The sequence below is a fragment of the Anopheles darlingi genome, chromosome X (genome assembly GCF_943734745.1).
Source record: "Anopheles darlingi chromosome X, idAnoDarlMG_H_01, whole genome shotgun sequence".
In the NCBI taxonomy this organism is placed as follows: domain Eukaryota; kingdom Metazoa; phylum Arthropoda; class Insecta; order Diptera; family Culicidae; genus Anopheles; species Anopheles darlingi.
Genome location: NC_064873.1, coordinates 3,395,976 through 3,465,275, shown reverse-complemented (window position 1 = coordinate 3,465,275; position 69,300 = coordinate 3,395,976). Strand labels below are relative to the sequence as shown.

Genomic DNA, 69,300 nt, shown 5'->3' with positions numbered 1-69,300 from the left:
GTCTATAAGGGAGGATGGGGCTTGTGAGTCTATATATCTTCTACCTCCTTCCCTCCACCCACGATCCACTTCTGAGCAGCAGCTCCTGAGCCCAGCAGCTGAGCCAACTTGCAATGCAAAAGGGGGGGCGGGCGAATACTGAATACTGAGTACGTCATACAGCTCCAGGAAGTTTAATTAATTTATACAATGGTCGCAGAAGATCCACCCCACCACCGCCCCCACCCCCCGTACACGGTATGGGGGATGAGCACCCACTCCCCCTCCACTCCCCAAAAGCGAGCGAGCATCCGAGCGAGTGCAGGCTGCATTAGTCGCCGTTGCACAAGGGCCCGGGCACTGGCTCTAGCGAAGAAGTGGGGGAGGCTAACACATACAAACTCAGCGGCACAAAAACCCTTACACACGCACGCACACGCACGCACACAGAATCGGAAGCTAGCTTGGTCGTTGAAGGTCAGATCGGTTGTTCTTCTGTTGCTATTCGCGGCTACAACGCTGCTACTGCTGCTCGCGGTCAAACTGTGCATCGCTTGTTGCACCTCGAACGCCCGCACGCTTGTGTGTGTGTGTGTGAGTCAGCACCAGAGGAGGCGTTGATGCGCGAGCGGACGGATTGATTGGTGTTGTTGATAGAAGAGCTGCTGCTGCTGCTGCTGCTGCTGCTGCTACTGCTGCAGCAACTGGTTCCGAGATTCGTATCTTAACACAGTATTCACCACAGGATCACTGTCCAACACCAAGCACACACACACACACGCACACGCGAGCGCACGAGCAACGGAACAGTTCCACAATGTAGCGAATGTTGGCAAATGAATGTGGACTGCTTGATGGATGGATGGACGCCCTCACGGGACACGGCTTGTCCTGGGACCTGGAACCGCTAGTCCTGTCCTGTCGTCGGGGTCCCTTCACAACATCCCCCTCTTCCCCCAACATAATCCACCTTTTCGTCTTCCCAAATAGCACCTTCAGCGAGACACAAACAGCACAGGCCGTCCTTACAGGCCTCGAGGGTGGAGTGGATCTTGCCTCGCTCGCTTTGCAACCTTCTTCACGGGGTGCTGCTGCTGCTCGCACGGCAAACAAAACGCACGTTCTCTCGCTCACGCTCCACACACCGATCTGGACCGTTGCACGGTTCTGGCTTAACTGACTGAGCTGGTCTGGCTGGTGGTTGGCTGCCGCTGACAGGTCGTACAGGGCGTTGTGGGTGAGTGGGTGGGTGGGTAGGACGAGCTGGTTGCGTGGTTGTAGGCGGACGCCCCCTTTCCAGGAAGTAGAGTGCTGCCAGCGCTGCAAAACCCCAAACTCCACTTCTGCTTCATCCCCGGCATCCCCGTGTGCCCGGGGGGTGGGGGAGGGGGGGGTGGACTGTGTGGGCGAAGCGACTCACAGAAGCCACAGATCTTTTTCGGGCGGCGAGGAATGGCGAAGGGGGGTTCGCTAAATGAGTGACCGCGACGACCTACACATTTACCAGCCTGGGAAAATAAGGGGATGGAGGGGGTGGGGGGGGGGGGGGTGAGGATGGTCGGAAAAGGAAGTGAAAAGGACTCTCTCTCTCTCTCTCTGTCTCTTCCAGTGAGTACCATCAGTGAGTGGTCGAACAGGAAGGTTCGGTTCCTACCTTATCGGAACCGAAAGCGCACCAGCCTGGGAAAATGGGCACTCGATGTTCGTGTGTGCGTGTGTGTGTGTGTTCTTCGGCTTGCCACTTGCCAATACCATAATCTGTGAGTCACTTAACCCCCTCCCCCTTCCCCACAACCCTCGTGTTGGCGTTGACGTTGGGCTAAACGAGCGCGTGAGCGACAAATCGCTGTTGCTGTTGCGCCTTGCTCCTTGCTTTGTGTGTCTCTGTGTGTGCTGGCGTGTGTGTGTGCGTGTGTGGGGAGCTGGGCGCGCGCACAAGTACCCAGGATGCAGGAACTCCTTCACCCCTTCACCTTCTCTGCCACCTCCCACACACACACACACACACAGTCGCAGTCACTGTGAAGGAGCCGCTCAGAAAAACATCTTCCCCGCATAACCACCACACATAATCGCCCCAGCCAGTGGCTCATCACCACGACACAACAACAAAAAAAAAACACTAAGGCCACACCAGCACTTTGTTTTGTTTTCGTTTTCTTCGTTTTTTTTTTTGCACCACTCCACACCCCGACCCCCCCCCCCCCCTTCCCCAAAAACACCCGCACGTTTCCAAAACATTTCACATGAAACTTTTACCATGTCCATGCATATGCACGCGTGCTGCTGAAGCACGAAATAATTGTGCAACATTGTGTGCGCTTGTTTGCGCTTGTTTCTAGTGTGTGTGTGTGTGTGTGTTTTTTTTTTGTAGTTTTTTTTTGGTTTGCATTGTTACCCCGGCCCACCTATATTCTCCTGTTGCGCTGTTGCGCTCCGCTAAATTAGCTGTTGCTTGTCGCCGTGTCGCCGTGTCGCGAATATTATTGTCGTGTGGGTCGCACCAGACCAAACCTGTTACGCGACGTACCACGCGTTCCTGCCTATCCGTGTGGGCCGAGATCCGTGAACCGAATTTGCTTTGCTCTGAACGAAATTATGTGCATAACCGTTAACAGCATTGGCTAAACTCGAAGCGTAAATGTAAAAATTATTGCCAAACAGTTTACGCTTGCGCTTTACACGCTGTCCAAAGATGCTGTTAAACGATTTGTGAGGTTTTGTTTTTGCTTTTTAACAACAAATATAACTTAATTTCAGCAAGAAAATGGATAATAGATTCCATATCATTTCTTTGAACTGGTAATCATTTTTGGGCTGCAATTCGGTCGTTCGTGACATTTCAGTATAAAGCTGCTATCACATCGAGCGCGTTTTACGCGAGTAAAACGTCAGTAATAGACGCAGCGTGTGTTTTTTTTTTCTACGCAGAAAACACGATTGTATCACATCAAAATATATGGAAGTGTTCACACCATCGCACCGAAAGCTATTTCTTGGAGCTTTCGAAGAGCTTAAAAGCTTTGCGTTTTCGGATCTTTAAGTATCTACAGATTGCGGCGTGTTCTGAGCCAGGAATGTGTTGAAATCCGAGTAATAGTAACTGTTTTGCGTGAAGATTAAACCATTTATTATGATTTGCTAAAGGTGTTGGGAAAGGTTTACGCCTGCCACACGGGGCGTAAACTTTTTGGCGTTTTTTCTTTCCACATTACTGCCAGCGCTTACGCTTCGTATAGCCAAAGCTAATCACCTGCGTGTGTTCCAGTAATTCTTTAACCCCTTTTTTTTTGCGGGGCACTTGGACTTGGATTTGAGGGACAGTTTTGGGGAAGGCCCCGGCTTAGATTTCGGGGACTTTTTTTTCGTCCAGCTCCAGAATTATAAATCCGCATTAAAGGCTAGAGAGAGAGGAGATTAAAGGGCCCTAACCCCGGGCTGGACCCAGGAAGCAATGGCCGCCGCCAGCTAGAATTAAGAAGAAAAAAAGCACCGGTACAAAGACGGGTAACCAAAAAAAAAACAAGAGATCATTTTGGGGCGCATCTAAGCGCATTATTCGCTCCTATACACACACACAGTCCTGTGGAACCATATTCGAACCGAAAGAATTTATTTACACCTTTCAAAAAGCCTTCTCCCTTCTGCTGTCTCTCTCTCACTCTATCTCTTTCATTCTCTAGACAACTATCTCGAGTATCTCACGTCCCCCCCCCCCCCCCCACCCCCAAATCATCACCAGACCATCGTCGCCCGTTGTTCGAATTGATTCCTGTTTACCGTTTACCGCCGGCCCTTCGCTATCGCTATCTACCAAATGTGATCAGTCCAGTCCGGCACCCCGGCTCCAGTATTCCACCCCCTCCCCCTCCCCTCGGTATAGTACTCGGTACTCGGTTAATCGGGCAAGTGAGTCAGCAACAGGGTCAGCAGCAGCAACAGCCCAGCTTCACCCACCAGAGCGTGTTGCGTCCACTCCTCTCTCTCTCTCTCTCTCTCCCCTCTCTGGGATCGATCGAATAGCCGGCGCACAATACGGGTCCCGGCCCAGCGCTTCCCGGGGGAGGGTGGTCGTGAGATGAGAGGCTGTATGCTCCTTGCCCAGTGAGCAACTGGCATCTCATGACTTCCCTCGTCAGGCGTCGGTCCTCCATAGCAGTGTATGATGACCACTGATGGAGCATATCGGTGTGTGTGTGTCAGTGTGTGTGTGAAGGATCGTCCGTTACATCATTTTCTAAAAATAACTATTTCGCTTCGCATGCCGTGGCGGGGGTGGGGTGGGCAGAGAAGGATCCGGAAACGGATATTCCTTATTCTCAAGCGCCCTCAAGCGCTATGGGGAAGGGTAGGCAGCATAAACAGAGGCAGTAGTGGGGGGGGGTTGAGCTAGTGTTGAAGAAGAGTGTGTTGCACTGTCCAACACTTACACGGTGGACCGTGGCCGGATCAGACCACATCATAGCAGATCGATCGATTCACACACACACACAGCCACACACACACACACACGCACACACAATGGACACTTGTTGGAGGGTGCCAGCGTCTTCCGCCGTTGCGCCGCTGTTGCGTGCCGATTCTCAAGATGCCTTATCTTAATGGGCCCACAATGTTTGCGCGTGTGTGTGTGTGTGTGTGTGTGTGTGCGCGAGTGTGTGTGTGTGTGTGTGGGTGCGGTTGGGTTGGTTATTTTCCAGATTTTGCTCGCCGATTTTCCGCAAATTCTTCCGAGTAGTGTTCAGGCCTGCTGCTGCTGCTGCTGCTGCTGCTGGAGAGTGCCTGGAGAGAATAGTTTTTACAGAATAGTGCACACATACACACACACACACACAGTCAGTCAGTCACACGCATCATGCTGTGCTGTGCGCCATATCTCGACAGCTCGGGATCCTCGGGGTCGGGGTGTTCAACGGTGCGTTCCGTTTTTTGTTGTTGTTGTTGTTGTTGTTGGAAGAGATGAGAGACAGTGTAACGGGGAAAAGTTTTTGTTTTTTTTTTCTCTCTCTTTTCTTTTCGGTACAACAGCATATTTCCATCCGTTTCCATGCTTCCGTCGCTCTCGCTCTCGCTCTCGCTCTCTCTCGCTGCTTCCGTTTACCCAGGCCAGGCTTTCCAGCAGCAGGTACTTCCGGTTTCTGGTATCGCGGCACGGATTCCCGCACCCGTGCCACGTGTGCGGTCTCTCATGTTCTGTTCTGACACCTTCACCATCGGACGGACGGATCTAAACCACCCACCTCCTCCCACCCTTCTTTCTCTCTCTCTCTCTTTTTTTTTCTCTCTCTCTCTCTCTCTCTCTCTCACACACACACACACAGGTCACTCATCTAGCTTCTCGAATAGACACACACACACACACGGCATCGCCATTGTTTCGTTTTGTTGTCGCACTCACAGCCAGCGCTCACTTTTCCACGTACTCACTCCACTCCAGCAGACTTCAATCTGGGCGGCTCTGGGATGTTCCTGGCGGCCCGAGCGGCAGCCACTCACACACTCACTCACGCGAGCTTTCTGTTGCGAGGCGCAGCTGTTGCGCGCCTGCGTGCCGATCCCATCGTCATCATCATCACCGTCATCGTCATCATCATCATCAACGTCTCTCCCACAATCAGGGTGGATCAGGAGGGGGGGGAGGGGGCGATGCCGATGGGTTACACTCCAACGCGCGTTGCCGCTTGTTGCTCGCAGCAGCGCCCTCGCTACACTAGCCGCAGGACGATGGCCAATAGATGGTGTCCGGGGATTCGGCGTCTCAAGTAACGCCAGAATGGGGGTCTGTGTGGTCTGTGTCACACACACACACACACACACACACACACACACACACACACACACAATGAGAGAGAGAAAGAGCATGTGTGTGTTTGCCTGTATGTGAGAGCTTATGTTTGTTTTGTTTTTTTTTATTTTGTTGTTATTTTATAAAAATAAAGCTGAACATCTTAAGTGGAAATTTTTTTACCGGAAAACGTTCTGCGAGATTAACTCCAGCGGTTTTCACACACTGTCTTGTGTTTGTGTGTGTGTTTTTGGGGAGGCGAAGGGGGTGCATATGTGTTGATCTCATTCGGACAGCAGTAGTAGATCATTTCTCTCTGCACTATTCCTTTTCACGCATCCTATCGATATCTCTCTCTCTCTCTCTTTCTCTCTTTCTCTCCCTCTCTTTATCTCTCTCCTCTCTCTCTCTTTCTTTCTCCAGGAAGAGGAACAATTTTACGGGCGCCAAACAATCACGGTAATTTCAAACCAAAGCCCAACGCAGCAACAGCAGCAAGCAGCAGAATAACAAATCCGAAGGAAGAAGCACATTTCTAACAGAGCACATTTCAAAGCAGCGCAAACGCCTCGCGTGCTTAACGGCGCCGCACACAGTGAGTGAAGTGGGGATATTTGGGAGAGGGGAAGGGCTCCAAAGGAGGTCTTGAATAATAGCCAGTAATATTCATCGCACCTTGCACCCAGCGTGATCCACAGACTGCTCGGTGCTCGGTGCTGGTAGGCTTCTACTACTGCTCAGAGTCCCATTTTTCTCACTCCCCCCCCCCCCCTCGCAGGAGGCCGACAAATTGTCAACAAATGAAGGTATTTTGTTATTGCCCAGGTTCATGGCAAACGGCTGCACATTTGGTTCTCAGAAGTTTGTGTTATCGTTTTTGTATCATCCCGTTTCCCGGGCAATTAATCTAGCTAGTAGGTTCCAGGGGGCAAAATGGGGGGCGTTTGCTCGAGTCGCTGCTGCGAGGTTATTGATACCTGATTTTAGAAGATGTAATGACATTTAGCTTAAAGCTAGATTAAATTAGAGTCTGTCTGTATAACCTTAATGGCTTCAGTAGTTCATTTTACTTCTTCGCATTTACTTTTTACATTTTTTTATGAGTGTTCATCCTTTCGAGAGTATTGTGTAAAATTTTGGGATCAATCGAAGCAACACTGACAAAGATATGGATTTTTAAAAATCCGCCTTTCATATAAGGCTTAATTTGGGGGGCTTTAGTTATTTCGGGTCAAAAAAAGGCTCATTTCTGACGATTTTTAGTGAAAAAACCATTCAACTTAATTTATTTAAGTGAATGTCATATTAAACTACCACTTTTCAAGAATATTTGGTTCAGATAAAGGCAGATAAAGTTGAATTGAATGCTTTACTTTCAAGAAATATTCAAGAAATTTTGCTTTCTAAACCAAAAAAGAATGTCGTTCCTGCAGCTTCATGGTGACTGGCGATAAACGGTGGATGTACGGTGGGAATCCAAAGCATAACAAAAAAAAAACCCCCGTTAGTAGATCCCGGTGAACCATCAACCATTGTTCCTCCAAAAACCAAATCGCTTTGGACGTCATATTTAAGATATATATACAGTTACGGACATAGTCGCTTCACGGCAGCAGCTCTAACGATCACCACCAACAACGACCAAGAAGACCGTCTAGACGCCACACAGCAGTTTTGCATCCGACGATCTTCCGACGAGATCCAGCCTAGACGCGATGTACCAGATTCGCGTCCGATGAATCATCCTGGGTGACGCGAAACCAGCCACACTGACTGATCGAGTGACGGAAGCATCGCAGACGTAACCCGATCATGCGTGACTTCCCGAATTCCCGCGGACAAGAATTAGATCATCGGATAGGACGATGACGTCAAGGTTAGGGAAAGGTTCGCCACCGCTCAAACAGTGAACATCTCTGTAAACATCTAGTAGTTTTAATAAATTCTTTTTTTTTTTTAAAACAAACCCGTAAGCACAAACAACATAAGTATACACCTGGTAGTCTTTGGTGACATTTTGGTGACATGGCCCGTGGCCTTCTAATGTCCAGAAGGACGCCAGCAAAGCAGCAACAGGTGGAGCAGCAGGCTGTGGCTCCGGTTGGTCCGGTACTCATTACTCATTCAGCCATTCATCGTAAATATTACAACAAAAAAAATATATGTAAAAAATATTATTAAAAAAAATGAGCTGCTTAGCTCGCTCTCGACGTGGCTTTAAAAAAAAAAAGGAGCCCACCCCTCCCAGGGATCACGCCATCCGCCCACTCCGCGCGGCAATATATCTTTTAATTGAGCAGTGCAATCGGCTGCTCCAGTGGCTCTCTCTCTCTCTCTCTCTCTCTCTCTCTCTCTCTCTCTCTCTCTCTCTCTCTCTCTCTCTCTCTCTCTCTTTCTCTTAGCTACATATCAGTCACGCTCGAGCAACTGGTCGTCTTCGGCGTCATTTTTTCAACGAGTGGATTATCGCACCCCTTTCTACCTACTCCTCCTCCTCCTCCTCCTCCTCCTCCTCCTCCTCCTCCTCCTCCTCCTCCTCAGCCTTCTCCTCCTTCTGTTCCACCGCTTGCACCTTTTTCGCCACGAAAAAGGGATATCAATCACTCGCTCGGTGACAGGCGGAACTGAGCCTGTGCCCATGACGATGTGTGTGTGTGTGTGTGTGTGTGTGTGTATTACTGTGGTTGCTCCGCTTGCTCAGCGCTTCACTGGCTGGCTGGCTGGCTGGCGATGATCCCAATCCTGGCATTCCATTGATTGGAGGGGGTGGGGGTGGGGGTGGCGCTGAAGTGTGCATTACCGGCGGCGCGTAAGCGCGCCGATGTGACCTTTCGTTGTGCTACTTGCAGTGTGTGTGTGTGTGTGTGTGTGTGTGTGTGTGTGTGTGTGTGTGTGTGCACGCTCGCATGACATCGGGGTGAGGAACGCCAGCAAGCATCTTTCGCAGATCAAAAGGGTGCCACGACGACGATGACGACGACGAGGACGAGGAGGAGGACGAGGAGGACGGGGAAACGTGTCGAAAGATCCTTAACCTCCCCCTCCCCCCCTTTTCGCCCATGCTTCGAACCATGCTTCGGATCGTATCGCAAAAACCCTTGTTCCTGTGCAACAACAACAACAACAACGCGGCCAATCTATGTACGTTGGCGGCAGCGGCGGGCTCTCTCTCTCTCTCTAAGAATGATACTAGAGCCGATGTTGTGGGATCGGTGGGTGGTGAAAATGGGTGAAACTGCTCTGGGCTGTTGCTGCTGCTCGCTGCTGTTCCCCTCTGGAGGATTTGGGGAGGGGGAGGAGTAGGGGTGGGGGCCATGCTCAGTGCCGTCAACTTTAAATAGGAATGTTGATGCATGTTGCCTTTGCTCGGCTGTCTTTGCATAACACATGCTATAGCAGTCATCGGCATCGGGCATCAGGAATGGCTAGAGCTCTTCTTCCTGTACCCCCGACCCCCGCTCCCTGTTGCCACCATTGTCATGACACCTTTCTCCTCAAACACACACACACACACTCTCTCTCTCTCTTTCTCTCTCTCGTTATCGCTTCTTTTTCTATTTCCATCCAGCTATTAAACGTTCCTTAAACCCCTACACTACACTCGCTGCAAGATCGATAGCGCCATACCATCAGAATCACGAGGACGTGCGGCGACGACGACGACGAACAGGAAGGCTCATGGAGACGGTGCCAGCCACCATGCCAGCACACGGCATGATTTTGTTTAGGCCACCGGCGCATAATGCGCCAGGAGCATTCCTTTAAAAAAAAAAACTTACAAAAAAAAACCATACACTAATCGAGTTCGCGGATCATTTTTCCGGAACAGGGTATTTTCTTTTATAATCAGAAGATTTTGAAGATATCTTTCCCTATACTACTCTGTCCAAAAAAGTACGATGACACGGTGTCCAAATTTGGTGGATATCTTTAATTTTGCATTTTTCGTAGGTTGTCAGCACTGTCATTGACAGCCATGGCAAGTTTTACGTCAAAAATATTCATCGGTGTTCGAGCTACGTATTATTTTGTGTAACTACTAAAAGTGAACTCTTCGATTTTTTTTGCCCTGTCGACTGTTTTTGGGGCGCAGAATTTGCATTAAACATGGTACGGAAAGCCTTTACGTGACGATACTATGTCGAAGAAAAAAAACTCTTTACAGGTGGTGCAAAGACCTCCAGGAGGCTCGGGAACGCTTTTTGAAGAAGCAAGAAGAACGCCCTGGACCGACCACCGATCGTCAATCGATGCCAAACTCACCTCCCCAAAAAAAAATGAAAGATTTGGTGTTGGAAAACCGATTCGATTAACAACCAGATATCAAACAGATTAGAAAGAACAAGAAAGAACGAATTTGGGCGCCAACAAAAGGATGTCTGCTAGGTGCGTAAAAAATTTGACGATATAATGATGTGCCGTATTTGTGTGCAGAAATGATAGAGAAAGATACTGTACCACATGTATCTGTACCGAAACTTCCTACCGAATAGCTAGATTATGTCGATTACGAGGGTGAATTAGGTATAAACGAGGTTTTTTTTTGTTTTAGCACATTTATTTTTAGTTCAAACTCATAAAACGTTTTTTTTTTTTATTGTTCTACATAATCTCCTGATTACGAACACATTTTTTTCCCCAGCGGATAGGCATTCCCGGTAGACAGATGTTGGTCCTGTTTGCAGCCACGATTGCGCAAATAAGCTTTTATCCTCAGCATCATCGTTGAATCTTTTCTCTCCCAAAATTTCGTCGAGAAAGAGAGAGAGCTTAAGACACGAAAGTCACAATTATATGCCCCCCCCTCCCCCCCCCCCCCTTTTTAAGGTGATATTGAAGTCGGATCTCGCTTAAAACATTACAATAATAGGCCACATAAATTGTCCTGTAGTGATACGGCGTCTATCATTTTCAATCAGCCGCCTAAAGGATCCAATGTGTTGTGCGCTCTTTGTCTGTTGCGAAGTCTGCGATTATGCTCTGATTTTCATTTTTTTTTAAGCTATGCAAACACTCGTGGCTCGTGACAGTGTCCCTTCCCGGGAAGCATACAGTCGATCTCTCCAAGATCTATCGGTATTACGCTTATTACGGCGAGAAATTTGATTCTAATATGTTGCGCAAAAGACGAAGGTACCTCACGCTCCGAAATTGTTACTCCAAAATAGCACAGCGACAGCGACGTTCATGGTGGAACAGATGGAGTTAATTCTTACGATTTCGGAACGTCCGGTTGTAAATCTCATCCACTGACCAATGACAATGACCATTGGTGAATAGCCCATGAGGGCATATATAGTGGTCCCCTACTAAAACCATGCTTTCTGTTAACATCTGTTGAGACACCTGGTTGAATCAATGCTGCGCAAGAGGATTTTTTTACGTTTGCAAAAACCCCGGGGGCACAATCGACATAGTACTGGAAACTACTACGGATTTGGTGGATTAAATCACTGTTAGAAATAATGGGGAGCACCTAAAACATTTAGACAGACGTAAACAAAAGGCCTAACAAGGCTATGGTAACCAGAGGGCTTTATTAGAGCGACAATAATATTTATTGCTCTTACTTACTGCCACATTATTTCTTATATTTCATGACAGTTCAATTCTAACATACACACGTACAAAACTCTTAAACTGTGTCCAAACGACGACGAATGTTGGAGAACTTCTCGACGAGAAATTCTAAATTAAACGTCATCCCATACAAATCCGGCGAGAAGTTATCGACGGATTTGTATGGGATGACGTTTAATTTAGAAGTTCTCGTCGAGAAATTCTCCAACATTCGTCATCGTCTGGACGGAGTTTTATGTATAGATGACCTTCATATAACTGATCTCATCATGAAATGGACCCCACATGGCCACGGTGTCGTCAATGGTGCCGATTAAACGGCGAAATTCACACGCTGCAGTCGGTAGTGGTATTGGTGGCTCCTCGTATAGGAAGAGGAACTTCCAAACCTCGACCGGCCCTTCATGGTTAGCTGAACCAAAGTGTAATTCGATGCTGTTAATTGTAGATTCTCGGCACATTCCTGAAATATGAACAAGTAAACAAACATTACTTAACGGTAACGGGGCACTTCGCACTTTGAACACAGATCACTTCTTTTTCTCCCTCGATTTACTTACTGCCGAGTTGAGGCTTCAGATGATTCAGTGCATCAATAAGCTGTCTAGAAATGGGTTGGAAGCATCGCACCCCATACTTCCAAATGGCTTTGAAATGGTACGGACCCATAAGCCTTCGTTTGGCGATGATTGTGGCCAATACGTAACCTGGAAGTAAAATTAATGTAATTAGTTCGTTTGTGCGTTGCTACATTTGTTTCGTATTTGTTTGCTACTTACGCAAATATAGGCACGGCTTGCCGCCCGTAAGTGGTAGAACTTGACGCCGCATGGTTCCTTCCTCCGTAACGCTTGAAATGCAAGTGTTCGACCTGTTGTCGCCGGCAATCGAAGGATGCCGGTTTTGCGCATTGGTGTTAGTGCTAGAAGGCGTTCGTGAGTCATGTGCGCACACGCGCTCGTGTACATGCGTCACACACGCGTCACACACGCGTCACACGCAACACTAACACACGTGCGCATGCGCGACACGCATCACACGCACACAGCGCAAACGAGTGCGGAAACGTACACACGGCGACGATTTCAACTCGGCTTATTTTGGCAAAAAGGCTTATTTTTGACGATTTTTAGTGAAGAAACCATTCCACTTAATTGTTTCAGGTGAATGTCATATTAAACTACCACTTTTCAAGAATATTTGGTTCTATTTTGGAGAAAATTTGATCGAAACTACGTTCATGGCATCCAATCTAAAAAGGCTATTTAGCAAAAATGTACTTTTTGCGCGGTGTCCATCGTAGCCACGTCCCTGGGTCATCTCCTCTCTCTCTCTCTCTCTCTCTCTCTCTCTCTCTCTCTCTCTCGCTCTCTCTCTCTCTATCTCGCTCTCTCTCTCTCTCTCTCAATAAAAAAAATTAAAATGAAATTTAATCTTCGAACTATTTTATGCGTGCATCCGAAACGGGGTAAGTTTTGTAAATACCAGTACATGTTGCCGCCGCTCTCTTCTCGGATGAAATTTCATGAAATTTCGATATAAATGCATGACATGGAAATAATCTTCGTGACGGAGGTGACACACTTACTCCAGGGCGCTTAATTAATTCTTCGCATTTACTTTTTACAATTTTTTATGATTGCTTACCCTTTCAAGATTATTGTGTAAAATTTTGGGATCAGTCGAAGCAAAACTGACAAAGATATTGATTTTTGAAAAACGGAGTTTCATACAAGGCTCAATGCATCTCGCAACTTTAAGGGGGGCTTCGGTATTTTATTTGAATCCTCGCATTTACTGTTTACAATTTTTTATCATTGCTTATCCTTTCAAGAGTATTGTGTGAAATTTTGGGATCAATCGAAGCAAAACTGACAAAGATATGAATTTTTGAAAATCAACCTTTTATACAAGGCTCAAAGCATTTCGCGACTTTGAATCGCGTTTTCCCAAAAACCAACGTTTTCAAAGACGGTGCCCATCGTAGCCTGAAAACTACTGGACCGATCGATTTGAAATTTTAAACATATAGGGCCCTATTGCGAGTGTCTTGTCTTGCAAACGAGACTGCCTTACTACTGCTGAAAAAACTTAGCAGTCTTGTTTAGCTTTTATGAATGAACTTGTGATTTTTTACAGCCTGATTTCAAAACAAATACTAATACTACCAAATTAATCACCAACACAATTAAAAACCAACATCTTTCGCTCCAATGGCAACTACGACCAAGCCGAAAAAATATACCATTTTCAGTCTCGTTTTCAAGACTCAGAGTCTGGTGCCAAAACCTACCAGACTCTGAGTCTTGAAAACGAGACTGGAAGTCGCGTTGCCATTGGACCGAAGGATGTTGGGTTTTGGTGGTGTTAGTGAATAATTTGGTAGTATTAGTATTTGTTTTGAAATCAGGCTGTAAAAAATCACAAGTTCATTCATAAAAGCTAAACAAGACTGCTAAGTTTTTTCAGCAGTAGTAAGGCAGTCTCGTTTGCAAGACAAGACACTCGCAATAGGGCCCATAATCTTTACACTATTTGCCAGGTAGTCCCGTCGAGATTTTGTAAAAATTGTTGATACTTTTTTTTTAATAATTTTTTTAATTATGTAAGTGTCGTGTTTTGAGGCAATATCGAAAAAGTAACACTTTTTCAACTTCAAAAATCTGCCAAAAATCGAAAAATAGGAAATTTTATAAAAACTCGACGGGGCTACTTGGATAAACTTATAATCTAACAAAAGAATATTGATTTGTGAATTTATGATGACCCAGGCACGTGGCTACGATGGGCACCGCAAAAAGTACATTTTTACAAACTTGCCTTTCTAGATTGGATGCCATGTACGTAGTTTTGATCAAATCTTCCCCAAAATGGAACCAAATATTCTTGAAAAGTGGTAGTTGAATATGGCGTTATTTTGCAAACATAAAGTTGGATAGTTTCTTCACTAAAAATCATCAAAAATGAGCCTTGTTTTAACCCAAAATAACCAAAGCCCCCCCATAAGGCATTGACGGTTCAGACGTGCGTTCAAGCGCAAAATTTGCCATGCTTCGAAAGCTCCTCGGAATGGCACGTATCGTCATCAGATTTAAACCCACTCGATTTCTAAGTAAGGGGGTTACATGCTAGGGAAGCTGGTTCACACGAAGCATATGGTTTTAATACGTTTAAAAAAAACGATTTGAACAAATTTCCAACAAAATGCCGAAGGAAGAGCCGTCCGTGCGGCTGGCAAAAGTTTTGGCAAAGCGATTATAGGGGCTGTAGTAAAAAACAAACAAATGCGAAAGAACTGAAATGAATCAATCGAATTGAAACTGTAGCGATAAGACATTGTGTTAAAAATTAGAAATACTACTGTGTCCAAAAAGTAAGGTGACACGGTAAGGTCCAAATTGCCCGCGTAAATGGACATCTTTAATTTTGTATTTTTTATAGGTTGTCAGCACTGTTATTGACAACCATGTCAAGTTTCACGTCAAAATATGCATTATTGTTTAAGATACGTATTATTTTGTGAACTGCTTAAAGTGAATTCTTCGTTTTTTGCTATTTTGACTGTTTTTAAGCAAAGAATTTGCATTAACAATATTTTTTCTGCTGCGGATACACCAATGCCAGTGGTACAGAAACTCTTTGGTGACAATACTATGTAAAGAAAAAATATTTACAGGTGGTGCAAAGACTTCCAGGAGGGTCGGGAACGTTTTGAAGAGGAAGAAGAACGCTCTAGACGACCACCAACGACAATCGATGCGGCTCACGTCCAAAAAATCATAGATTTGCTGTTGGAAAACCGTCGATTAATAACAAGAGACTTTGCTGATGACAAAGGCATATCAAACATATCCGCTAATTACATTTGGAAGGATGTTTTTCATCTCAAGCGCGTCAACGCTCGATCACGATAATGCACCTCGTTTGTTTTCTGTGACTTTTTTTGCCAAAATTTTCACTAATATCGTTCCAATAAAACCGTATGCGCCTGATTTGGTCACCTGCGGTTTCTGGCTATTGTGACAAGCCCAAAATTACGTTCCGGGGACACTGTTTAGAGCACGATAGAGCAGATTCAAGCCGCTGCCGAAAAAGGTGCTGAAGGTGTGCCATTCCTAAAGACGACATTTTCGCGTGTTTCTAAAACTGGAAAATTCATCGGCATGGGTGCATTGTGCGTATCTGGGAGGGATTACTTTGATGGCAAAAACAAAAAAATGGATTTGGAAGAAAAATTAAGGAACATTTCAAATGTACATCCAATGTCACCTTTATTTTTTGTTTCACCCAAACTATGCAGGAATTCCCATTAATCTATAAATCCATTAGAAACATGTTGATTAAACGTCTATTCACCGTTGTAAACAACCAGGAATGGTTAAATGAACCAAAAAACCATTATTTTGCGTCTATTGTTTTATTGGGAATTCCTGCATAGTTTGGGTGAAACTTTATACAGCCGGTAGGCTCAAGATTGTATTTTTTTCCATTTAACAAAGCACATCTACGTTTCAAGGAGAGTCTCTGCTATCGTTTTTGATCAAAAACGGTGTGGAAAAGTTAACATATTAGTGAAATAATGCTTTTATTAACATGAGAAAGAAGATTACGGCTTCGAATAAAGATCAGAAAATTGATTTGTTGGCCATATCTGCTCGCAGTATAGCATAAAATCCGTTGGAAAACATCTTCTGAGCTCGCATTAGTAAATGAGATGCTGGTGGAAAGCAGTATTCTTCGTTTCGTGAGCTTTAAGCGATGATTTTAGCGGTTTGGAGAGACATATGAGAGTCATTGCTTCTAAAATAACCAAAATTTATAAAGAGCATGCCAAATCCCGTTTTACACATTTGAAACCATTAAGATTTGATAACGAATAATTATTTTCGGGATTTAGATGATTTGGTTACTTCTTTTCGCTGATAAAAAAAATAAATCAAGGTGGTCTTATACTGGACTGGACACTTCATTTTTTGTTAATTTGCCGCCAAAATTCAACCTGTGATTTTATCCACCCCTATTAGTATTTAATAACTTATTTTTAGAGTAGAGAATAGTAATAAAAAGTTTCGATTTGAAATTGTGATCCTTGAAGATTTTCTGGAACAAACTGATGGTGGTCTTATAGTAACTGGACGGACTGTACGTGAAAAATCACCTAGTTTCCCCGTTTTTGTGACAAAATTTAAAACTGTAGCACGTTGCACGTTGCCACCTTGGCCAGTTTTGGCCCGATCACCGGTTCGGTTCGGTTCGTTCGCCGGGGTTTCGAACCCAACCCACCGGACCGTCGAGCGTCGAAGCGGGACCACCGGTCTCTCGACGCCCTGCCGGGCCTGCGCGACCCGTGCGCCGAACGAAGATAGCAGCAGTATATATATATATAGGAGCTGCGCAGCCAGTCAGCACAGACCGGTTTGTTTGTTTGTTTTTTTATATATCATTCCCACCCCATTGGTGGCTTAAGCCGGTGGCCAATCGTGGTAGGTGCTCGCACGCACACCGAGGCACCCGGATGCGGGTATAAAAGAGCCGGCCGGAGCGGCGCGCGCATGCCAGTTGTTTCACGCGGGTTGCCAGACGGACGGACCAGTGCCCGTTGCGGATATCCTTCAATCCCGAAACCTTCAAAACAAAATCCCCTTAAACTGTGTGTGCGTCTGTGTGTGTGTGCCTGTGTGTGTGCCTGTGTGTGGCCTCCGTGCGTGGGTGTGCGACCCCTTGTGTGTCTGTGTGTGTGTGTATGTGTGCTTAATGAAGTGAATTGTTGAAGCGTGAAGAAGAGTGCAGTGAGTGTATCTCGTTAGTGTAAGGTCCAAAGGAGGTGGTGGAGAGGAAAGGAGGTAAAGGAGGGGTGCGTCCACGATCAAAACCATCGTCATCCATATCAACCGTGCATCGGATCATCGACCACTGGAGAGAGAGAGAGAGCTTCCTCATCGATCAAGCAATAAGCCAAAGACCCCAAAAGGCCCTCCGAAGGCCTTGGCGGCGAGATGGCTGATGATGATCCGGTGAACCCGGTGGCTGCCGGTGGTGGTGATGGTGGTGGTGGTGCCGGTCTGGTGCCAGAAGTGCCCGGAGCGGACAGGGATAATGGTGAAGCGATAGCATCCGAGGCAACAGCAGCAGCAGTAGCAGCAGTAGTTCCGATTGATGACGATCTCCACCATGAACACGTCCTTCTGCTCGGTGAGGAGGAGGAAGAGGAAGAGGAGGAGGACGGGGAGGACGGGGAGGAGGAGACACAGGAGCAGGAGCAGGAGCGGCGGCCGGTAACGGTAACGGGGTTTGCCGTCGCCTGCCACGAGGATCACCTGAAGGCGGCCGTCCGGGCCGTGTTCGATCGCTCCAACTGGACACCGGCGGCCATCAGCGCAAGGTAAGCCCGTTCCCACGCGCACACGTACGTGGTGGTGCCCCCGAGCACCACCACCCCCACCCCCACCTCCCCCATCTAATTGACAGTCCGACCGCCGACCAATTTGATGCATCAAAATTACAATATCTAATAGTTTATTAGCGCTTCTAGCGAAGCGTGAACCCGGGAGCGAGAAAGAAAGAGAGAGAAAGAGAAAGAGAGAGAGAGATACTTTTGGTCGTCTTAAAGCGTGTGTGTGTGTGTGCGAGCACGATTTAGGCGTTGTTGTGACAGACCTTTTGCAGGTTGGTCCGGATGGTCCCGACGATGTTGACCATAAAGTTCCTGGGACCCACTCACTCCAATCTCTCTCTCTCTCACCGCGCGGCCCCGGCTCCGGCTTCCGCATGAAGCCACCCCCATCTCCCCCATCCCCCCGGGGAGGACCCCGTGAATCACGGGGTAGATACAAACAAGCGGCGACTCCAGCATCCCCTCTACTCGCTGCTTTCTTTCTCTCTCTCTCTCCTCTCTCTCTCTCGAGCGCCGTTGCGGTCCGGGGGTGTTAATTTATTTATTGATAGGCCTATCTGACGGGTTCGCCGGGGGATGGGGGAGGGGGTGAGAGTGAAGCTGAGGGTGGCCCATAAACGCCGCCGACGACAGACGAATGTGAAATCAAAATGAGCCAGGGCAAAACATCCATCAACCGCAACAACAACAGCAACAGCAACAACAGCAGCAGCAACCGGGACGGTCAAGTCAAACTTTTATGACGATTTTATAGCCCCGCTATTCCTCCCCCCCCCCTTGCTGGCTCCTTTACAACAGTTCCCCCTCCCCTTCAGAAACACACACACACACACCACGGACCACAACAACAGCAACAACAGCAACAGGCAGACAGGCCAACGACAAAGGTTTGACCGAGATTCCGCGCCTTGGGTCCATGGGGAAGGCGTGCAATCCGGAGAGGGAGGGGGTGCGTCTTGGTTGGTGTCATCTTCGTCCGTCGTCTCCGGACCCGGACCCGGACCCGGACCGGGATTGAAGACCGGAAGATCCGACCGCAGAGTGCGACCGCGGTTTAAATCCTCTCGATCGCTGCTGATCGCTGCTCGCTGGTTCCTGGGTATACCCGGGGGGTGGTGGAGTACAAGGCACCGTTTTGGAGCCCCGCGATACAGATCTGTTTGAATCGGTTCAGGTTTTGCGTTGCAGGGCTGCTGCCGCAGAGAAGTTGAAGTCGAAAGGAGCGACGCAGAGCAAGTGGCGGAGAGCGGAGAGAGAGAAGCAGAAGCAGAGGAAGAACAAGCGAAAAACCGAAGAGGAACGGGGAGGAACGGGGAAGGCGGGATGGTATGTAAACAACGATTAGGTTGCACAAACTCTCTCGAGCGGCCCCCGGAGATAGTCCGCGATCCTTTGCGGCGTCGGCGGCGCGATCCGGCGCGCCGTCGAGAGAGGAAGTAGCCGTCATCATCGGTGGTGGCGGCAGCGGTGGCGACGGCCGCCGTGCCCGCTCATTGAGCGAGCGACCGAGCGATCATCAGAGGCCGGGGGCTTATCGGACGCGCGCGACGCCGTGCACGACGCCGCGCACTGAATGCTGTTCCGGCCGGTCGGCAGGCCGGCCGGTACCGTGGTAGGGCCGGGGAGCAACAAGAGCCTCCCACTCTGTCTCTCTCTCCCTCTCTTGTCATGTCATGACGGGGCGCGCGCGCGCGAGCGCGCTGCTCGGATCTTCAAGTTGATTTAATTTCATTTTATCTTTGCCGGCGATCGCGGCCCTGATGGAATGCCGATGCCGATGTGAAGCACGCCACGAGAGCTGGATGATGACGATGACGGCGACGGCAACGATGGGTTGATAAGGTACTGGTGGTGGTGGTGGTGATGGTGGTTGAAGGATGAAGATCTTGGCCGGTGGTTTTTGGCGCAGCAGCAGCAGCAGCATCTTCAGACCGGAGACCGGGGTCTCGAGTGGGGGCCCCCGAAGTGTCCGCCGGGTGGTCCATCCCCCTCCCTCTCTGTCATCTCCGTAGTTGTGGAGTGGAGTGGAGTTGAGTAGTGGTAGAGGAGTAGTTAATTAGATCAACGTTTGACTCGCAGATCAGAGAGCGCTCGCCGACGCCACCGACGCGTTGAGACGCGTCGCGAGAGATGGCGTATTCAAGAGAGAGAGAGAGAGAGAGAGAGAGAGAAAGAGAGAGAGAGAGAGAGAGAGAGAGAGAGAGAGAGAGAGAGAGAGAGAGAGAGAGAGCCCCGATGACCCGTCTCGTAGCGGTCTTGTTTGGTCCGCTCATCCGTCCGGAGGGCTTTGTGTCTTGCTGTCTTCAACCCGCGACTGTGGCTGTTGCTGTGACAAGTTCCCCTCTAGCTAGCTAGGGGATGATAGGGAGGGATGCTGAGGGATGCTCTTTGGAAGAACTGTCGTGCTGGTGGCGACCGTATCGATCGCCGTGCTCCGTATAGTACGCGAATACGAAACAAAAGGGGGGGGGATAAGGCGTCTTGAGGGCTTGAGGTACGGCTCTAGAGCTCCACTGAGTGAGCACAGTCGAGCCTGTGACCGTCGTCGCTCCTACAGTGTGTGTAATGGATGATGCTCGCTGCTGCACTCGCTGTTCGGTTATCACTCTGGACTCAGCGACTCTCAAGATGCGACTCTCGACAGATTCCCTGACCTGACCTGGGATCGGAACGGAACGCGGAACGGAGGATGTGGAGGGGAAGGTAAACCTGCACCCCCTTCCCGGGCCGAAGCCGTTCCGGGAATGGTTCTATGGTTGCTTCAACGGCAAACGGCAAACACACACACAAAAACCTCGAATAACAATATGTCTCGATCGGGACTTCAGAAGAGCAGAGAAGAGAGAGAGCGCGTGGTCCACCTGACCTGGCGGTAGCCTCATACCCCCTCAGCGCTCAGGCTCAGCTGGACCCTCCCGGGCACGACGTTTGCTGTTGTTGTCGTTGCTGTTGTTGTTGCTGTTGCTGTTGTGTTGACGTTCTGTTAGGTGTTGTTTGCATTTGCATCTGAATTACGCAATTTGTGAGGCGCTTGTTTGTGTGTTTCGACCGCTTTTCGGTCGTCGGTCGTCGGTTCTCCTTTTCCTTTCGGATCGCGACCAAGCGACGGACCGGTTGACAAATGATGCCGCCCCGTTGTCAAAACCCCTTTCTCCCTCTTTCCTGTTTGCTTTGGCGGAAGCGTGGGATCGGCGGCTACGTCGATGCCGTCGCCATCGACTCCGTATCTGGAACGGAAGCAACGCGAAGCGGAAGCGACGCGAACGTGCGCGACGCCCGCCTTCGAAGGGATGGGAAACCGAAATTGGAACCCCCCGGAGGGGGCGGCAGCGATGGTGGCTGCGGCTGCTGCGTCCCGCGAGATGTGCCGCCAAAAGCGGGCCGCACATTTTGACAGGTGAGCGATACCAGACGGTACCCTACGGGCTCTGGCTCTGGTTCTGGTTCTGGAACGGAAGGCCAGACATACACAGACTGGCACACACACTGGCACACACACACACACATGCACTTGCTGGCAGCTGGGTTACATCAAACTGAACGTGTCACAAATCGCTCGCGTCGATGGCGCGTCGCGCGTTATGATGCTCTCCTTCTGTGCTACTCCGAGCTGTTGTTGAGCTGTTCGGTGCCGGTCCGGTCCAGGATAGGAGGTCCGAATGAACGGTGACCCCGCCAGCTAACCGTTTGTTGACTAATGAAATTATGACCCCCTCAACGGTGCAACGACGGCATTGCATGCCCCGGTCGCCCGACATGCGAGCCTTTCATCTTCCTCCTGATGATCTTCGTCCTGCGGGATGGTCGGTCGGGCAGTGCTTTCACGGTGGTGGCAGGCGGCGCGATGCCTTTTCGCACGTTCCGCTAATCATCGATCCCGAACGAAGAAGAAGGGCTGCTGGCATCATCACCACCGGCACCACCGGCACCACCGGTTAGGTAAACGAAGCGAAGCCCTGCAGAAGCCACCCTGTGAGGGGGGCCTTGGTTACCCCTGCGTCTCACGCTAAACGACGCGACGCGACGCGACGCTCGCTCAACCAGGTTGACAAATGTAAAGCGCGCCAAAGGAGACCGAAGAAGGGAAGGGTCAGGCGCGCATGCGGTGGCCGCACTTAGCACCTTTTTGGCGCGGCCGCGTGAGAGCGCGGTACCGCGGTATCCGTACCCGTACCCGTCGGTTGTTGGCTGACGTGGCTGGCGTGGAAGGCTCATCGCCGCCGCCGTTTTTTGCTATCCGTTTCATCCGTGTCTGTTGAATTTTCCCTTTTTTGTCATCCTTTGCGTTTACTTTGTTGAGCAAAGCGATTAAGAAGAAGAAGAAGAAGATGCAGATGGAGCACAAGAAGAAGAAGAAAAGGAAGAAGAAGAAGAAGAAGAAGAAGAAGAAGAAGAAGAAGAAGAAGAAGAAGAAGAAGAAGAAGAAGAAGAAGAAGAAGAAGAAGAAGAAGAAGAAGAAGAAGAAGAAGAAGAAGAAGAAGGGCGAGAAAGAAGTTTAAGAGCCCCATACGGGGGTGTACGGTGCGCATGCAAAAGCAACCACTTTCACAGCAACAGCCCTCTGACTCTCTGTCTGATTTCAGTCTGACTGGGCTCGACGGATCCAGTTGAGTTTTTTTTCCTAGGTCAGTACAACTGTCCTTTACTATTTTGCAAAATTTGAGCGGAATCCGTCAACCCGTTTGCTTACAGCAATTTTTTTAAGTAAATCGATATCAGTATCACTGGCGATTTTTGTTTTATGGCTTAAGGGGGGGGGGGCTTTGGTATTTTATTTTAATTCTTCGCATCTACTTTTTACAATTTTTTATGAGTGCTTATCCTTTCAAGAGTGTTGTGTTCAATTTTGGGATCAATCGAAGCAAAACTGACAAAGATATGGATTTTTGAAAAACAGAGCTTCATACAAGGCTCAAAGCAAGACGCGACTTTGAATCGCGTTTTCCCAAAAACCTTCGTTTTCAAAATCTTGTGCCTATCGTAGCATGAAAACTACTGGACCGATCGATTTGAAATTTTGAACACTTAATCTTTATACTATTTTCCAGGTAGTCCCGTCCCGAGATTTTGTAAAAATTGTTGATACTTTTTTTAGACAATTTTTTTAATTATGTAAAGCTCATTTTTTGAGGCAACATTGAAAAAAGCATCACTTTTTCAACTTCAAAAATCTGCCAAAAATCGAAAAATGGGAAATTTCACAAAAACTCGACGGGGCTACCTGGATAAACTTATAATCTAACAAAAGAATGTTAATTTGTATATTTCTGATGACCAGGCATGTTGCTATGATGGGCACCGCAGAAGGTACATTTTTGCAAACTTGCCTTTCTAGATTGGATGCCATGTACGTAGTTTTGATCAAATCTTCCCCAAAATGGAACCAAATATTCTTGAAAAGTTGTAGTTTAATATGACATTCATTTAAGCAAATTAAGTTGAAGGGTTTTTTCACTAAAAATCGTAAAAAATAAGCCTTTTTTTTACCCGCAATAACCAAAGCCCCCCCTTAAATCGACTCCAAACACAGATGTCGTGAAGGGGCAAGTTTAAGTTTTGGGGAAAGGAAAAAGTCGCAGGGAACTAATTCTGGGTAATGCGGTGATTGTTCGATGATAATTTTTTTAGTTTTAGCTCGAAAAATTGAAAATATATATTTTTCCTAAAAGAAACTCTCTTTTGGAACGAGTCCCGCTGCAACACGTTTCATGTCCGTAAAAATCAATCAAATTGCTGTAAGCAAACGGGTTGATGGATTTCGCTCAAATTTTGCACAACAATTAAGGACAGTTGTATCAACCTAGGAAAAAAATATTCACTTGATCCGACAGCCCAGTCAGATTTAAATCGACTATTCCCGGTACTTTCTTTGACAGAATTTATATCATTGTTTGTGGCAACTCCGGGGTCTCGAACTACGGGTTGGGCGCTCATCAAAAAAGCTATTTCCAACGAATGCTGGTTCTATCCCCTATTCTAACCTCCAGTAGCAGCAGCAACAGCAGAACCAGCAGGAATTCGCATGAAAAAAAATGCAGGTCCTCCAAAAACTATCAAAGGACTCGGAACTAGGGGCTAGGAACCCAATTTCACAGATTGTGTTGTGTTCGAATTCTCTTTTCCCAACACCCTTGCGCTGTCGGCTACCGGTGCTCTTAAAGCAAAGTGCGACCAATAGTGCTTTACAATCGATCTGGAAGAAATTTTGCGCCTTGCGATTCCGAAGCATATGAGCAGGACCAAAACAGGACCAAGAAAGTGTGCTAAAAATAGAACCAGAGCGCGGCACGTGCCGCAATCAGCTCACGCACACGGATGCGCGCCTTGTGCGCCGGTGTAAGTGTGCTGCGCTGGCAAGTGTGTATGCGTGCGCTCGGGTTTGTTCGTCTGTGGTCGGGGGGTGTTAGTCGTTCGGTTTTTTTTTTTCTTCGCATTTCTTCACCTCTGCACCAGCAAAAAATGTTCCTTTCCTTTCTCTTCTTCCTCTTCTTTCCCTTCCTCCTCTTCCTCTTCGTGTGCCACCTAGCAAGGCGGCGCCAGGCGGCCGCGGGCATTTCGCAAAAATCTAACATTTCATAACTTTTGGCATGCGACTATGGTTTTTGGGCAATTCAAATGGCCAGGCTTCCCGTGTCCAGCAGAATTTTAATTTCCTTTCGCAAGCAATATCCTAATAAGCAGAACGCGCGCGCATCTCGTTTCGCGTGCGATGAAAAGATTTCAATGAAACAGCGCGCAGTATGTTTTCGTCTCGCTGGATCGATTTCTTTACCAGCTGCGACAAAGGTTCCTTCCTCCCGGTGCTCTTCTTCCTCGCTCGTGTGCTAGGCGTTGCTAGGCGACCGCGGGCCTTTTTCGCAAAAATCTAACATTTCATAACCCTAGTGCATGGCTTGCTGTGGTGAAAATATTGTTTCTCCGGTCGTGAAGAGACGTTAAATGAAGAGAGAAGAAAGCACGCTGCATGGCATGGTTTTCTGCGGAGATGAAAATGTTTCTCTGGGCGACTCCTGGCGCCAATGTTCTGTGCAATTATAAGGTAGCAGCATGATTTAATTTCCTTTCGAAAGCAATCAGCATCTCGTTTCGCGCGCAATGAAACAAGAGCAACAAAACGTAAGATTGCACGATGTGTGCGCGCATGCCAGCCAGCCAGCCAGCAGAAGGCACGGGCTCGTCGTCTCCTAGGCTCCCCCTTCCCCCCCGGGAGGTACCAAAGTCCAAAGTGCAAGCCACGGACGTAAGACGTTGCCATGGCGATAGACCAAAGTGGAAGTCGCTCGCGCTGCCGCTGCTAGGGGCGAGAGCGAACCGCGTGTCACACACACACACGCATATTCACACGCTCGCAGGGCCAGCCAGCGAGCCAGCGAGCCTGCTTGGATCGCGTTGCCTATTTGGAAGTCTAATTTCTGTTTATTCCCATCAAACATTCCCATTTGCACGGGGTGCGAGGGGTGCGAAGGGAGCAAGGGAGGTTAAAACGATGCGAGGGAGGTGGGAAATACGGAACATAAAATTACGAATGACGATTTTCTCGGGAGTTACGCGGCCGATTACGCGAGGCGAGCGGCAGAAAGCAACAGCAGAGAGAAAGAAGCGCGAGGAGCCGCAAAGAAAAGGGAACACCATCCGTGGCCAGCGTTTTATGGTCCCCCCCCCCCCCTCCCCGTGCTACGCCGTGCCGTGCCACCAATTCACATATTGATCCGCTCCCTTCTTCTGCTGCTGCTGCTCGCTGCCCGTTCGGACGTTGCTATCTTTCTTCCTTCTACGCACCGCAAACGACAGATTTTGGGAGCATACGTGCATGTGTGTGTGTGCGTGCGTGAGTCCGGCAGCCCTAATGCGAACCGTTGTCCTGACACCTTCTTGCAAGCAGCGGATGACGGATTTTCATTATGAGCGATGCGATGCGATGCGATGCGATGAGTCATCGCCTCGCAGGGTGGGATGCTGTGCCGAGCGCTATTGTTCTCGCTGCGCGTGCGGCCAGTCTCCCCGGGGCCATTGTAGGGCTCTTGCTTTCTCGCACACTGGACCGATTGATGATGACGATGAAGACCGCAAACGATGCCTCTGCTTGGCCTCCCCGGGCTGACCCCGTTCGGTGGCCAGTTGCGACTTGACAAGAACCCCTACGCCAAGCATTCCCTAAGATCGAGCCCTAACAGCGCTGCATCGATCGACGCGCACGATCATGTTGTTGCTGGTTCGCAACATCATCAGAAGCATCATCGGACCATGAGTAATGCTCCACAGCCGGCCGGCTACTCTGGCCATAAATTTTGCATGCACCACCACCATGCAACCCCCTCCCCCACCCCCTTCGACTCACGCACACAAAGAGCTCGCTAGCTAGTCTGCTAGCCCGGACGATGCAGTTTGGTTTCAGTTCATCTCGCTGCTGCTGCTGCTGCTATTATGCTCGTTTTTTTATTGCACACCCATCGCCATCGTCTTCGGTCGGTCGGTCGGTCGAAATGGGTCGTTTCGAAGCGGAAATGAGTTAATGTCGGGGCGGGAGTACTGTGTGTGTGTGTGTCGGGAGCCCCAGCAACCGGCAGCGATCGATCGATCCGCAACAGAAGCAGCAGCTGCAGCAGCGGCACCCTGGGACTGCAAGCGACAAACGTCCAGAGAGCGTCTATTGGGTGGTCTCGAGAACGCGCACACAACACATCACATCACATGCGTCTTGTGTCTGTGTTGTGCGATCGCACAATCCGAAGCGGATTAGAGACATTACGAAAAAAAAAACGGGGGTTAAAGGGGTTTTGCAGCGAAGGGATGGATGCAGGGGATGCTCATGATGTTCGCCGTGGGTTTATCGATGCACGAGATGACCAGCGCTAGTGGCGGCTGTTGTGCAAGTATGTGCAAGTATGTGCAAGTGAATAACACACACACACACAAAAGGGGGTTCCAGTATGCCATTCGGATTTGATTTTGTCCATTCTATTCTTTCTCTATCTCTCTCTCTTTCTCTTCCTCTCTATCGCGCGCGCATTTTATTTTATGTTCACAAAAGCGGTTGCAAAGCCTCAAACACAAAGCCAGATGCCCAGTACAAGGGCTTTGCTGGCTGGCTAGCTAGCTGGCTGGCTGGCTGACCCATCGGTCGATGACCGTGATCGCGATCGACTCTTTATGACGAGTGACCCAAACCTCAAAACAGCTCTTAACGTTATGCGTTTGCGCGTTCTGTTGCACTTCGCGGTTCGTTCGGTTTAAATCCAAAATCGTGACGTGACCACTCGTTGGTGGCGTGTGGTGCGATGCGGTGCGGAAGCGGAGGAGGAGGAGTGGGCACACTGATAAAGTGTGTTTCGCGGGGTCGATTTCGCGGAGCGGAAGTCATGCATGCGCATTGGCGCGCGCAATGCCAGCATTCGGGGGCATTCTTCAGGCGGTTAGAATCTCATGATGATGATGAGCATGATGCTGATGCTGATGATGAGCATGAGGAGAATGAGGATGATGTCGCGCCTGACTGGCTGACGACGACGACGGCTGGCGGGCGATAGCGATCGGATGCATCGGATGCGTGCGTCGTGGTGCGTCGGATAGTTTGTGTGCCGCGGTTTTGCTTTCATCATCCGACCTCACCGCGCAGCATCCAGCATCCTCTTCTCTCTCTCTCTCTCTCGCTTGCTTGCTTGGTCTCTCTCTCTCTCTCTCTCTCTCTCTCTCTCTCTCTCTCTCTCTCTCTCTCTCTCTGTCTTTCTTTCTTTCTCTCTGTCGAGGAAGAGGTCCTAGTGATAGCTATGGTGGGCTTTGGAGATCAGAGCGACGGTCAGCGACTTTTCCTTCTGTTGTCCGCTGCTTCAGTCTGCAATTGCTGACTCTCTCTGCTAAACTCCAAATAGAGTAAAGTTAACCGATTCTAGCAAACACTCCCATACCGGTTTGAAAGCTCGTGAAATCCCTACAACTACATCAAGCGTGTTTTTGCTCGGTTCGGTTTGGACAAGAAATGTTAGAGAAATGCGTAAATTTTTTAGTTTTTGCATTTTCCAGATTATTTTATGAGTTGTTTTGGCAACAGTATCTCGCTTGCTGGATATTTCCTATATCAAACATTCATTAGCATCCAAGGACACATAATTAACCTAGATTCAATCAGTATAGCCCTCATTCTGGGAGACGACGAACGGAAAATGTTGCATTTGACACTTTTTCCGAAATGATCATCGTGGGGCACGAGTGCGCACTCATTCTTTGGGGCAAAAATAGACGTAACACAACATTTATTTGTGTTTTACTTGAGTGTATATGCAATTTATTGGAATTTTTTTTCTCAAAATGGTAATCTGTATGGATTAAAACAGAAAACTGTCTTGAAAAATATTCTTGATTGGTCTTGATATTCCTCAATTTCAAGACGCCTCAAGCACAAAACGCAAACCTGTTGCTGAGCATGCAGCTCTAGCTCCAGATCAAAAGATCTCATAGAAGAAAAAAAAAGTCTGATATTATAACGTTGGTAATTTTAATACGGTAAAATAATAAGAATAAGTGTGTTTCAAAGACAAGCAAGTTTTTATTCCGCAAATATGCATATGTAACAGATGAAATCCGCAGAAAAGTGCGGGTAAGTGTGTTGCGCATTGTTTATTTTTGCCTAATATGCATTTTTAATCCAAATGTATGAGAGATAATGTATTATCAAAAAATGTCCCACATGTTAATGTTACTGATCCATACGTTGGTGTAGCTAACAGGACGAAACACTTCTCTCGTGAAGTACAGAGAGTTAAACGTTAACGTGCGCGCTCTTGTCCCCACTTTACTTGTACGGTCCCTAAGCTTCGCTTGGCTCGATCCTCCCTCATAGCTATATGCTTGTTGCCGCCGCCGCTGGTTGTCTGGGTTCGCATTACGTCACGCCGCGCTTGACGTGTGGTGTCGGCAATCTGTTTCATGTTTTCTGGCACACCAAGGCACACACACACCCACACACCCACAAATGCTTCACGCTACTTCGCGGTCACGATGTTTCCCACCGGTGTTTCCTGTTTGCATACGGTCGAACAGAGAGAGAGAGAGAGGAAAGGGAGAGCAGTCGCTCGCGGACCAGGACGTCGCTCAGCATCCGGTGCCCGGGACGGAAGTGCTGCAATCCTGGCCCCGCGATTTATAATACCGCACGTTAAAGGCACGCAAAGCCGCGCAGGTATATCGGTGCACAACAGGAAAGGTAAACAAGGAACACAAAGCAAGCAAACGCGCATCATTATCCTCAAAACTTAAGGCCTATAGTCATCGTCATCAGCATCAGGAGCGGAAGACAGAGAAAAGTGGGAAAAAAAGAGAGAGAGAGAATAGTTGTTTGATCTCGCACCAATAGACGTTAGGAATTAAGAGAATGAATATCAAATCAGATGTGTCAATGAGAATCGTATCGTTTAAACTGCAATTGCTCCGAATATTTATTTATTTATTTATTTCCAGAGGATATGGCTTAGTTTAATTAATTTTAAGGACGGAATACAACATGGAAAAAATGTACAAAACTTAAAAGTTAGTGACATACAACTGTAGGAATCGCGAGGCCTCGTTTGCTGTCATGTTAAAGTCTAATTGAGGATCATAGTACATTCCTTCGCCACCAGGAATGAAGCTTTATTAGAGAGCGCGTGAACCTTTTCTGCTGTTTGAATACTGTTTGTTTGCTGTTAGTGCAGTTTAGTGGCTTAAAGGGCAATTTAGTGTCTCTTAGTGTCTTAGTTTAGAGATTCTTCGCTTTGACTAGAGCCAGAAGCTACCGATCGATCCTTCAGCCCATCGGAACAGCTCGCAACAGCTGCTACTGCCAGCTAAACCGCACCTATTTTGTGCTTTAAAGCAACAGTAGTGCTCTCTTCTTGCTGCTACCTGACTTACTGCTTACCTGCTACCAATTTGATCATCTTTGGCTCTACCTCCAGTGTCCATTATTGTTGTCCTGCCCTTATACCATGTTGCCATGCCCGAAACCCGGGGTCTACCCGGGTATAGGGATCGGAATTCCTCTTTCAGGGTCATCTCATCGAGCGCATCCTGTTGGGCGGGATTAACACCGCGGGCCATCCATCATCCGAAGCTCCTCCCAGCCCATCAAGGATCTGTTCTGGGCGCCATTGCGATCTGGATCTGGGTTCTGGCCACTGTCCTATTGCATTTGCAGTTTTGTCCCTATTTAAACCCCTTTGCGTGTGTGTGTGTGTGTGTTGTGATTCAATCGAGGGATGAACCCAGCTTTCATCCAGCAAACTGCTTCTCTGCGCTTCATGCTCTGCTCCCTCTTCTGCTTGCACCGAAGCCAATCAGAATTTTTTTTTGCGTGTTTCCTCTTTTTGTGTTGTTGTTATAAATGGAATGAACAATTGGAACTATTATATGGATAATAATTACAACGCATTTGCGTCAATTTAATTAAAAAAAAAGGCGATGGCCTATGAAAGGAATAATAACCTTCTAGCACTCTGTTTTACCTTAATGTCACACAATAAAGGTTAAAACTTGTTAATATCATTACAGTTCGTCAGATTAAACCATGCTGGGATCATACAGATGTTCATTTTTTGGTTGTCTTATCCACAGATGTTCATATATTTAAAAAATTCAATTAACATACGTCTTCTATAGATAAAAGAAGAATATAAAGTAATTTTAACTATGAAACGGACTGCAGTATGTACTTTTGTAGTACCGCTGAACGCTAGTGTTTTGTTGATATTTTAAACAAAAATACTCCCCTCGGGTGTATTATTTGTGGCGTGGTTTAACTAAATTCAAGTAAGGAGTTCCAGGTAGTTTCGTCGAGCATTTTGCAATTACTGGAGCATGTTGGAGGTGAAAATTCGGAATGGGATTCTTTCGATTTTTACCTTAAATCAAACGAGTTTTACGAAATTATTTAGCAAAGAATCATCATTTTTATTTTATTAAAAAAAAACTCCATAAAACTACCGGGCAAACAGTGTTTGTTATATGCTAGTTTTTACTGTTGTTTTGTTTTTGTTGTTATTGGTATGTATAGGCAACATGCACTTCTCAGCAAAGAACAACAACAATAGTTCGTTTAATAAATCATCGCCCGTTAGTTTAAAAAACAAAACGATCATCTAACCGGAAGATAGCGATCTAATCCCACGATTTTCGATCCCCAATTTCACTTCCTTCCCGTTTCTTTTCTCTCTCTCTCTCTCTCGTTCGCAGACCGCTGCCGAAGAAGAAGCGCGAATACATCAAGCGGCCGATGAACGCGTTCATGGTGTGGGCCCAGACGGCCCGGCCCATGATCGCCGGTCGCGAGCCAAAGATGCAGAACGCCGAGATAAGCAAACATCTGGGCACGCTTTGGCGGTGAGTAGCTCCCGGCTAGTATAGCGCCCCGTAGTATGTAGTATGTTGCCCTTTCTCCGTCCCTCCGTTACGCTGAGGGCTTGACGCTGAGGGCCAGTTGTGCAAACACCGGCGTGGAAGGCCAGCCAACTCAGTGATAAGATATTTGTCGGACAGGGGCTCGTCTCGGGATCCCGGTTCCGATAAGAAGCCTGCCGTCGAACCGTTATTAATACACTATACACCGCGCATCCTCCTTGTCCTCCTCTTGAGGTCCCATAGTTCTCGTCCCTTCTAGTACCGTTGCTATGACCAATTTGCGATCCCCTTATCGTGGTATTTAAAGTTAGAAGCTCGAGTTAGGTCGAGAGCAAGCCGTTCCTCAGCTTGGCGTTTGCATAGAGCAAGCTTCTCTCTTACACACACACACACTCTCTCTCTGTCTGTCGCGACTAGTCTCAACCACGCACGGCGGGGGGAGGGAATCGAAGGTGCATTCCAGTGCAGCCGTCTTAATTTGGGGAATGTCGCACCTTCTGTCTGCGCCAGTGGTCTGGCACAACGGGGACTGACATGGGAACCGTGGGAACCGTGCCCTGGATAGATCCCTCACCACACTACCACACACACACAGACGCACAGAAAAATGGGCACTTTGCTCAGCTGCACTTAAAAGGGACCCCCACGAACCGGTAACTAAACCCCTCTTTCTAGACTTCTGGATGGTCATCATCTAGCATTCGACTGCAGCGCGAATCATCCCCGCCAGACTTAAACCCTGTAGATAGATAAAAAGAGAAAGAGAGAGAGAGAAAGGTGAGACGTATGGCATCGCGCATGTCAACACCGATAACCAACCGAAGGGGTGAGAGGGCACACAACGGAGGAGCTCACACTGGACGCTCTGCCGATTGATGCGGGAGGGAGGCCACTCGCTTCCGGTCAGTCGTTTCCGGGCCCTAGCACACCCTAGCGACGGACAGAGCCAAAAGTCCAGAAAAAAACTGTTAAACGTTATAAAGATGATTGCTAATCGATGTAAAATAGTAAAAAAAAAACGAATATTTTGTTGTAGTTCCAACACATACGAGCAAAGTTTTATCATACATCTGTTCTTTCTTTATTTCGCTTATATGTCAGCAATCTCTCTCTCTCTCTCGGGGGGTCGTCCACTTAAATAGTTGGCCTTAGCACAAAAAATGAAACTTAATCTAGATTGCTAACCATTTATCATTAGCCTTGTTGAATTAAGTCGATATCGCGACGCAGCTTCCAGCTAGAAATCTGCTTTGAATCCGGCAGAATTTTCTCTCAAACAGCTTCATTTTGTTTTCTTCAGAAGGTCACTCCTAAAGTTGTGCTTTGTACTCCTCAACATATTGAAGTTTGCCGTCGCAAAACCTTCTTGGAGCATTAGTTTAAGTCATTTGCAGAAGTATTGTTTAAAAACAGAGTAGAGAATTAATGTAAATAGAGAAATTAGACGAAAAATTGTGAAAACCCCATGTTTTAGGAAACAAAATCAAAAAATCGGTAAAGAGCGGAACCACGAGGAATTATTTTCCGCTTGTTTTTACATTCTAGAGACCTTGCCTTTTCCATTGCTACCTGAATTTTTGGCGAGGCGAGTTTTTCAGAAAACTTAATTTGAAATTTTCTCTTTTTCATATGATTATGAGAAGATTCCTTTGTGACTCAAAACTGCAACTATTCTCATACCACAAAGAGCCACAAACAGCGCTGCAAAATATGCTACTAACCTCGTAGATAATCATGCATACCAAAACCAGGCTGTTATCTTCCCTATAACGACTTTTTTTGGTCAACAATGGCCTCGCCTTAGCTATTTTTACACTACCAATGCACAGCTAAAAATGATATCTAATCCAATAGTTTATAATCATTGAGTGAAGTTCTATATGATAGTGCTGTTATCTGTAGAATGTTTTTAAATTATTAGCGAGGCAATTGAATTTATAGTAAAAAAAAACACTAATCACGCTTCGGACTTTTGGCCAGCTTTTGGCTCAAACGCTCCTCAAATACGCAGCGACGGTTAGCGACGGTTGATCCGAAGGGTCCTTTCAATAGACAACGACCGCGCTGCTGCGATGGGCCGCCAAAAAAGCGCGCGCGTGTGTGTGTGTGTGTGTGTGTGTTTTGTTTTTCTTTTCTCTGGTGGCCTCGCTCTGCACATACGCTCAATAAGTGGAAAAACCTTCAGCAGCCTTTGCATGCTGCAAATTGTTTCAACAAAATAATATCGAGCGTTAAGTGTGGAAAGTGTGCTGGCAATGGAAATGTGAGGAAAGCGGATGACCAGTAGCAGACTTGCCTGCTAGACCGTTAAAGTTCAAATTTCCCTTCCCTTCCCTGCACCCCTTTATCCACCCCTTTCTCTGGCACTAAAAGTCCGGCCTCGGCACCCCTTTAAAACGACACACAAAAAAAAAACAAACAACCATTATCGATCGGACCTGATGTAGTTGATCGTCGTGCAAACACACACATACACGCACGTACACGCACGCACCAGCGTGTTGTCAATAGTGCCGATGCCTTGCGATAGAGAGATGGATTGCTTTATCATCTACCGAGGAGCAGGAGAAGCACAACCAGAGACAGCTGCTCGTTGGTTCTAGCCCCGAGCGTAGAAACGTTGTCTTCGTCGTCGTCGTCGTCATTGAAGATAAAGGAGACGCGAATCTGAACCGATCCCAGTAGCGATCCTCCTGGAGTCCTGGCCTACAAATTCGGTAGTTTATGGAGTATCTGGAGAGCGCCTTTCTTGTTTTTGGAGCACCACTGCGTGCTCAGCGTAGCTCGAGCTCACGAAAGCAAGGTCTCGGCCCATGTCGATCGTGTTCCGTGTTCCGTGCCGCGCTCCATAGAGCCCCCCCTGGACGCAGACAGACACTCTCTTTCACGCGTAGCGCGAGCCGAGAGATCGATCTCCTTCCTTCCACCCCCCACCCCGGGGGGTGGGGATCAATATTTGGCCAGGATGTAAACAAACGGCTTCCCCGAATGGCTTCCATTATAACACCGTCTCACCGCCTGGAATGCTGGAAAAGCTGGTCAAACAGAGGGGGCGCGGGAAAACCACCCCCCCCCACGCTTTCCATTACCCAATAGTGTCTCCCAGCACACCCCGTCCCCGTCCCTTCCCAAGCGTTAGACGCAGCATCAGGTGCACCATAACCCCCAAAAAACGATAAAAAAAACCCTCTCGAGGGGATGGGGTGCGGGGGAGGGTACGCGAAATGAATGCGTGGGATTGTTTGGACCCCCTTTCCTCTGTGGCCTCTGTGGATGGGTGGTGCCCGACCCTGACGTTCTTCTTTACTTATCTAGTGTCCTTATTCTCTTTATTTTCTTTTCTCTCTTTCTCTATCTCTCTCGCTCGGCCACCCACACTTGCACTTGATAGGCAGCTGTCGGCGGAGGAGAAGAACCCGTTCGTGAAGCGGGCCGAGGAGCTGCGGGAGCAGCACAAGAAGCAATACCCGGACTACAAATATCAGCCACGTCGGAAGCAGGCGGCCAAGGCGGCTGCAGCGGCGGCGGCCGCTGCGACAGCTGCGGCGACGGCGGCGGCGGCACTGGACAAGCGTCAGCACCACCAACACCATCACAGTAACCACGGTTCACCTTGCGCTGGCAGTGGTAACGAGCTGGAGCAGCAGCAGCAGCAGCAACAGTATGGCTCGGTTGCCCGGATGACGTCACCGGCACGGGGTCATGGAGGTGGGCGTCGTGACCGCACGACAGCCAACGGTGGTAGCCGGCGACGCCCGGCACCGTACACCAGCAGTAGCAGCAGCAACAGCAACACAAGCAACACAAACAACAACAGAGTGGAGGTAACGACGACGAGCGCGACGCCGACCACGATCTGGACCGTCGAGTATGGCCATACGCCACTGGTCGGTGGTATCGTGTACGAGGAGCCACCGGGCGACCACCAGCGTTCCCCACTCGCGAAAACCGAACCGGACCATCCCGCCGCCTACCACCCATCGGTTGCGGCCCCGACCGGCACACCGCAACACTGCCAGTGGGTGGTACCGCTGGCGGATAGTCCCGGTGATCCGTCACCGGACGTCGCCAATGGAAGCACAACCACCACCACCACTATCAAGCACCCCGATCAAGCCACCGGCTGCTGGGACCTACTGTCACCGGTAACGGTGTCGCTGGCAAGCGTCGCCGACGTCATGGACGTCGGTTCACCGCCGCAACAGTACTGCCCAGGGCCGGGGACACCCAGTATCAACACCACCACCACAAACACCACCGTCACCACCACTATCACCACCAACGCTAGCAGCAACGGTAGCGGTACGCTGCTGCACGAGCTGGAGCACCGGTCCGTGCACACCGGTCCGTGTAGCCGCTGGGACTATGGCCGGCTGTACGATGGGCTGGTCGGTGAGGAGGTGGTCAGCCCTTCGGAATACTACTTCGATCGCGACGACCTACAGCAGCACCAGCACCAGCACCAGCATCAACAGCAGCATCAACAGCATCAACAGCACCAGCAGCAGCAACAGCAGGATCATGCGTTGATCATGCAGAAGCATGTCCGGCAACAGCTACTGCTGCAGCTGCACGGTGGCTCTTCTACTGGACCACAGCAGTCCAGCTACGGCCCACCAGGTTCCAGCTTCACCACACTGTTGCAGGCAGTAGGACGACCGGCCGCTAATGGTAGTGGTGGTGGCAATGAGGTAGTGAGCTGCTATCTGCATGGTGGCAGCACCGGTACACCATCAACCGACAGCTCATCACCAGATCTGATGCAAACGCTTCGCTACTCGCCACCGTACGAACAGACGCCGCAACCGTACAGCAGCACCCCAACGGTGCCCCAGTATGGCATCGTACCGAGTGCACCGGTGACCACCACCACCACCGTACCGGTCACCCCTTCCAACTATCTGCCCATGCAGCCGGTACCGATGATGCCGATGAGCGGTCACTTTCCACCGGCTGTGACCGCGAGTGGTGCTGCGAGTCGCAACGATTATCAACCGATGAACGCGGCCGGTCAACAGCAGCAACAACAGCAGCAACAGCAGTCACCATTTCACCTTCATCAACAGCAACACCATCACCATCATCATCACCATCAGCAGCAGCAACAGCAGCAACAGCAGCAGCAGCAGCAGCAACACCTCCACCACCAACACCAACACCACCAGCAGCATCCGCCACCACCTTCCATGTGAGGTGGTACGGTGGTCTCCACGCCACGGAAACTGCTCGAATCGATAGAGTTAATAGGAAAACTAAAGCTTGGAACTCGTTAAAATTTGGCCGCACAAAATAGGTCTCATATCTCAGCGTTAAAAAATGACGTATAAAGAAAACGAAAAAGGTGTCATTTGGTAGGTTTTCTTATTGCCTTTATTAGAAGAAATGTTGATGAAAATTATTCAGTTTTTTGTATGACTTTTTCAACTTTTACTTTGGCATCACCCCAAAAACGGTTTGCAGCAGTACAGTAGGTCACATCATTTCCCCCCTTTTGTTGCACGTCACTCTCATTTTGGTTGGCTTTTATACATTTCGGATATGCTTTTTAAGTTTCCTTATGATAATTGTCCAACAGAAATCGATGGAACGAAAATCCAGACATTTTTGCAATGATAGTTTTATCTATGAAAACCGATCTATTTGAGTAAAAAAAATTAACGCCATACCTTCCGGGTAAGAACAAGCTACCTAAATCATGCCAAACTTATACAGCATCAGCATCAGGTAGACAAATGCTGGACAAAATGCTTTTCTGGTAGACACTCTTTTCTCGCACAAATTTCGAATGAATGTTGCTCTAAAAAGGTGAAAAAAAAAATTGATTTGTCGCAACAATTTCAGATCCCATGCCCAACTCATTATCTTATGGGCAAATTCACGTTCAACCAAACAAACAAGTGTTGCAAACACTTGTCCATACAGCTTCCTTGCAGGGATTTGGGCAATCAAGCTGTGCCCAAGCGTCCTATTTGGCTATTTTCTAGCTTTTATGAACCTTAAAATTTGTTTTAAAAATATTTCCCAAACTTTTATGTCGACTGTCGTGAGGTTTTCTTGGTGGAATCACGCCGAGAGATCCCAGGATTGTTTGTTTCAATTTTGTCTGCAGAATCGGGCATTCGTTACACTTTTTCGGCTGTTTTATTTTGTTAGAATCAAGGTAAAAGTCCCCTCCTAAAGTTTACATATAGTATTTTGAGTTGCGTTTGAAAATTTCAAGACTTTCACGGTTTTTTCTCCAGTGTGAGTGTGCAGACTTTTTCCCTCCCCTTTGCGTTCCATCGGCGATAACTTTTGAAGGAGTAGATTAATTTTGACAACAAAAAAAATACCACAAAACATAAACAGACTAAAAGGCTGATTAGAACGCTGTCAACGGAAGGGCAAAGTGACCACTTGTGCAGGCGCGCAGCAAATGATTAAAAGAAAGCGGCCAAATATTAACTGTTCCATGCTTTAGCGTTAAGTGACTTTCGAATTGGTTTTCCTTTGTTTTCCGAAACATCTCAACATCATTCCGAAACATCACAAGCCCCGCATGAGTGGTGGTACATTTTTCCACTTGGTAGTAGTTACAGCAGTAGTGGAGGCTTTATTGCTTTATTTAAAATCCCGCCACCAGATTTCTTAGCTTTTCGGCTTCGGATTTTCGAATACAAAACAAAACGAAAACAAAAGGTTGATTAAACCGTCAGCAAGTGATGTCGTCTATGGAGGGTTTAACATTTCCCACTTTTTCAGTTTCACTTGCTGTACTTTCGGGCACGTTTGGTTCGATAACTTGTTTGCTGCTAATCGCTGTTCGGGGGGCAATTAAACCAATTGAAAGTAAACTATTATAGCAAAACATAAACAAACAAGTCAAACAAGCTGAAAACAAGTGAAATTGTAACCAGAAAGGCTAAACCTTCTATTTAAAACATCGAAGAAACAGTTGAAAATTGGAGACAGAAAGAAAAACCTGGTAGTAGGTTTGTACTTATACCCGGTCCGGCTCTACTAGGAGAGCAATAGGAATTAGGGTTAGGAGCAGCAAGTTAGTTTAGGAGAGGAGAGGAGCTTAGGAGACGTTGATTATCTTAAATTATACACCAACACCAAATCAGGTAAGAATCAGGTAGCAAGGTCAAGGTCGAGGCAGCATTTTGCGCGACCCAACACCATGGCGCACCTATGAGTATGATCTCGCCTGGAGTTCGTCGCCGTTTACTATAACCGCCGAACACATATTGCTATAAACACCGTATGAATCAACCCGCCAACCCCGGCTAAAAATCCCCCCCACCCATTAGGTCACTATAGACGCGTTGAATCTCAGTATCAATCTAAATCGATTCCCTGCATTAACATTCTTCGGCATCGCGAATGATGATGATCGTTCGTTCGTCATCAACCGAGTTCGGGGTACCATGATCTGGGGAGAACCGAAGGGAGAACCGATGCCGATTTGTTCCGTATAATGTAAGAAACCGGGCGGCTAGCGGAATAAAACGACGCAAACTACAATTTTTGTTGTTCTACCACACTCGTTCGCCTCGCAGTTCTGTGCAGTTGGGTTTTGTTAACGTTCCGTTTAATCTAACACATGACACATATCACAGAACGATGCTACTTGAAAGGTGTCGCCCGCTTTGGAAAAAATGTGAACATTAGTTCACCACTCGGCCCCAATTTTCGATCATAGTTTTCACGGAAAAGCCGGAATTTTGATTTTGAGGAAATTCACACCCCACAAAATAAAAAACTCACCAACTCAAACTTTGCGATACCAGCGCCACCAACGGCGAAGTTCCGAAGCTATTTACATGCAGCCGCGCGCGCATTCTGCTTGAAACTTGTAGTGCTCGAAATGCTTCGGGAGCTTGAGAAAAGCTGAAAAAAGCCACGCGTTTTAACCTCAAACCCCGGTCCAAGAAAGCTCGCACGGGGTAATTTTCACACAAGTTTTGGCATGAAGGCACGCGATGATTCACGCTGTTTTGAATACCAACCGTTAATTTAACCATTGCTAAATGCATTATACCATTTCTGACTTGTTTTTGGTTTTTTTTTCGAGACACATTGCGCATACTTTGATTGATTGCATTGATTGGCTGTAAAAAATTGAAGACAACTGCGCTGTCTTCAGGATAACGATAATGTTTCGAACACACACACAAACACACACACGAACCAACGCATGTACAGATTCGCCTGTAAACATTCAACAGACATGTAAGCTATAGTATGCCGGTAATAAAATTTGTAAATTCAAATCCTTATCAATTTTTTGAACTCGATGAACGCTCACCATCCGAAAAGGTTTTCCCCGTTTACTGGTTTGTAGTAGGGATTGCTTCATTATCCACGTGGAATAATACATAATACAAATGGATAAACATCCAACAGACATGTAAGCTATAATATGCAAGCAATAAAAATTTGTAAAATCAAATCCGTATCCATTTTGATCTCGATTCGAAAGGCTCACTATCCGAAAAGGTTTTTCCCCGTTTTCTGGTTTGTAGTAGGAGTTTGTTGCTTCATTATCCACGTGGAATAGTGTACCAGTCGCCAGTACTAAGTATCATGGAGACGCTTGGTGTCTTCTACCAATTCGAGAACCAATACTCGGACTCGGTGAAGAGCTGCCCATAGGAGCAGGTCTACTTAGGAAACTTCTTCAAAACATTCTTCCCCATTCGGATTCGGATTGATCGTGCCAAGTTTCTCCAGTCGAGCGGGCCCTTCAGCTTTGAGGTCCAGCAAAGAAAGAAGAGAGAAAACAGAAAGCACAGGGACAGGATGGTTCGGGGCAATTATGATTTTTATTATCACCATCTCTCCCTCTTCTCGGACATAACAACACCTGCAGCTGGTATTGCGGCGGCATTTCCTTCACCGGCATTCCGGTGCGTCAGTATGGACACCGATGACGATGCCGACATTCCGGTACATTCCCGAACCGCGTGTTCCCTGTTACCTGGCTCCCGGTTCCGGTTTTTTGCCATGCTAATGGCGTGCCCCATTACGGATGAGTCATGCAAGGCATCGAGGGAGCCCTTGCCCCTGGTGGCCAAGGGTCGTCGCGGGTCTACCTGTAGAATGGGAAGCAATCAGCTGATGGATGGCCTTTTGTGGGAGTGAATGTATGTGTGTGTGTGTGTGTTGCTGTTTTGGACATTTTCTGACAATTAAATGATAAAGTAACAACCGAGCAATCCCGGGATGGAAATGTCTTACCCCCTTTTTGGCGTTACTGTTAATAAACATACGCCCGTATTTATATATGTGTTTTTAACACAACAAGTGAAGTTGTCAAGGGGGGGCCTCTCTCTCTCTCTCTCTTTCTACGACATCATAATAACAGGAAGTATGATTCACGATCATCACCCCGCACCGCACCAACACCAACACCAACATGTGCGCCAAAAGCCAATGCCGTGAGAACCGGTCCGGGTCCCGCGTGCCTGGAAGTGTCTAAGCGAAGTGTCTGAGGGCAAAACCGTCGCCATAGCAAGATAGGGGGAGAGCAGTAGAGAGAAAGAGAGAGAAAGAGAGAGAGAGAGAGCGAACGTGTAGAGTTCGGATAGAATCGGTCATCGAGAATCGCTGTTGTCGCTGGAATAGACTGTGGCGCAACAGCAGCAGTAGTAAAAGGTGTTTATACAGGTAACAACCAACAGGTGTCTGCATACGTGTGTACGTGTGACAGCGCGCCAGACACCAGCAGCAGCAGCAGCAGCGATCGTGCCGATCCGATCCGGGCCAAACTTTTGGCACGTGACCCCCCCCTCCACCAGAGACAGAGGTAGGAAAGGGTTCTCTCTGCTACAAACGTACCTACAAACACCTACACACCGCAACATTGCAACCGATCGCTCAAGGGTGCTGAAACAACGCAAACGCGAATGAATGAAGAAGGTCACCACAGTGCCAGTGCCAGTGCCAGTGGAGCGATCGAGCCACCGCGCAGACAGACAGGGAGGAAGGGAGCCTCACAAAGCACCGTTCCCTCCCTCCCCTCGGGACCACAATCAGAACATCATCATCGACTGTCACCGTGCACCGAAGGTACTGCGTGGCTCGCGAATGCGCTTGGGGAAGCCTCTCAGCAGCAGCAACAGCAGCAACAGCAGCAGCAGGTCCCCCACAACCCCACGGCACGCACACCAGCCGACGACGCCAACGACGCCAACGACGATCCGAGCGCGTTCGTTCGTTCGGTTCGGTTGCTACCTCGTGTATCTCTCGTTCGGTGGCAGCAGCAGCAACAACCGCAGCCCGCCAGCAAGCAGCAGCAGCAGCTGATGAGGAGGATGATGATGATGATGATGAAGGCTGCCTCATATGCATTTACGCGACTGGTCTGCGCGGACGTGCCGTGATATTTACGCATCCGCCACCGCCATCTTCTCGCACCACCTTCTCGTGATTTTCGGTGATCTCTGTCTCTCTGCGCGCTCTGGTGGTTGTGTGTGCGTGCGTGTGCATGTGCGTGTGTGTGTGTACCAGGTAAATCACAACTCAGGGACAGCAGACAGTTCTCCACGGTGCCCCGATCTGCCCCATTGTTCGCGGTGCGCCCGGTGCGTATTTCGTGTGCTACTGGTGCGTGAGTGCTAACTAGAGGGAGCTAGAAAGAGAGAGAGAGAGAGAGAGAGAGAGAGAGAGAGAGAGAGAGAGAGAGAGAGAGAGAGAGAGAGAGAGAGAGAGAGAGAGTGAGAGGTAGTGCAGAAGAAGGGGAGCCCTAAGTTTGCCTATTTTTTGTTTGGTTGTCTGTTTGTTTGTGTTTTGTTTTTCTCAACTTATACACACAAAATTGCGCGTAAACAACAAAGGACACCTCATTCGGTGCCACTCTCTTACCTTGGATAGCTCGCGTTGCCATCGTTTCGGCACTATACCCCTCACTGCGAGTTCTCTCACTCCCTTCCTCCCTCCAAGCCAGTGACAAACGACAACGGCGAAGAACGGCGAAGAACGGCGTGGAACGACGTTCCGGCATCCTGGAACAACTCCTCCTGTCTGCGCACCTTGTCAACCGACCGTCGTTCAACGTCGTTCTGGCGATCATCAACCATCCATCAAAGCGCCAACGATCAACTGCATCGATCGAACCCGAAGCCCCCCCAAAAAAAAAAAACAAACAAACAAGTGAGCGAGAAAGTGCGAAAATTAGTTCCCCGGGTGCTCCATTTCTCGTGCTTCTCATTTTCTTTATCTATCACACACGCTCCAACACACACACGCATCCACGTTGCTCTTCTGCGCAATTGTTGCTCAACCTTCTCCAGCACGAGCTCGTTCTATCAATTCTTCCATTCTTAAACCATCCACAGCCCCTATAGCGCCGCACCAGTGATTAGATAGAACACCGTCGTGGCTTCCTATCTTTTGGAATAAGAGAGTGCGATAGTGTGAACAAACCGAACCCTTCTCACGTGCTCCTCGCTGTGTGTGTGTACGTGTGCGTGTGTGTGTGTGCGCGAGTTTGAGTGTGATAAAAGCCAAAGATCCCCGCGGTAGCAGCAGCAGTAGCACCAAAGATACAAACAGGTACTAAAGGACGGAGGCAATAGTGAGCCGAATCGAAAAAAACGAGTAACGAGTAGCAACCATAGAGAGAGGCCATTGCGAGTGACAAAATTGGGCCCAGAATTTAGTGTGAGTGTGCGCGTGTGTGTGTGTGGATCACGTGCGACGAGATCTCGCGATCCCGCGTCTTGTTGGAAAAATTTCAAGGTAGGTAGGAGAGCGATTTTGGAACCGGACCGGATCCGAAATCCGACTGGTTCCGGTGCAGATAAGTGTGTGTGCGTGTGGGATACAGTGTCGCGTAGGCGTTGCATGCCGGGAACGCTTCTGGGCACCCGGGAAAAAAGGAGAGGTGGAGAGGTAAAAAAACAGGCCAGATTGATGGATGATCCCCGATGATGCGTCATGCGACCGCCCTCCGACAGTGGCACGTCGTCACAACCCTCCAATTCCCGGACCGGAGGACACAATTGGATAATGCCAGCCTCAATTATGAGAGTCGCGTCCGATTGTCGTTCGCCTCGCCTCGCTTGTCGTGACGCTCGCTGGCACGGCTTGCATATTAAACGCACAAACACATCCACTTCCCCCATCCTTCCTTCTGCCGCGGCAACCTCTCCACGTGTCGTGTACACCGTTGTCGCAAACAAAGAGCAATACACAGCAAGCGGAGCTTATCATGGTCCTCTGTACTAACTGCTGCTGCTGCTGCTGCTGCTGCTGCTACCGTGGTCTGACGATGATGAAGAGATGTTGTTGTTGATGATGATGATGATGATGACGTTGATGACGGATTAGTCGGTAGCGGTAGTTGGTTGTCAGCAGGCGGTGCACGGCAGATTGAGGCAGACCGGAAATTGCACTGGACTGGTGTGCCGACTCCATTCATCTCCACGGGCTCGCCCTTCCCTTTGCTCTCATTTCTCTGCCTCGCTCGCTCGCCTTGCAGCAGCAGCAGCAGCAGCGCATATATCTCGGACTTACGGGCCACTTACGTCAGCTGCAGCAACGGTTTTGGGCTTCCGGCGCCCCCCCGATCGTACTGTCGATCACATCGCGATCTATTAGTCATTCTCGGGGATAGGTTAAAGCCACCAGATCCACCACTATGATTAATGCCTGATGTCCTGTTCTATTCTTCTTCCGTCGCCCTGCCGGTCGATAACGAAAGCTCACCACCTACGCACACACACACACACACTTGCGGTTGCCCCGCTTTCTCACCCCACACCCCCCGTACCATCATCATCATCAGCATAATGCCTTTCCCTTTCTGGTGCTTCTATTTTTAGCCGCGAGAGAGAGAAACAATCGAAAGGAAACTCACGACCGACGCAACGCACGCACGATCGGACACGGCAATCGATCGACAGGCGCCCCGCGACAGCCGCAAGCAAGAAACCAAGCTACCGGGGCGAAAACGAGGACACTAACGCCCCCCAAAAACACGTCCCCAGGTGCTCAAATCGTCGGACCACGACGTGTCTCTGTGTGTAAGTGTGTGAGATAATGCAGGACAAGACTGTCACGATTCGGCGCCTGCTGGTACTGGCGATGGTAGCGCTGGTGGTGGTGGCAGTGGTGATGGTGGACGGTCAGCAGTCAGCCGACCGCCGGCATGTCGGTGCCATCATCTTCCCCGACGAGCTGAACGATCGGTACGAGCGCGACAAACCGGCCAACGATGGTGGTGGTGGCGGTGGCGGTGGTGGCAGTGTCGGGCTGGCCAAGGAGAAGCGCGAGCTGGCGCACACCGCCACCGACGGTGACTATCTCGATGATAATGCGGCGGACGATGCTGATGCTGCTCCGGATGCCTACGACTACGACATCGGGGTAAGCTCCAGGGTTATGCACACGGCAGTCAATGGCATGCTGAAGCATGCCTGTGTGACCGGTTTACCTGGATGCCGTGCGGTACACATCGCGGAGGCTGCATGGCCAAGGCATGAATCATGCCAAGCGAGGCGTCTCGCTTGTATCGATGCGTCATCGCTCATCGTTTTGAGGATACTAACGCGCGCGCGCGCGTGTGCGGAAGGGGATGTCAACGGATCTATGCATTATCATGCATATTCGCCAACCGGGCGTTTACATAAGGGGCCCTCCTCTGGTGGGGTCTACGCCGAAAACACCTGAGCAAACACCGAATGCGGCGAACCGCGTAAGGTGTATGACTCATGATGCTCCGGGGTTCCGGGGGCCCCTTGCCGGAGTCCGGAGTATCTATCTCCCCAGGTCCCAGGTGTAGATGCCCTTTTGATCTTTTATCGCAAAAGTTATTAATACTTCTGCTATAGCTGTGGCGGTGTTGCGAATGTTTTCCTTTTCAAGTACGCATTCCACGGAGCATCTAAGTATCTGTCTCCGCAGGTCGCAGGTGTAGATGCCCTTTTGGCCCTTTATCGCAAAAGTTATTAATACTTCTGCTACATAGCTATATGGCAGCGTTGCGAATGTTTTCCTTATCGATCCGTGCGCATTCCACGGAGCATCCAAGGGACGGCACCGAGGCACTATGAGTACCTCTAGCGCGACCTGCGACCATATACAGAGCGGTGGCGACGGGAGCCACTCCAGTAGCAGCGCGACAGCATTCCACACACCTCATACCTACCGGCGAGTGGAGGCGCGCTCGAAAGCATGAATCACGCCTCAAACGGGCCGCAAAAGGCCCGAGGCACGTACGATAGGGCGACAGTAGTCGTGCCTGTTTTGGTCGTGCGATGCGCAAACAAAATGGTTGGCGCATTCTTATGCATTCGTTCACCTTAAGCGGGGGAGGGGGGGAGGTCCGGAGGTGGTGCATGTGTGTGTGTGTGTATTTTGTTGGTCGGTTTGAGTTGAGAATGTTGTTGTTGTTGTTGGGTACCGATTCGAAGGGCTCTGAAGGGCCCTGTTTACTGTTTACTGTTGAACACCTGAATACACTGCTTCCAGGTATCTGGAAGTTCTTCATTCGTTCATTTGCTAACTAGTATGCGCGCCCGGTCTGCAGACCGGACAATGGAGCCGGATTGAGTGGGTCGCATAATCTGGCACGTTTAGCGTGTATCCGCTAACTCAGCTCCGGGTAGCAGACCCCCCCTCCGGCTTCCCCGGTATGAAGGTGCTAATCCACGCGAATCCACGCACACACGCACCCCAGGAGACTGGATCGCTTAATTAGGCGATGAAGAGAAGAGAGAGAAAGAGAGAGCGAGACACAGGTTTGATAAGATGTTAATTGTTTTTTTCTGCGCTTCTCGTTCATTCCAACTTCCTGCGAACATTCGGTGCGTCCTTGCGGTCCCCGGTTGTGCAGGTTGCCCGGGCCCGCTTCCTGTCGGAGCTAAAGTCGACGGCCGACCTGATAGGTCAGCTCGATCCGGACTCGATCGATGCCCGGATCTTCAACGATGCCGGTGGAGGTAAGTCGCCGTCTCGAGTGGCCGTCGTTTTTTTTCTACCACCTCTTCCATCTCTCAACTCAATTGGTGTGTTTTTGTTTTCTGTTTCCTGTTTTCTGGTTTTTTGTTTTTTTTTTGGCGACATCAGAGTACACCGGGCGCGATATGGGGGAGAATCCGAAGCCGGCCTCGTGCGAACCGCAGCCGGAGCTGGTTAGTCTGCGGCCGGAAAATCTCACCACCAGCCGGTACTACTACTTCCCGACCTGTACGCGCGTGAACCGGTGCAGCGGTTGCTGCAACACGAACCAGCTCGTCTGCGAGGCCGTCACCACCCGGAAGATTCTCTACAAGGTAACCCGACCCGACGACTCGACACTAAACGACTCCGCGGCTACTAAAAACTCTTTTGTTACAGGTAATGATCATGGAGTACCGGCAGGGCAAGAAGGATCGCTTCTCGCATCTCGAGCTCGTACCGACCGAGGAGCACGTCAAGTGTAAGTGTCTGTGCCGGGTGCGCGAGTCGCACTGTAACGAGCTGCAGGTGTACAATCCGAACAACTGCCGGTGCGAGTGCACCAACCGGGAGGATCGGAACCGGTGCGTGCAGGAACGGCAGCTGAAGCAGTGGAACCCGGATACGTGCCGGTGCGAGTGTTTGCCGCGCACCGAGGAGTGCACCAGCGGTTCCCACTACGATCGGAGTGCCTGCAAGTGCTTACCGGTAAGCGATCACCGCTAGCCGCTGCCGCTGCTCCTATCAAGGATGAGGAGGAGGGAGGAGGAGCGAGGAGGAGGGAGGCAATAGTAACCAAAGTAGCCGTGGCGGGGGGGCGTAGGGACCACGGAAAATCGCTGGGAGAGGGTGCATGGAGCGGAGCGCACGACGGAAGCACGAAATATACGGGACCCACACATTGCACATTCGTTGTACCATCCCCCTGCACATACTCGCACCATCACCACTCCCGCGCATTCTAGGCCACCTGCGTGCACTCTGTCTGCCCCCATCCACCCCCTCCCCTTTGCATGCTTGAGCAGCCGGATCACTCATATGTTTTTTTTTTTTATTTTGGTTTTTTTTTCTTTTTTTCCTTCCTTTTTCTTCATTTTTGATACCAACCCTTTCAAAACCACCACCATCACCACCATCCCGCCCGCGTGCACAATCCAATCCTCGTCAATCAATGGATTGCTGCACGTCTCCACCCACACCACCGCGGTGTCTTTCTTCCCTATCTCCCTCTCTCTCTCTCTCTCTCTTTCCCTTTTCTCTCTCTTTCTCTTACGTGACATACCGGTACGACAGAACGACTTCTATGCCCTCGATCAGCAGCAGCAGACACTGCTGGAGCAGGCGCCCATCGTGCGCCTGTCGCGCAATCCCGCGTTCACTCGCGGTTAGCATCCATCCTGCTAGCCCGACGGTGAACCATTGTATGTAGTTGGAGAGCCGGTAGAGGCCAGTCTGAGAGGGCAGCCGGTGCGGACACCGGGTGGGTCCCAACGCCTCACGCGCCTGTCGCGCACCTAAATCGTCATCGGTTGGTGGGGGGAACAGAGTGATTCCGATTCCGTCCGGGCGAGTGTAATAGAGCCCCCCCCCCCTCCCCGCGCTAAACCCTGCAGCATAATCTGTAATGCAAGTCCAATCCAAACGCGTAGAAGAGAAGCGAAAAAAAAAACCGTTTACTATCAAACACTGAGCTACTATATTCGCAACACACGAGTTACTATATTCATTGAGTGATTCTATATTAATTGAATGTTCCATTGAGAAAGGGAAGCGGGGCCTGGGGACACAGCAGTGGTTATTTTTTGTTTTTTTGTTTTTGAGAGTGTCAGAGGGCACTGGCGAGCCTTATTCCGCAGATCGATCGATCAGCAGCATAAATATGTAAGGAAAAGACTCGGCGCGATAAAACTTCTTTTCCGAATGTATTCCGATCAGGGTTCGGCCAGGAGCAGATGATGGCGTCGGGGCCCCATGAGGCTTAGCAAGTAAACAAGCACCTGGCTCCTCGTGGGCGCTAACGAGTGAGTAACGGTTGATGTAACGGTTTGGTCCGCATTGTTGGCAAAATACCTAAGCTTGAGCGGTAGGGGCAAATACGGGCTATGAGCGACCGGCCATCGGTCATGACGTGTTTCGTTGTGCTAATTCCACCCCCCTTTCCGATGTGTTACTAATTTGCCTGCATCATCCCGCCATAATCCGGAAATCCCTGTGAAACTAATCTGTCTCTTACTTACACACGCGCGCATGCAAACGCTCAACAACAACAACACACGCACAGGATTGTGTGCCATCGGCTCTCGCAAACGACGACTCGGTACTTATATTGTAAAAGATTTTTTCGTTACAGTGGTGCCTGCCCTTCTTCTTACCTTCTTCTCCCTCCCCCCCTCCTCCACCCAATCCTTTTTTAAAGTTTTGCTAAGGGTGCAGAGCAGTCTTATTAGAAATTTGTATTCTATGCCCTCTCTCTCTCTCTCTCTTTCTCTTCATAACTACTCATCTCTATGGCTCCATTGGCGTGTGGCTTGTGTACATTGGCTTATGAACGACAACATTAGTCACAGCAGACGCAGCAGCAGCAGCAGACACCATGGGCTGGCTGGGCCCGGAATCGCACACTAGAAGACCGTAGGCGCCTGATCGTGAAGCCGATGCCGGTGACGAGCAACTAGGCGACTCGCCAGATTGCTACACCGTTGAAAGGGAAACACGGAATCAATCGGAATAAATCCACTACAGACATACATTTGCTACAAAACTTGCTATTTTTACCACATCCTTTCCCATCTGAAGCAGCTTTAACAATGTATGTGTTTTCTTTCGCTCCTGTTCATGCTTTAACATACTAAAAGGTGTCGAAAAAGCTGTCGAAACATTAAAAAAAAATGCAATCCGATTAGAAAATGAACATCAATAGATGATACCCACGTGTGCTGTAGTTATTGGCATTCATTGGTGAAGGTTGGGTGATAATTCATAAGCGCGAAAGGAGAGCAAGCTGAAATAAACTGGGCTTAGTCATTATTGTTCTATTTATTTCTCTAAGTAATTGATTGATTGTAGCATGTATTGCGTATCGCGAAATCGATTTTAAAACATTGGCCGTCTACTTTTCTTAACGTGAATTTAAGCATTTGCAGGACAGATTGCCTGAATGTTAACGATCATCATTTGAATTTGAGTGGTTACATTCCATTTGTTTCATTTGTGCTCCGTTTCATTTGCTTTGTCGCGTTTCTCCCTGCTAGCAAAACTCATCGTTAACGATGAACAAACGTTAATAGAAAACAAGAGAGCACGCAGAGGGAGAAGCAACACATCGCGCGCTGGTTAGTGCAAGTTACGCTTGCGTGCGATGCGAATATTAGAGTCTTGTTTGATCAGTTCACTCAGCTCACTAGTAAATTTAAAAAAAAACCTAAATAAATCCCCCCACAGCTCCATCTCGTTTGTTAATCAATTTTATCTGATTAGTTATCGCTTAATCGTAATGACAGTTAACTAAGAACGAACAATTTCTAGATTATTCTTTACCGAGCCCTTTCAGCTCGTAGGCAACCGGCTGCAAATGAGGAATCGTTGCACACCTGTTTGTTGTGCTCGACCGTAGGTGCATTCACACTCAATTTTCCAACGACTTTAAAAGTGGCCCCAGTGCATTGCTGTTGTTGTTTTTAAACATACAAAAGGACGGACGAGCCGTATGTTTAGATTGCTGTTGCTGTTACCTTCATTTTCTACTAGTTAATCGAATATCCTAAGGATCACTTAAACGTTCATGTTCGCCCCGACTAACCCCATCAAGACAAGGCTTTTGTAAGGCTCTTCTCGAGTGTATTTTTTTTCCTCCTTTCGTAATGGCACATACGGTTCTGTTAGTGTCGCAGTGAATCGTTTTTTGTATAATGGTTTCTATCAAAAGCGTTAAAATCAACCTTCAAATAAAAATAAAATATTGCTTGGGCCTCGTCATCGGTGATATTGGCATTTGATTGGTTGTGCTTGTTCAATTGTGCGTGTTCGTTCTTACAGTTTGAAGACACGTGTACTTACAATACTCGTTTCTTTTAACGTGGTACGAATATCATGCGAACGGTCGAACGATCTAAGAAAACGCCACGACACTGCCTCCCGTTCTTACCAACAAACATAGATTGGCACAACAGATCGCAGGATCAATCGATGGATCGTCTGCTTTTTGGCCAGCAAAGTTTGTCCTGTTTCTCCACGTGCTTGGCAAACAGTAAGGCACTGTTCCGTTTGGCGTTATTTGCCTATCAGCATTTTCAGTTTTTTTTTTAAATAGAAACCCCCAATTCGAATTCTCTACACTCTGGCAGCGTAGCAGCCCCCGGGAGTAAATGTGGGAGTAATTTGGGATCCTGCTGCTAGCAACGTGTCATAAAGTAAGGCTAGTAAGTATAATTGTTTCATTAATAACTGCTAGTACTTGAGTTAGAGGCACATGTTGGCAAAACCAAAACAATACTATCGTAAATCGGTCGGTCGATTAAAATTGTGCTGAACACATGCGTGTCTGTGCGTGCGTCCAAAACGAGCACGATGTGCTGGTCTGCGCGCATTTAGGGCGGTTAAGTCTTTACGCCCTTTAAAGTACTTCACACCGACTTTTTCAAATTCCCCCCAAAAACCTCCCGCATATTAAAAAAAAGGCTTCTCCATATTGCATAATACAATGGGACGTTAGCGTTTCGCTTCGCTTAGTTGGGCTGGCGATGAAAGCGACTAGAGGGAAACTCTCCTGGCACACGTTCAGCACGAACACTAAGGGGCCAAGCTAGACATTATGCAGACTTTTGGCGATATTACTGGCTGCGCCAACCTCTCTGCCCGTAGGTATGTCCGTATACCGCTCACTTTCCGGCGTAAGTAGGGTTTTTGAATGTTGTCGTCGCTTGTTTGTAGATGGGATTCTCGCCCTAAAAAACAGAAAACAGTAAACCAAAAACAAAACGCGTCAGCACAAAAAGGAACATTTCAGAACAAAACGAAGCAAACTGGCCAAAGCAAAGGTACAAAGGCTAGAGGTAGTTCAATCCTTACCGTGTCCCATTTGGCCATCATCCGCTCCTTTTCGAAGCGCGCAAATTCACGCCGATCGTGGATTGAGGTGAGCACCTTCCAGAGCAGCAGCACGGCCATTCCGATCAAAACGACTGCCGCAATCACGGCCAACACGATACCAAGCATAAAAACCTTTGGCGGGCATTCGCGTTCCTGCTGCGCATGCACCTCGACTGGTATACTCGAATTTTTGGCATTTTCCCTGTCGTTGTAGGAGAACTCGAAACGGCAATCGTCCTCGTCGTAAAACGTGCACTTGTTATCGTTTCGCTCCTCGTCGATCGTCACCTTTTCGACTGCCGTCGGCACGAACAAGCTGCAATTCGCGCAGCCATCCGGATACAGCGGCCCTGTCTTGTACATCTGACACTGGACGCAGTGCTTGAACTCGGTGCAGCGGCCAGCACAGGTAGGACACTTCTCGCAATGCCAGCCGGTGTAGCGACCTTCCTCCGTCACGGCGCAACGGCAGACACCACACTCGCACGTACCATGTCCGGAACAGATTTCTCCACCATCGGGTGGCATGCATGTATCGTTACTCTTCTGGCAATCGCAGGCCTGTCCCGTCCAACCCTCGCGGCAATCGCACTGACCGCACACACAACTACCGTGGTCCTCCCCGGAGCACAGCAGCCCGTTGCGGCGCTCGCAGGAGAAGTTGTCACATTCGCAGAACTTGCCCGTAATCAGTTCGTCTTTGTTCGTACGTTGCTCGCACTGGCACACGCCGCACACGCAGTGACCACGGTTGCTACACTCCTCAGTGGAATTGGACATACGGCAGGTATCGGACACGCCTGGCTCGCTCGAACCATCACCAAGGTGCGAGCACTCGCACAACAACCCATGGTGCTGGTTGTTGCACTCGCAGATACCGCACTTCAGCGTCCCCTGTCCGTTGCACTGGGGTGACTCCACCTGATAACCCGGATCCGATGGATGCTCGCACGGGCAGCTGCACAGCATCTCGATATCAACCGTCAGACTCTCGTTTATACCGACCGGATAGATCTGTAGAACCTGGTTCCATTCGCGTGGGTCTTCCGGGCACTTCGTTAGCGTGATGTGCGCCTCGAACGTCACCTTTTCGCCCACCTTTAGTCCGTCGCATCGATTCGTCTGTACCAATGTGTTGCCGCGGCACCGGGACCAGTACTTCACATCGATCACGTTATCCGTTCGATTGTCCTTCATCTCCACTGACGATGAGATTTTCTACGAAAAAAATAATAATAAAAAAACCCCAAGGAAACAATAAAGGAATCACGCATTTGGGTAGATGAGAGGTTAATCTAGCCAATGGCACGTACCTGATACTGTTCGGCCACCAACGACACGATATTGGACGAATCTTCCGACAGCATTGCGACGGACGAGCCCTCGACCAGCTCGGACAGCTTCTCGTACACAGATGTCTCGCCGGCGGTCACCGCGAAGATCACGTTGATCGCGTTCTCCTTCACCTTCAGGTTAATCTGTGAGATACTCGGGTAGTCCTGCCTGTCCCAATGCGTATACCAGCCTTCCTTATCCAGGTGGCACTCGCCATCGTTGGGCGTGATCACACCACCCAGCTTGCCATCGCCCGCGTAATGGAAGCCAGCATCGGTCGAGAAGAGCAGCAGACGGCGAGCCTGATCACGCCATCCGATTTGGTCGCGGCACACGATTGCCTGCATGATCGCATCGAAGCCACCTTCCGGTGCGTCCAAATTGCCCGACACGTTCGCCATTCGTACCTCTTCCTGCACACGCACACGACGCCAAAGCAGGACGGAGGAGAAAACAGGAATCAATCAATTTTCAATGCTCGATACGGTCCATTCCTCTTTGCGACATCATAAACATATTCGTTCCGTTTTACTAGCACGTCGCCAGTAGTATACATTTCGATATTTTTTTTTTGTGTGTGAGATAAAATTACGGTAGTGAACGAACAAGGCAGTGATGTAGAGGTGGTGGTAGTAGAGTACCAACAGAAGCAAACCATCAATAATCGCAAGTGTGTGTTTTTGTGGTGTTAGCAGTAGCAACATAAAGGAGTTTTTGAAAATTCATACAGGTGCAATATAAGACAATTGATCCTAGGAGGAACGGGAGGTTCGATCCCGTTATTGTTATTCAAGGTTCGCGCCATGCACCAATCAATGTTAAAGTACGACACACAATGTACTAGAGTTAGTTCACACGCCACAGGAGAGGATGGTGTGCTCACTGCCACCCGGAGAGCAGTGACCAATTCAGGCAGAGAGAAAGAGAAAGAAAGAGAGAGTGAGTAAGAGAGAGAGATCCAATATGTTAAATCAAATGGCACCAAAATATCAAAGTGCATCAAATAACACACTCAACCACCACAACAAGTTCACAATTGCAACAGAGGACGTTGCTTTTTCCCAACTCAACATGGATTACTTCTTCACATTAGAATCTAACTAGGTGGTTCGACCAAAAGTGTTTTAACTTATTCGGCCTGGTTGTTTAGCTTTTCTCGATTACAATACATCTACAGAATGTCGTCTTTGAACTACTTCGCCATTTTCTCGTTGGGAAGTAGATGATCTCTCTCGCTCTGTAGGGGATGGAAAGCTTGTGTTAGGATGCAACGCCAAACAGCAAACTGGTGAGGGAGTATCAGTAGCAACAATAAAAAAAAAAAAAGAAACAAACAACACACATAACCAATGTCAGATAGGAAATCTCGCACTTTACGATCTGTTCATGGAGAGGCACAGTTGTGATACCGGCTAAACTCTGCGAAACGGAAAGGCTCTGATCTAATTGGATGAATATCCAATGTAAAAGCCAATTCAAGTGGACAAATTGCATAATTATGTACAGATTCGTTTCTGAGACACCGTACCATAACACGTTGCACTACCACCAGCTCGCTCGCGCACCGGTGTATTTTGAAGATTCCCTTTTTCGAACCTACACACTCCAAAACCAAGTCATTTTTACAAGCTTTTGAATGCTCATCCACGGTGTTCACACGGGTTACTAATGTATATCTGTGGCACTCCACGAACAACCTCCTGTTTTTAAGGGGAGAAGGTGGGTACAGTGGAACAGAAGAGAACACCAGGGCAAAGCATCTGCTCTTCGGAAGAAACCAACAACCGATGCGAACCCGTCCCTGCCAAACGAGGGGGGTGGCGGTGAAGGTGTTAATATTATCGGTTATGCATGGTTTGGTTACGCGACACAGCGCCCAAGTTACGGCTTTCTGCGTGGTCACTGGCACTTTCCCCCTCCAAATGCCGGGGTACTTAACAACAGCCGCGTTTGGTTATTTGAAAAGTTAGCAAAGAAAGAAACGGAGAGAGTAAGAGAAAGAAAGAGAGTGATAGCGATGAAGAAACAATAGTAACTGTGCGTATAACATTGGAAGAGCGAAACCTCGGCAAACTCGGTTGGTTGTCTCGATCGTGTCTCGAAGCATGTGTTTGCCAATTTTGATTTGCAGTTGGTTTCTCGGCTGATCCCTTTGTATCGCCCCCTGATCTGAACACAAAGTTTCGCACCCTTTTGCCTTGGATGAAACTCCTGTTTTTGCTTCTGTCGTTTGTGTTGGTTTGGTATCGGTTCATTTTGGTTTGTTGCTTCAAAAAACACGCTGGAAAGGATTGGGAAACTTACAGTGAAACGATTGGCATCGCTGCTTAGTTGCATTAGGTTATGGTAGCCATAGGGAGCAACACAACCGGAGCATGGTTCAAGCAAACTGAGAAGAGAAGAGATGGAAGAGGGCACACATTGAGCATTAAGGATTCTCGGCTGTTTTGTTGGTCGGGCTTGTGCCAGCGGAAAGTGACGCGCTGCAATTGGTTTGACATTTCTCTACAAATCCCTTTGTGCAGCACGAGCGGAACCACCGCGACACATTGCCGCTTAGTAGTAGTAGCACCCGCTATCGGACCGATTGCGCGTTGGAGCGTTACATATAAAGTACAAGAGAACACACCAGACCAGTTCAACGACCCGTTGAGCGCGACGGATCGGTACGGGATTGCGATGGAGATCTAGGCGAACTGTGGTCGAGGTGAAATAAAAATCGTGCACCCGAGAAAGAGGGAAAACCGGACACCCTCGCACCTGCGGAGGAAACTACAATGTGACATGAAGGAGGAAATGATGGCGAGAATGTTTGCTTAAACCTTAAACCCGGCTCAAACCACCCAAAAGAGACCATCGATGAATGATTCCAACCTCTGCCCTCCGGGGCAACGAGAGGCTCAGGTGAGGCGCTGTCGGTATAGGACACACAATATGTTACACACGTGATGCTGAACAAATGCTGAACTAAGACATTAAGCACACATACACACGCCAGGACACAACAAATATAGTAAATATGGTTATACACATGCAACTGAAAACAACGGTACGCGGTTACACGGATACGCTAGATACTAGATACCGGCAACGTCCGCTCCGGCACGCCAGTTGCAACCGAAAGGACAGAGCAGTTCGGTTCGGTTACCGCACCTATACTTGCGAACATGGAAGGCGTGTGTTACCCATGGCTAATCATTATCGCTAATTTTTGTTTGTAGCTTTCGGTGCACACAATGAGATATAAAAAAATGAAAACAAATAGTAGTTACACATAGATACATTCAAATGACATTCAACACACATCCGTACGACAACATGTTAGAAATCTGTGGGCCTGTTCGCTATTGATTTATGATATCCTAATCTACGACCTAATGCAAGATATAAAGTTCAAAGGAAGACTGAATATTCGAACATTCGAGAATTCTTCTGGATAGGCACCTAGTTGCATGTGTCAGGTGCACTATTGGAAACGGACATAGGTTACACGGCATCAATCGTCAACGTGGCTCAAGGAAGAAAAGAAACGGCATATATGACCACAAAGGTACTGGCATTATGTTTATGGATTATTCAATCAAAAATAAAACATTAGAAATAAGCCAACGTCTACTGCTGAGTAAATTATGATAAAACAATAGTGAATCCAGTTTAGCAAATTCAACGTACATCCGTTACGAACTGGGCATCTAATATGTTCGATCACGCTACAATTGGTTCAATGGTAAAGGCTACCACGTGCGTATTGAAGCTGCATAACCTGTGTCCGTGAAAAACTAGTGCCGCCACGTCTACGGTTGTCGGTGGTCGTGCTTCTAGTGTAGGAAACTATAGGTAAAGCGTAGGCAGGCGAGAGTTGACGGGTCATCACTTACGGAAAAGCTGTGAGCGTCCAAATTCAGCTTCATGTGGTTCCGATAGCCGTACGGGGCTACACACTTATCGCACGGGTTTTGCAGCCTAGCCGAGCCCGTAGGTTTTGCGTAGTATGAAAGGGCAGCAGCGGTTACCAGCGGTTCCCGTGATAGAAGAGTGAAGTCACACCACAGTCAGAAACACCCGGGGCAGGAAAGGGTGTAAATATGAGAAAGAGAACACAAAACAAACGTCGGGATGGCGGATGCAAATGAAAGAGAGTGATAAGGGCAGGAACGAGGAGAAGGAAGGGAGAATTATTATCGACGAAGAGTGGATGGTGATTATCGGACAACGGATGGAAGATACAAAAAAAACACAACTTTTAGCAAAATCGATGATGGAACAAAACCGGCACGATGCCAGGTGAAACCGTCTACGAGGAATACAGATAGACGAATGTGGAATGGGGTTGGTGTGTGTGTTCTCTACCGCAACAACAAGCGAACCACAGCACAGCCGCAGTGCCGCAGCAGTGCTTCCTTAAAGCGATGACTATTGCATTCTGATCACAACTGGTGCCGTATCTGCAACCCGCCCGGTCTTCCGCATGACCATCAGCAACCTCTAAAGTTACTCGCCACGAGCACCACCGGGGAGGAGTGTCCGGCGAGAGGCAATACTTACTTCTTCGGCACGGTCGAAACGTACGGCATGAGCACCTTGTCAACGAAGGAACCAAACCCGAGCCGAAAGTTGCTGGTGATGCCACGCATTTCTCTCGCTATTTCAGCACCGAGCGACGACAGTTTGTTCTTGTCGTCCTCCATCGATTTGGACAGATCCATCAGATAGTATAGATCGACCGGATAGTCCTCGGCCCGGGCATAGTTGACGTTTAGCGAGTAGACTTCATCTGGAAAAAGGGGGGGACACAGGCAAACAGGGTTGGAACAGTGAACAGTGTGGACAGTGTGAAACACTAACGCTGCCCTTTGCTTGAACATTACTCACTGAGCCTTAGCTTGAGCCCGACACGTTGTGGAGAAATCTGTACGATGCTGCTGGCCGAGGACGACGAGGACGACGACTGGTACGAAGAGCTGGAGGACGAGCTCGACTGTTGGTGGCTTTGCGAAAAGAATGACCCTTGCGCCTCACTCGTACCGGCCGCGGCGGCCCCACCCGACGCTTTGCTAAGCGGTCTACCATGGATCAGTTGGTACGAGTTGCTCGGATCAACCGTGAACTCTTCGGCGCAGTAGTTCTCGATCTGCCCGTGGCAGCGAGGCTGCGTAAAGTTCGGATCTTTGCACCAACGGCAGTTCTTCGCTTGGATGCACTGACCGCAGGTCGATTTGGTCGGACAGTTCGTCATCGGGTACGATTCGCTAGCAGCCTGCTCCAGCAGTACCACCAGCTGCACGGCGGCCACTGCGAACACCAACAGTAGATGACGCATCGTAACGCACGAACAGGTGGGTTTGGAAGTAAAGTTATATCTGGTTGTTGGTGCTGAAACTTCTAATCTGTTGCACCGTGTCACTGTCCGTGGGGGGGAGAGCTGTCAAACGATAAAAAAAGAACCATTAGTAATACGGAACAAAGCACAGATCTTAATGTAATAATAGAATAATTGCGTCAATCAAGATTGATGTGAGCAATAAGATCAAGAAGACCCCAAGGAGGAGGAGGAGGACCCTGAAAGGATTTCATATTCCACGCAGAATAGCATAACGTACACAACCGAGCAAGCCCGGTATATGGCGATGGGTGGTGAAGGAAATGTCCTACCCCATTTTGTTGTTTATTGTCAATACATATACGGCTCGTCCGGCCTTATATATCTAAAAAAAAATGGTAGACACTAACGTATAGTGTTGCGTTGAAGATTGCAAACGCAGCCCAGCCTTCCTATCGAACGAAGCATGACCGATCTCACCCTTTGGCAGTTGTACATATATACAGCCAGGGAGTGTCCTTGGGCCCAGCGCGCTATTTAATCACTTTCACTCATGCCGTGCCATGCGAACCTAAAACCGGGGTTCGTTCGTTCGCTGGCGACTCAGGGGAAATGCTATGGCCGCATAGCATGACCCGTGTCAGTGCGGCTCTACTATAGTTAACGTGCATTCCCTATCTGTGTGGCATCGGGATAGCACCCGAGATATCGGCGCACCCCTAAATTGATAAATTATATACCGCCAAATACATGCATAAATTGGATAATGCTCCCGTTATCGTCAATCTGTAAACGTTCTGAGATAAGTTGATGGGAATGCCAGACAACGGATTCAGTTTGGAGAGGTATTAAACTTATGCATGACGGCATGACGAGTTAATAAGTAAAATGAGCACTGGGAAAAATTTGACCGCTTTCTCTTCGCTTCATGGCCGATTCGTAAAGTAAAAAAAAGACCATCAAACAATAAATTTTTTTCTTGATCCATTCAACAGCGCCCGTTGCGTTGGTGATCCGTGGGTCGCCATACTACATCATCATATTGCACCCCTCCTCTCTTTTCTTCCAAGGGGTATCCACTCAACAGCGTGACGGAATGGTGGTGACATTGGGTTGGATGGTCCACACAGATAAATACTCATTCGTCATCTCCGGTGAGACGAGGATGACACTTTGGTTGGTCCGTACCACAAACGACGTACCGAGCTCGCCGTTGCAGACCACTACTGTCCTCCACCCGTTCTTAACCCAGTACCCACTTCTTTGCGTAAGATCCGCAGAGGGGTTGCACCCTGTCTTCTCCTCTCCTTCTTTCGCTGTTATTATCGTATACGTGTGTGCGACGGCTAGGTCGTGTGCACAGTCACTCAGGCGACGCGCCCATCGCATCTAGTGCATCGTGTATCGGATAGCGGAACCGTGCGGTTATCGCTGTGGTTGTGTGCCAGCGCAACCCGATACCGAGGCGAGATTTCGCAGGAAAAACCATGAGCCAGGACCAGGAGAAGAGAGAGAGCGAGCGAGTGGCGAATCGAATGAATCAACATCCGGGACAAAAATTTACAAAAAAAAAAGCCAACTCTTAACAAACGGAACGTACTTCTTCACCGCCACCGACGTGACTCACCGGTTTCTCGCACGATGACGTAAGCCGCCATCGGCAGAAGGTCCACATCATCGGTTGCTGCCCTTTCGGACAGTACAGCACGTTTCAAGCGAGCGAGCGACCGACCGGTGTGTGTGTGTGGTGAGGAGGGGCTAGCCCCTATTTATGCTGGTGGTCAATTAGGTCAAATGTGCGTGATTGGGTGTGACGACAATCGAACGCACAAAAATCGCCACCCTTTTGGCGGTGGCTTTGCTTCGAGGTCAAGTGCACACAACTTTCAGGATGGCGCGCGCGCTGTGCCAACATTCACTGGGCCGCTTTCGAGGCGATTCGGGCCGAGCCAACCCTGCAGGTGCATAAACATGAAAAGGAGGTAGAAAAACTATCTAGGTCACAACCTGGAGGAGGAAGTGCCAGTAAAAACAAAATGCTCTTCTCTCTCACACACACACACACACACCACTCTCACTCTTTGGAAAACCGAAAACAACGAACCGTGCGGTGTGCGGTGGCTACCCAGCGTGGCCTACTACCGGTGCGTTTTTGTTTTTTGCGTGCCCAAAAAAAGGGATTATCCAACCCTTCACACAAACACACACACACACACACATATATATATATATATATACGCGCGCGTGTACTCATGCGCTAGGTTGGCATATGTTGAGCGCACGCGCAACGTGTGGGATGTTGAATCTGTCGCCCCGGCTCGGCGATCGTACCGATCGAACTATTCGTGGTCTCAAGGCAAGGCATGGCCGGGGGGGGGGGGGGGGGGGGGTTATGGCGCGTGCCATACCCACACACCTGGCCGGTAGAGCCCTTCGATTGGGCTGCAGATCGAGATGCTAGCAACAGAAGAACCACCGGACAGCAGCAGCAGCAGCCGAAATGCAAGCGCGAATCGCGCTCCCGGTCGGCCAACGCATTCGCCCACGAATCAACGGTCAGTGTGTGCGCCGTGCGTGCGTCCGTCCGTGCGTGCGTGCGTGCGTGCTTGAGCGCGTGTGTATCGAGATCAGGTCGCCAGTGTGCGCCGCCGTGGATCGTCGTCATCTGCCAGAATATCGGTTGGTTGGTTAAAAATAAACCCGCATGTGGGCTGCGTGGGACGAGGGAAAGGAAGGATATATTGGGAGGGGGGGAGGGGTGGAGGGGTGGAGAGGGATCATATCACGCGTCATCATCAGAGCAGCCGTCCCTTCGGGGCTGACTCACTCGTCGTCGTCGTCGTCGTCGTCGTCTGTCTGTGGTTTTCTCATTTTCCTTGCCGCCGGTTGATTGAGGCTGCTGCTGCTGCTGCTGCTGCCTGATTGCAGATTGATACAATCGATCAACCCGGGGGGGATTGATGGCTGGTTGATCGATGGAACTACTGGCGTGGTGGCTTGGCTTCAGCGGAGCAACATCCGGACTAGGGTGGAGTCCTTCTGCGCGTGAGGTGTGTGTGTGTTGTCGGTGCATCTGGCACTGGCTACCATATCGGAGTGCAGGATCAAGTGCGTCCCAACCGAATGCGGTGGCACTTGCACCCTTCGCATCTATTTCTCCCTAGCTCGCTCGCTCACTCGCTCACTCTGTCATTGCAGGCGTTTTTTTTTCTGTTTTCCAACAGATATTTCGGCTGAGCACAACTGCTGGCATACCCTTCCTTCAAGAAATCCAGCACCGTGTCTTACCCCAATTTTTGCTATTGTTAATAAACGTATACGTATTTATAAATGTTAATAAAAAAAAAAGACAGACATTTCAAACGACTTTGTCTCGCATGAATCATATATGCATCGCGATTGCTCTGCTCTACTGAGATACAGCTGCTGCTGCTGCTAGTGCTCTGCGTCAGTGCGTGTATGTGTTGGTGCGGAGCTGGGACAACCCTTCTTGCCATTGAGCAATAGTCACGGTCGCTTTTCCTTCTTCGGCACTCTCTAGCCACCACATCACTTGCCTCCCCTGTCTCCTACAACGGTATGTGTATGCACGCGAGTGTGTGTGTGTGGGTGTAGTTCTTGAGATCATTCAGCGGTGCGGTGGTGCGACACAACAGCAGCAACAGCATCCACCATCTGGCGGTGCGCGTTGATCGATCTAGCTGGCACAGATGGTGGAATGAATATCGTTTTGAGCGATTGGCCGTCCACCGGGGCACAAAATTGGACTCGCCAGTGGACCGTGGCTACCGAAAGATTGGCCTGTGAAGTAAATTTTCACCCAACTACCCCCAACAATCCCTCCGCTTCACGGTTAGTTTCATCGTCCCTTCCTGCGTGATATCACATTTCACGCTGGACGCTGACGCTTGAATGCGTTATGCGGGCGTAACGCTATGTATACAGCGGTCTATGTGCGCCCAATGTTATTGATGGTAATACTTGGAGGCAAACTGAACTGGACGACAATGTATTCCGCGTGTGTCGGCTGGCATTGAAGCGCCTCGCCAAAATCTTGTTACTAGCTGTTCAATATATTATCGAGTGTGTAGGTTGAATGGGAGAGCCGAACCACACCTGGTTACCGCGGTCGCAGCAACGGCGATAAGGTGCTGCCGCAGCATAAAAGGGAGGGTAAGGGAGGGGGAGAGGCAGTAGAGAAGCTTCGTGCATTGGCGATAAAACTGCACTTTATCGCCGTCCTGCAAGGCAATGTGTAGTCAAAGCTTTGCTTACCTTCCGAACAATTTGGCGACACACGGATCTCCGCCCTGCTTGATTTTTCCTACGTTTCCTCCTGCTGCTTTTCAATCTTGCCGCTGTATGATGTTGACAGTAGTAATCACACACAGTTAAACAACAACACTACCACCGGAGATCGCTCGATCACGAGTTGCTAAAACGACCGACCGCGCGTCTTGGCACAATCAGGACTACTCAGTCCTCACACAGGGGGGGGCACATACAGATCACACATACACGCATAAACACACAGTGCCGAAAACGGCCAAAAACCACTGCCTCGGCTCCGGTAGCGAGATATCTCTTCCCGCGACACGCACGAAGCAACACCTTCCAAGACGCAGCACCACACGCGCCACAACCAACACTTAAGTGCTAAACGAACACGCACACACACGCGCGCGTACGCACCCAACGCGAGCGCGCGCGCGCAAGTAGAACGTAGGGAAAAGGGAGGGGAGTGCGTACGGACGGATGTGTTGCGCCGGAGCAGCGTTCGATGGCGGCCCTCCTTTGTGCTCGGGTAGCGTTCGCGGAATGAGACCAACCGTGCGTACGGCAGTGTCTGTGTTGCGTTCCGACGTTTGCTCTCGTGTGTGAAGCAGCCAGAGTCCACATCGGCCGCAACAGCTACAGTGACAGCGACGTACACACTGCTCTGGTGTGTCAAACAACAGGCAGTGTATGCAGCAGATAATGGCAGCTGGTGTCACACGTGACTGCTGTGGCCGTGCTGCGGAACTGATATACTGTGGCAGGCGGGACACGGCGGCGGCTCGTCGTTGACAAACACCCACCACCTGTCGTTCGGGCATCCGATGTTGGGGCACCTGGCAAAACAGTTTTGCATCGCTTATCCTGCCAACACGCTCTGCAAACTACGGCTGGTTGTGGGGGTAGCGTTACCACGGCGTGACGGTTCCAATTTTCAGCCGACGCACCGGTACAGGATGCACACCGCGTACTTCAAGCACTTGCCGGGCGACAGCCACTGCCAGATCCGGTTTCACCTGGTGGCCGCGCAGCATCGGCTCGACAAGGTGTTCAACTTTAACCGCAGCATCGACGAGTCGGTCGAGGTCTGCCTCGAACGGATGCGGTGCAACATCGAGAAGGAGCTCACGAAAAAGAATAAACGTAAAGCGTCGAAAAAGGAGGCAGCAGCGTGTTCACCGGCGCCCAGTGATGATGGAAAGCAGGTAGTAGCGGCCGACGTACGGACACAGCAGCAACAACCGCCGGCAGTCCCACCGTCACCGATCACGGTCTCCATTGGCACGAGAAAGGAGCAGTTCAGTAGCATCACGATAGCGGAACTGCTAGCTCGCCTTGATCACGAGCCGGATGTGTTTCTCACCGTGCTGAACGATGAACTCCGGATCACCTGTAACACGCCGGAGGTGCATGCGGTGGCGCTACCCTCCTCCATGCTGGCCGACTTCTACGTTTACCCGGCGAAGCTGGAGCTACACTTTGCGACAGTGGCCGGAAGTGAGTACCGCTGGTACCGCGGTCTGATGCCCGCCAGCAACAACGCCCAGCAGATCCAATGGGAGGAGGTGTGTCAGGAGCATACGTACTTGGTACGAACGTGCGATATCGGCTACCATCTGAAGTTCTGCTGTACACCGAGGGGAGCGGAACGTGTCGGGCTGACCACTGAAATCGTGGCTGTGCGTCCCGTGCAGGCCGGCCCGGGCCAGTGCCCGTTCGAGGTGCGGCATCTGTTCACGCCGACCAAGCTGCCACCGCATCAGTTTCGCGTGGTTTCCTACAATCTGCTCGCCGACTACTACACGGACTCCGACTACAGTCGAACGGTGCTGTTCGGCTACTGTCTGCCTTACGCGCTCGAGATGGACTACCGGAAGCAGCTGCTCATCAAGGAGCTGCTGGGCTACCGAGGCGATATCCTATGCTTGCAGGAGGTCGATAGCAAGATCTTCGATTGCGATCTGCTGCCGATACTCGAGCAGAAACATTTTGCCGGATGCCACCAACCAAAGCGCAATACTGCGGAAGGCCTTGCTACGTTTTACGATACCGGAAAGTTTGAGTAAGCAAGCAGCAAACCCCGGTAGTCTTGTGGACCGTTACCGTGATGCCGGTTACCAATTTCGTCATCTATCTTTTTCAGCTTCATCGAGAAGGATAGCGTGATCGTCAGCGAGATCATGGAACAGTTTCCCGAGCTCTGGGATAGAGTAAGCGACAACGAGCCGCTGTTGGAGCGAATTGTGAAACGCTCAACGGCCTTGCAGCTGACGCTGCTGCGCTCGCGTTCGGCTAACAAATACTTGCTAGTCGCCAACACGCATCTTTATTTTCATCCCGATGCCGACCACATACGCCTGTTGCAGTTTGGTTTCGCGATGCTCCACATTCGTCGCACGTACGAACGGATCCGCAGGGAACACAATCTGGGAGGGCAGGAGCTGGCACTGCTGTTCTGTGGTGATTTCAATTCCGTACCAGAGTGTGGCATCTACCGGCTAATGACGGAAAGGTACGTTGGTCCGGAAATGGCCGACTGGCTGAGCAACGAGCAGGAGGCGGTGCGCAACGTTTCGCTGACACAACCGTTCTCTATGGCATCGGCCTGTGGTTGCCCACCGTTTACCAACTATACGGTCGGCTTTGCCGCATGCATCGATTACATCTTCTATCAAACCGATCTGCTGCAGGTGACGGACGTGATTCCGATGCCTAGCGAGGAAGAGCTTAAGATGTATGAAGCGATACCGTCGCCTGTCTTTCCCTCCGATCACATTGCCTTGGTAGCGAACCTGCAATGGAATGCGCAGCATGGTGAATGATCTAAGGGTCAGTAAAGTTTGGAAATTTTCAGATCCGGTTTGCCTGCGCTTTTAAAATTGCGCGGGCAAAATGTAGCATCTGGGCCGGAATTAAAAAACAAACGTAACAGCAATAAAATATGTTTAACGTTTTATTTGAATTGATGTTTTATTTAAAAGCAAAACATTGTTTAGAGTTATGTTGTTGTGTTGTTGTGAAATTAGATACGATGGTTCAGTGGCATGGTAGTAGAATTGAAATTGCTTCGAAAAGTAAATTGGAACGGGAGGCAGAAAAAATGGCTTTCTACATTTTTCTTCTCTTCTACGTTCTTCGCAAGGATACGTATAACAGTGGTTGGGGACGAATTACAAATGTATAACAGTGCCTTCCTAGCTGTCAAAAATAGACGATTTCGAGACCGGCTAATCTGCAAATTTGGCAAACAGATTTTTCACCAACCGACGCTTTTGCGGAGTGCTTTTTGGATGCTGTAAAAACACGCCCAACTACGACGTAACGAAGCACGGTAAGCAAGCAATGCGTAACAAGCGTCCAGGTCTCGGGGCAATAATTCATTTTCCATTACAGTTAGCAGTATGAACGACAAGGCATTAGATATTACACAAGCGGCTTTCGAGGGGTTGGGCTTCGAATTGTTCGACCCCAGCGGAAACCACGTTCACTCGGTCAAGGACCTGGTGGTGAATGCTACCATGCAACAGGAAAATTTATCCCTCGCACCAACTCCCGTGGCCTCGGATGCAACTCTGGAAGAGGCCTTCGGAATCCAATCACTAGAAACATACGATATAGGAGAAATGCTCGTCGATTTACTCGAAGTGATCAAAACTAAGGTACAAGAGCTGGTGCCATCAACGCCGGTGACGGGTGAGCTGGCGGCCATTAAGCGAGATCGGTTGAAGAGGGCTGAGCTCATGGCAAGCAAAATCGATAGTAGTCGCCTGCGCGAGATGAGCTTACTTATCGATGAAGAGCGTCGTGAACAAGAAAAATGTGATGCAATGTTGATCGACGGAGTGAAAACGACAGATATAGAGTATTGGGAACAACGATTTGCCTGCAGAAAAAAGGAAGAGCAGCTACTTATGAAACTCCTTAACTTTATTACCGAACAGCTAATGCAGGACCCGAAAGTTGACAAGTTTAAGCTAAGGATGGATGTTGTAGGTATCTCACAAGCGCTTGGAAATTGCTTGCCCTCGGCATTATTTGGGCCGGACCCTGCCGTGCATGATGTAGGAGCAGCATTTCTTAAAGCTACTGCTGTGTTTAAAGGACCACCGCCAACGACCTCGGCCGCGCGTTCTTTGTTGCGAAACAATTTGTCTCAGCCAGGTCATTCTAAAGGGGAGCCGGTGCTTTTGCCGATAGATTTGCCGAAAACGGTCCATAATCATACTACAGCCAATGTGGTACAGCCCAGCATCACGAAACTCAATCCTGTAACTGATGACATGAAGGTAGTGGGATATGCGCTGGATGATAGCTCTAAGCAGACAGTATTCCAACCAATCCATCCGCGTCGCATATGCCCTACCCTGGCATTCCCCTTCATAACAATTGTTAAACGGAGAGTCAAGGCAGTCGGACCAGACAATCCCGGACCGGGACCGTCCCGGGTTGTGGTAAAAAAGCGCGACCCGAAGCAAAGTCTTTCTAGAGCGATAAATCCGACGCACGTTCCCCAGGTGAAAGAGGCATGCTCGCCCATGTTGGAACCAGATGGTAAAAATGGTGGGCTGCCGAGTAAAGTTGATCGTCCGAACCTAATTAAAGTGCGACCGATATCTGAACTTACTGATCCGAGACTGAGCCGCAATACACTAAAGCAAGTGTTGGCCTCTCCTGTCGCAGTTTCGGCAGCTAAACCAAAAGATTCGACTGAAAAGTCTATGGTAACGATAAGCTACCCAGCATCTAGCCAGAATCAGATCAAAATACTCAATCCTGTAACTGATGACATGAAGGCAGTGGGATATGCGCTGGATGATAGCTCTAAGCAGACAGTATTCCAATCAATCCAACCGCGTCACGTATACCCTACCATGGCATCCCCCCGCATAATAATTGTTAAACGGGGAGTCATGGCAGTCGGACCAGACAATCCCAGACCGGGACCGTCCCGGGTTGTGGTAAATAAGCGCGACCCGAAGCAAAGTCTTTCCAGAGCGATAAATCCGACGCACGTTCCCCAGGTGAAAGAGACAGTCTCGTCCATGTTGGAACCAGATGGTAAAAATGGTGGGCTGCCGAGTAAAGTTGATCGTCCGAACCTAATTAAAGTGCGACCGATATCTGAACTTACTGATCCGAGACTGAGCCGCAATACACTAAAGCAAGTGTTGGCCTCTCCTGTCGCAGTTTCGGCAGCTAAACCAATAGATTCGACTGAAAAGTCTATGGTAACGATAAGCTACCCAGCATCTAGCCAGAATCAGATCAAAATACTCAATCCTGTAACTGATGACATGAAGGCAGTGGGATATGCGCTGGATGATAGCTCTAAGCAGACAGTATTCCAATCAATCCAACCGCGTCACGTATACCCTACCATGGCATCCCCCCGCATAATAATTGTTAAACGGGGAGTCATGGCAGTCGGACCAGACAATCCCAGACCGGGACCGTCCCGGGTTGTGGTAAATAAGCGCGACCCGAAGCAAAGTCTTTCCAGAGCGATAAATCCGACGCACGTTCCCCAGGTGAAAGAGGCCGTCTCGCCCATGTTGGAACCAGATGGTAAAAATGGTGGGCTGCCGAGTAAAGCTGATCGTCCGAACATAATTAAAGTGCGACCGATATCTGAACTTACTGATCCGAGACTGAGCCGCAATACACTAAAGCAAGTGTTGGCCTCTCCTGTCGCAGTTTCGGCAGCTAAACCAAAAGATTCGACTGAAAAGTCTATGGTAACGATAAGCTACCCAGCATCTAGCCAGAATCAGATCAAAATACTCAATCCTGTAACTGATGACATGAAGGCAGTGGGATATGCGTTGGATGATAGCTCTAAGCAGACAGCATTCCAACCAATCCATCCACGTCGCGCATACCCTACCATGGCATCCCCCTTCATAAAAATTGTTAAACGGGGAGTCATTGCAGTCAGACCAGACAATCCCAGACCGGGACCGTCCCGGGTTGTGGTAAATAAGCGCGACCCGAAGCAAAGTCTTTCTAGAGCGATAAATCCGACGCACGTTCCCCAGGTGAAAGAGGCCGTCTCGCCCATGTTGGAACCAGATGGTAAAAATGGTGGGCTGCCGAGTAAAGTTGATCGTCCGAACCTAATTAAAGTGCGACGGATATCTGAACTTACTGATCCGAGACTGAGCCGCAATACCCGAAAGCAAGTGTTGGCCTCTCCTGTCGCCAAAGAGCTGTTTCCGGTGGCGGTGAAATGTGAGCCGGACTTGGCAGCGAATGATTCAGTTAGCATGCGCTCGCTGAAAAACGGACAAAACTCAGAGGTTATCGTAATGTCAGACGATGAGGATTAAATCGACCAAACTAGGTTCCTTATAGACTGCTCACAGCAGATAAGATAATATGTGGCATTACCAGGACTATAATCAACAATGGAATTTCTGTGGCTGTACGTAAGCAGTCGATGTTATCGGTAGACGGATCGATAAGAAATGCTCTAAGAGCTGAATTTACTTCTTTCTTTTTTGTTTTCAAAATATTACAAAATGCAACGTTTAACTTATTCTCAACAAAAAAAAAACGCCTGATGATAAGGCATAGAATTATTACTGAATTGAAATGGAAAAGTTTGTTTGAAGAAAAAAAACTCCGATAACAAGAAGTGCCTTAATAAAACGGCGATCGCCGAAAGGACCAAGTAGTCACCTTTTTTGTGTTTGTGGCACCTGCGGGCACGAACACGGATGAGAAAGAAATTGGACGATCATGGGCAAGAGATGCCGGTTTCGATGTCGACCAACTCCACGTTGAAGCAGTGAGATTAGTGACGTAGTAACCACGACACGGTCACGGTGCACAGACCGGGGGGGGGGGGGGGGGCGGTTAGACCCCCGCGCCTCCCACACCATCCACCCTTTCACAACACAAACTCATGGGGTTTGGCAGCCATGGGACGGTGCTAGTGGACGTGCAAGCGGCGTTGGAATTGGCCCTGGACGAGCCCTGCAGGGCCCAGGATTGTGTCCGTTCCCAAGGGAGGTAGCTTCCCTCCGATCACATTGCCTTGGTAGCGAACCTGCAATGGAATGCGCAGCATGGTGAATGATCTAAGGGTCAGTAAAGTTTGGAAATTTTCAGATCCGGTTTGCCTGCGCTTTTAAAATTGCGCAGGCAAAATGTAGCATCTGGGCCGGAATTAAAAAACAAACGTAACAGCAATAAAATATGTTTAACGTTTTATTTGAATTGATGTTTTATTTAAAAGCAAAACATTGTTTA

General features: G+C 49.0%; 5 protein-coding genes across 10 annotated transcripts; 4 read left to right on the top strand and 1 right to left on the bottom strand.

The window, feature by feature from the left end:
* The first annotated feature begins 17,340 nt into the window (after nt 1-17,340).
* Nucleotides 17,341-42,436, top strand: LOC125955801 (putative transcription factor SOX-15). Its single transcript, XM_049687048.1, has 8 exons — nt 17,341-17,523; nt 17,602-17,726; nt 30,942-31,088; nt 34,498-34,880; nt 34,926-35,310; nt 35,395-35,509; nt 35,663-36,112; nt 42,428-42,436. The coding sequence occupies exons 1-8, from the start codon at nt 17,341-17,343 to the stop codon at nt 42,434-42,436; spliced, it is 1,797 nt and encodes a 598-aa protein (XP_049543005.1).
* On the top strand, nt 41,384-49,070 carry LOC125955886 (uncharacterized). Of its 4 annotated transcripts, none has more exons than XM_049687199.1 (7): nt 41,384-41,600; nt 42,428-42,830; nt 43,916-44,459; nt 45,928-46,033; nt 46,161-46,366; nt 46,431-46,739; nt 48,593-49,070. In XM_049687199.1, exons 3-7 carry the CDS (start codon nt 44,133-44,135, stop codon nt 48,704-48,706), a joined length of 1,062 nt encoding a protein of 353 aa, XP_049543156.1. In that variant the 5' UTR covers nt 41,384-41,600; nt 42,428-42,830; nt 43,916-44,132; the 3' UTR covers nt 48,707-49,070. The 4 variants fall into 4 exon arrangements, 3 of the variants coding, with proteins under 3 accessions (XP_049543156.1, XP_049543166.1, XP_049543147.1); XR_007469120.1 differs by lacking the exon at nt 41,384-41,600 and adding an exon at nt 47,325-47,511 and having other exon boundaries at nt 41,810-42,830; nt 48,593-48,635; XM_049687209.1 differs by lacking the exons at nt 41,384-41,600; nt 48,593-49,070 and adding an exon at nt 47,325-47,757 and having other exon boundaries at nt 41,810-42,830.
* Nucleotides 49,071-50,275: 1,205 nt separating this feature from the next.
* LOC125955655 (integrin beta-PS) lies at nt 50,276-62,583 on the bottom strand. 3 transcript variants are annotated; one of them, XM_049686814.1, is made up of 7 exons: nt 62,050-62,583; nt 57,327-57,876; nt 57,000-57,228; nt 54,759-54,843; nt 52,433-52,867; nt 51,099-52,337; nt 50,276-50,974 (listed from the first exon to the last, which is right to left on the bottom strand). In XM_049686814.1, the coding sequence occupies exons 2-7, from the start codon at nt 57,772-57,774 to the stop codon at nt 50,909-50,911; spliced, it is 2,502 nt and encodes an 833-aa protein (XP_049542771.1). In that variant the 5' UTR covers nt 57,775-57,876; nt 62,050-62,583; the 3' UTR covers nt 50,276-50,908. The 3 variants fall into 3 exon arrangements, with proteins under 3 accessions (XP_049542771.1, XP_049542763.1, XP_049542754.1); XM_049686806.1 differs by lacking the exons at nt 54,759-54,843; nt 62,050-62,583 and adding exons at nt 56,333-56,417; nt 60,191-60,439; XM_049686797.1 differs by lacking the exon at nt 62,050-62,583 and adding an exon at nt 60,191-60,439.
* A 38-nt stretch (nt 62,584-62,621) lies between these two features.
* LOC125955785 (2',5'-phosphodiesterase 12) lies at nt 62,622-65,005 on the top strand. Its single transcript, XM_049686971.1, has 2 exons — nt 62,622-64,111; nt 64,193-65,005. Exons 1-2 carry the CDS (start codon nt 62,874-62,876, stop codon nt 64,869-64,871), a joined length of 1,917 nt encoding a protein of 638 aa, XP_049542928.1. The 5' UTR covers nt 62,622-62,873; the 3' UTR covers nt 64,872-65,005.
* A 298-nt stretch (nt 65,006-65,303) lies between these two features.
* LOC125955737 (uncharacterized) lies at nt 65,304-67,257 on the top strand. The gene is made up of 4 exons (XM_049686913.1): nt 65,304-65,380; nt 65,443-66,563; nt 67,071-67,157; nt 67,237-67,257. The coding sequence occupies exons 2-4, from the start codon at nt 65,451-65,453 to the stop codon at nt 67,255-67,257; spliced, it is 1,221 nt and encodes a 406-aa protein (XP_049542870.1). The 5' UTR covers nt 65,304-65,380; nt 65,443-65,450.
* Nucleotides 67,258-69,300: the final 2,043 nt, after the last annotated feature.

What these genes read in the sequence shown, in the direction of transcription:
- LOC125955801 (XM_049687048.1), top strand. Translation starts at nt 17,341, where the DNA reads ATGGCTGATGATGATCCGGTGAACCCGGTGGCTGCCGGTGGTGGTGAT. An exon ending in GTCGGTTCACCGCCGCAACA is followed by an intron (nt 35,311 to 35,394) that starts GTACTGCCCAGG and finishes CACCAACGCTAG; the next exon opens with CAGCAACGGTAGCGGTACGC. An exon ending in GGCTGGTCGGTGAGGAGGTG is followed by an intron (nt 35,510 to 35,662) that starts GTCAGCCCTTCG and finishes GTCCGGCAACAG; the next exon opens with CTACTGCTGCAGCTGCACGG.
- LOC125955886 (XM_049687199.1), top strand. Translation starts at nt 44,133, where the DNA reads ATGCAGGACAAGACTGTCACGATTCGGCGCCTGCTGGTACTGGCGATG. An exon ending in CTTCAACGATGCCGGTGGAG is followed by an intron (nt 46,034 to 46,160) that starts GTAAGTCGCCGT and finishes TGGCGACATCAG; the next exon opens with AGTACACCGGGCGCGATATG. An exon ending in GTGCCTGCAAGTGCTTACCG is followed by an intron (nt 46,740 to 48,592) that starts GTAAGCGATCAC and finishes CGACAACATTAG; the next exon opens with TCACAGCAGACGCAGCAGCA.
- LOC125955655 (XM_049686806.1), bottom strand. Translation starts at nt 60,439, where the DNA reads ATGACGACGATCCACGGCGGCGCACACTGGCGACCTGATCTCGATACA. An exon ending in GTTTCGACCGTGCCGAAGAA is followed by an intron (nt 56,418 to 56,999) that starts GTAAGTATTGCC and finishes GGGCTCGGCTAG; the next exon opens with GCTGCAAAACCCGTGCGATA. An exon ending in TGGTGGCCGAACAGTATCAG is followed by an intron (nt 52,338 to 52,432) that starts GTACGTGCCATT and finishes TTTTTTTCGTAG; the next exon opens with AAAATCTCATCGTCAGTGGA.
- LOC125955785 (XM_049686971.1), top strand. Translation starts at nt 62,874, where the DNA reads ATGTTGGGGCACCTGGCAAAACAGTTTTGCATCGCTTATCCTGCCAAC. An exon ending in TACGATACCGGAAAGTTTGA is followed by an intron (nt 64,112 to 64,192) that starts GTAAGCAAGCAG and finishes TATCTTTTTCAG; the next exon opens with CTTCATCGAGAAGGATAGCG.
- LOC125955737 (XM_049686913.1), top strand. Translation starts at nt 65,451, where the DNA reads ATGAACGACAAGGCATTAGATATTACACAAGCGGCTTTCGAGGGGTTG. An exon ending in ATCCGACGCACGTTCCCCAG is followed by an intron (nt 66,564 to 67,070) that starts GTGAAAGAGGCA and finishes CACGTTCCCCAG; the next exon opens with GTGAAAGAGACAGTCTCGTC. An exon ending in ATCGTCCGAACCTAATTAAA is followed by an intron (nt 67,158 to 67,236) that starts GTGCGACCGATA and finishes CTCCTGTCGCAG; the next exon opens with TTTCGGCAGCTAAACCAATA.